We start from the raw sequence: 72089 nt of genomic DNA, 5'->3' as shown, positions 1-72089 counted from the left end.
GGGATATTCTGGGTCTTTTCTCCTGCCAGAGGAATCTACTAAGTGTGCTATTAAGACCTCTCCAACATAATTAAAGGAATGTTCTGTAATACATAGAGGAGTTTTGGGAGCAGAATCATTTTGAATAGGGCGATCCGGCCAGAGATAGATAATGGCAGGGATTGCCAGCTTTTGAGTTTCTCCTTGATATTTGCTAGAATTGGAGAGAAATTAAGAACATACAGCTCCCCTGGTAAAGTGGGAATGAGAATACTTAAATATTTAAGAGAATTTCTAGCCACAGAAAATGGGATATCAGAGGGAGAGTTATTATTGTGTCTGAGCCATAGCAGTTCTGATTTTGCTTCATTTATCTTACAGCCCGAGAAGGACCCGAATCGGGCAGTGATATCTAATAGTTTAGGAATACTGGTTTTAGTGTCTGAAAGATATAAGAGTAGATCGTCAGCATAGAGAGCGATTTTTATAACCTGATTACCCAGCTTGATTCCTGATAGCTGTTGTCTGACCATGATTGCCAGAGGTTCAATTGAGATGTCGAAGAGTAGGGGGGACAAGGGGCACCCCTGATGGGTTCCCCTCCCAAGGGTTATCTGTGATGAGAGAGTTTGATTAACAATCAAGCTTGTACATGGTTCTTTGTACAAATTCATAATAAAATTAAGGAACTGGTCCCTAAAACCAAAGTTAACCAAAGAGGTAAAAAGATGATCGAAATGTATTGAATCGAATGCTTTCTCTGCATCTATTGAAACAATAGCCAGGTCCAGTTCAATCTCGTCCCCCCACCCTCCGACACCTGCATGGTTCTGAAATATTCTACAATAACTAAGGCCTCTCTGATTTTTTTTTTTTTAATCTTTGTTTTTATTGGATTTTTCAAAAAGAAAAAAGTAGAGTAGACAAGTACAACAATTAGTACATCCAAAACGTACAGTTTCAATTGCAAAACAAACATGAAAGATAAATAAAGAAGCGCATTCTATACGTTAAGTAGTCATAATCAGCAATTACATGACGTGAAAACAGCCAGAAGGGAGTAAAAGAAAACAGAAGGAAAATAATGTACGGTTTCTGTGACATTCAAAAGGCCGTTCTTGGGCCTTCTTAGCATCGGCGGTAATGATGCTAAAATATAAAATGTACAAATATATATGAAACAACTTTTCACTAGGTAAACGACTATCCCTCAAGACTGTTCAACAAGTTGTTAATAAAATTCTTAGATATAAATGATACATCACTCTCATTGATTAGTCATACTATTCTTGGATATAATATCATTATATATATAAGAAGAGGAAAAAGAAAAAACAAAAAAAGAGAGAGAGCACACATAACCGAGCAGAATTAGCTTTGCATTATGCTAGTTCAAAATTTAACCTAAAATTACTACCAGTAGTTTTCTATATCAAGTATTTATTTGAACAAAAATATTTATCGGCTAGTGTCTTCTAGTCATATTCAAGCTGAAGCCATTATAAAGACGGGCTTGGACCCCGGGGGGGGGGGGGGAGGGTACGAGACCGGAAAATAAGAAGGAAGAGGAGGGGAAAGAAAAAAAAAAAAAAAGGGAGAAGAGAAGGGGGAGAGATTTTTCAATTAGTTATCTGAACTATTTCTGTAGCTTCTAATAAAATCTAACCACTTGCATTCAAATCTGTGCTGATGACTTATTCCATTATTAGAACTATCAAGCTGTTCTAATGTATATTGCGAGTGTAGCAGATAGGTTAGGTTATTAATTGTTGGTGCTCTGCTGGATTTCCAATTTTTCAAAATGAGGTATCGCCCCCCCAGAATTGCAGTGTTAATTAGCTCAATGTTAGGGGCATATTCTACCATGTCGTTCCGATCTACTAGAAAGATAACGTGTTGTAAATCTAGAACTAGATGAATATTAAGTACTCTGTTCAACCAAAATTGGATTTTACGCCATAAGTGCTGGATCTTTGGACATCGCCAGATCATGTGGACCAGGTCGGCATCAGTTGAACTGCAACGAGGGCAGAGGTGAACTGAGTTTCCACGCCATCTATTTAAATTGGCCGGAGTTATATGGATACGGTTTATAAGTTTAAAATGTGATTCTCGCCATGACGCTGATAGAGTAGCGCGTTCCACCATTACTATGCTGTGTTTAATTGTATCAAGCTCTAAGGTTTGAATGTCTCTGCTCCATTTTGAGTGAATATCTGACAGATTTGTTTCACCGGACTCGAGAAGCATCATCTTATACCAGTAGCTAATTGCATGTTTGCCTGCCTTAAATAGAGCAAGACCCATTTTAATGCCTGGATGTAGATGGTCTCTAGCTGGATCTTTAATGGTCTCAGTGTACCAGTGCCGCACTTGTAAGTACGCATAGAAGTCAGTATTTTTAAGGTGATAGTGATTTTTTAAAGTAGCGAAAGTGTATACCCCAGACGTTTCTGGATCCCTAAGTTGTACTAAGTGTTTCAACCCCAGTCTGGACCATCTGCTGAATAATTTGTTCCTGATGCCTGGGGTGAAGCACGGATTCCCTACAATAGGTACATATTCTGAGGTTTGTGGGATGTCCTTCATGCACATCCTAATAAATTGCCAAGCTTTGATAGTGTGGATTATTGTAGTTTTCGTTTTAACCTTATGTGGTAGGTCCTTGATAGGGCAGTGTAGCAGCACCACTAGGTTGAATTGAGTGACTAGATTTTGCTCAATTTCATAGGAAGCAACAAATGATCCAGCAGTGAGCCAATCCATGGCAACTTTGGCCAAGCATAATTTATTATAGATCAGAAAACTAGGGAGTGCTAAGCCTCCGCTTTGCCTGGGGAACGAAAGTTTTTGTAGAGTAATGCGTCTCTTGCCCGTACCCCAAATAAACAGCCTGATAGAACTTTCCAGACGTCTTAGGTCGGCGTTTGTTAGGGGAATTGGAATATTTTGCATTGTGTAGAGTAGTTTAGGTAGTATGATCATTTTAACCAAATTGATTTTTGCCGTCAATGATAAAGGTAACTTTGCCCAGTTTTTGAGATCTAATTGATTTTTATTTAATAATGGAGAGTAGTTCAGTAGATACCATTCCGCCGGGTCTGTGCTAATTTTAATTCCTAAGTATGTAATGTATTGATCTGCCACCCTGAAAGGTGGAGAATAGTCTATACCCATAGGTCTGGTTATCCATAATAGATCAGATTTAGAGATATTTATTTTATAGCCTGAAAATGTACCGAATTTAGCGATTATATCTATAATTGTTGGGATCTCAGATTGTGGCTTATTAAGAAAGAGTAACAGATCGTCCGCATATAGAAGTAGTTTAAGATATTTGTCACCCAGAGGGATCCCTTGTAAATGTTGTTTCAACATTAATGCCAGAGGTTCAATTGCTAAGTTGAACAATAGAGGTGAAATTGGACAACCTTGTCTCGTCCCTGTCAGAATCTCAAAAGTTTCTGTAAGGGAGCCGTTAACCACGAGTACTGAAGAAGCCTTCGCATATAAAGCATGGATACATTTAGGAAAGTGGTCCCTAAAACCGAATTGTTCCATAGTAAAGAATAAGTGGTCCCAAATAATTGAGTCGAATGCTTTTTGGGCGTCGACTGACAAAATCGCTGTTTCTTCCCTATTGGGTGCCTTATCTATATGATAAAAGTCTAACAATAATAAGATTTTCCGAATACTGGCGGCTGGGTTCCTGTTCAACATGAAGCCGACCTGATCCACATGAATAAGCGAGCCAAGGACACGTTTAAGTCTGTTCGATAGAATAGTTGTGAATATTTTGTAATCTGTGTTGAGTAGTGAGATAGGGCGGTATGAGTCAATAAGTTCTGGATCTTTGTTCTTTTTTGGAATTAAGATAATTTTAGAAGCTGCAAAATATGCTGAGGGCACCTCACCCTTACACAAATAATCATTAAATAAATTGACCAATGGGGTGTTAATCTCCTCTTTAAGAATCTTATAAAATTCTGACGGAAGCATGTCGGGGCCGGCTGCTTTATCCAAACTGAGTTTATCAATAGCTTGCATTACCTCTATAGCTGTTATAGGTATATTAAGTTTCTCTGCCTCGTCTAAAGGTAGCCTTGGGAGTGAAATTTTTTCCCAAAAACAATTTTTATTCTGTATGTGAATCTGAGGAGCTGCGTAAAGTTTTTTGAAAAAATTAGCAAAGCCATTCTTGATTGCCTCTTTCTCAGTAACTCTTATCCCGTCTACCACAATAGCCTTAATTGGTTTAGGTGCAGTATGTAGTTTCACCTGGTTTGCTAGGAGCTTGCCTATTTTACTACCATATCTATAATAGCTGGTTCTTTGACGCTGATCTTGCTTTATGGTCTGTTGGAGATTGAATGCCTCCCACTCCTGTTTTGATTTTATATATCTGTGCCAGTTAGTATCATTAGGTGTCGTTATATAGGTATTGTAGGAGTTACTGAGGCAGTTAGACAGCTGAATCTCCCTTGAGCGTAAGTTTGCTCTAAGTTTACAGGTGTATTGCTTAATTTCTCCCCTGATCACTGCTTTGGCTGCTTCCCAAAATGTTTCTGGTTTGATACTGTGTGTAAGGTTTTGTGTCCTATATTCACTCCATCTTTCAGAGATGAATCTATTAAATGTTGGGTTTTTATATAAATAGCGGGGGAACGTGTACCCTCTGTTTGGTTCATATATAGTGTTATCTAGACCAATCTCCAAAGATATAGGAGCATGGTCTGAGATAGTGAATTCGCCAATTTATGATTTAACCACTGAGCCGAGAAGTCTATCTGACCCAAGGAAATAATCAATACGTGAAAATGATTTGAACTGTTTTGATTCATAAGTAAATGCTCGATTGTTTGGGAATATGTGCCGCCATATGTCCCTAATCTTAAGTGTTCGACAGAATGATCTAAGAATTCTTGTTGCTTTTTGAGATACTTTGACAGTTGTTTGTTTGGTGGTCTGTAATCTATCACTACTGTTAAAAACCATGTTGAAGGGGGGCGGAGCCGGCAGCCAAACTGGTAGGAAGTGTGGAGACAGAGCTCTGGCCACAAAAGTGTTATTTTAGCTCATATAACCTGCTAAATACAGCGAAATTGCCCAAAACATATCTAGGGCAGCTACTACAACCACCCGGCACTGTTTCTTGCTCGTTTTTGCAAAAATTTACAATCGCAAATAACACCCGCTTGGGAGCTCCAGACCATTTTACAGGAAAGGCCGTGGTCGCGGCCTACACCGGCACACGCAGTTAAGCCTTCACTGGCGGAATTACACCTGATTACAGCAGGACCATCTCCTTGAACTACCGGACTACCAAGCACACTGGGAGAGGTGAATATACTGGTTATCAACCAGTTTTTTATGGTACTAGAAACTCAACACTCCTAACGGCATCCCACGTGGCAGTTTGTAAGTAACCAACAACTTGCTTTTTTTTCTTCCTTTCACTAAGAGACATTCAATTCAGGTTCCTTAGATTTGGCTTTATAGCCATCATTCTACCTTCTGTTGAAGCATTGTATACAACTGCTACTTCACTGTGATCTTATTTGAATAAGCCTTACAACTCTGTGGGTGGCAAATGGAAACCATTACTTTAAATCTTTACACACTCTACTGCCGCTCTTTATAATGTGAAATCCTCTAATTACCAGTGTGTAGACTGCAATATACCTCATTTATTTTGCCTTCATATTTGGACACTTTGCTCTATACTGATCCTCCACACGCCTAAATCAGATAACATTAGCCTCTGTGCAGCAAAAGCTCTCTTATTGACATTAAGAACTGTGGCCTTTTTTTTTTTACAAGTTACTGTACAGCTGTGTATTTTTCTTTTTGGATAAGACCCTCAGTGCCAAAATTGATGGTGAACATTATTCTAAAGTACTGCTGTAATACCAGACTTCATTGATTCCCAGGGCCAGATTTGACACCCTCCTCCCTTTCCCGCTATCCTCAGTGGTGACGGGTCATACCCCATCTCCTTTTTCCTGCTTCGCCCAAAAGGGGGCACTCCCTCAGGAGGGTGCCATACATGATACCTGACCCTGAGTGACAACTACCCCAGCGGAGGTCTGGAAATCCTATATTACACCAACAGCAACATAGGTGAAACACAAGAAACGCCTTAAGAGAATCAACAGCACTCCTCTACCTTAAAATGTGCTGCTAATTGTATTGCCTAAGGGGAGGGGAAGCCCCTCAGGCTCCGGATCCTACTACATATACACATTACTCTGGCTCACTCTGCAACATCAGTTTATAAAATTTTGATCTTCTAGCTGTGTCCTGTGCTCTTAATTGTCAGGTGTGCCATTTGAAATCCTGAAGATGGCACAATCCAACAAACGGAAACCAAAGCCGGTAGGTGGCCCTAAAAGGACTGTGGTGGACCATTTCAATCCTATGATATTATCTACAAATGAAGATTCACAAGATAGCACTAATACCTCAACACATGGATCAGATTTAGTATCCAATACCCTCCAAGCCCTCCAAGATGCTGCCCCAACAACTGTGACACCTTCGTTTATTTTATCATCTTTGCAAACTTTGCTTGAGGCACATCACTCCTCTTTTCAGTCCCAAATAACTGCCTCGCTGGCTGAGATGCGGCGAGATTTGACATCTACTTCTGAAAGAGTGGACACAATTGAGAGGAAGCAGGAAGACATGATAGTTGAACAGGGTAATGTCCTAGCATATGCCCAGAGTTTGGCGGAACAGCTTATTATGCTAGAAAACAAAGTGGCGGATGCTGAAGACCGATCCCGCCGGAATAATCTACGCCTCAGGGGAATCCCTGAAAGCATATCCTCTAGTGACTTGGTCACCCACCTTTCTGAATTTTTCAATCATCTGGCACCACCGGCAAATCCAAATGAGGGACTCATTGATAGGGCACACAGGGCTCTACGCCTTAGAAGCCTAGCAACTGATAAACCAAGAGATGTCATTGTTCGGCTACACTTCTACACATACAAAGAGAGGTTAGTAAGAGCCTCTATGTCTAAACCCACCTTGCCTGAACAATTTCAGGACATTAACATCTTTGGAAGTTTCACCAAGTTTCTTAGGACAAACAACATAAAGTACAGATGGGGTCATCCGACCAGACTTTTTGTTCTCAAGGACAACCAGCAGTATATTGTTACCACTCTTGAACAAAGTCACAACCTTCTGCAAAAATGGAGTGCCACATCTTCATCTTCACCTGACTCTCCACTACAAAGCTCTTTGAACCCTATGGTCCCACAATGGGGTCCTTTACCCCAAAGACCATCCAGTGACTTAGCTACAACTACTCAGGCACGAGCAGATGACGATGACTGCACATGAGGTATAGGGGTGGTGGAGCATCTCCACCTCCCCACTGCTCACTAACCATCTGTCAATATAATTTATAAGTGACTTTCCATTGCTCAATGTTTTCTCTTTTTTTCCCTCCTCTTTAGGTTTGATATATGCAAAGTATTTTATTTTAAAGTGTATATGTGTCTACTCTCTATACTACTCACTATCTTTTTGTTCTTTCTTTCCTTCTTTTTTCCACTTTTTTTTTTTTTTTTTTCTCTCTCTTTTTCCTCTCTCTTTTCCTTCTCTTTTTCTTCTCTCTTCTCTCCAAGTCTCACCTCCTACTGGGGATAACTTTTCCTATTTGCTATGGGGGCCCGGGAAACACCTGAGCTTTTAAGAGCATATTCTACTCTCTTATTGTTAGTATGCTTTGTTTATCTAGAGCGTGAGATGGCCGCATAATGGAGATGCAACACTGGATGCACCATTTTGTGGTGACCTCGCTTTCATATGCATTGTTTTCTCAGACTTGTCATTTACTTTCTAATCCACCTAAATTACAGATGATGTATGCTGTGTTGTATATGCCACTTGTGCTTCACGGTACCTCTTTCGGTGACATCCTCCCTCATCTATCTTGCAATGGGTTCGGGCATTGTCTGCCGCCCGCAACACCGAGAAGTATCGTGCTTTCCAACTGGCATAATAGTTCTCTAGTATTTAATTGATAGTGCTTGAAGATGCCGTGAACTTACTGCAATGTACAGATTATATGTTGTTTTTACCATAGCGGTTATTTTATTGTTGGGTACTACAAAAGTTTACTCGGTTGGCGGGGCGGATACATTCCGCCAGCTGATGGCCTAATATACCAATACTGTTGATGTTTTCTTACATTGTACTACCCTTTATATGTTGTATGGTTATGTGGAGCCACATCTTGGCTGATATATTTTGCAATACCTGGGCCCTCCTGTGCTGCATGCTTCCTCCACCATTAGCATACTATCAGTCCCATCTTCTACTAGATGGGTTGACGAACTACCTGCGATTTTCGGGATGTGGAGGTGGGGTGCTGAACAGGGGGCTGGTTTACCCTTTTGCTTTAGATTCTCACTGTTGTGTTGATGTTTAACATTCACTATTATTGCATTAATAGATTTGGTCCGAAATTGATGCTATTTCCCCCCACTCTCCCCCTCTTCTCTTCCCCCCTTTTTTTTTTTTTTTTTTCTTTCTTTCTTCTCTCTCTTCCTTTTATCCCATCTTGACCCTCTCTTTTCTTTTCTACCCACTCTGTCAATCTTTCCCCCCCTGGATCCGGGGCCTGTGTGTGTACTTATCCCTCCCTCTTCTCTTCCATTCGCACTTTACTCTTTCTTTCCCCTGTCAAGCTCTCCCAATGATGCAGATTTAATAACTAAATTGCCAGCTGGCGCTGGCTACCACTCCCCCCACTTAAAGTACTCTGGAAACGTATTCTAGAGACTGCATACGCGGTTTACCTTGTTTATATACCGCACCTTGTACTCTTATTTGACTGTTTGTACGTTTTAACTTGAATATTGTTTGTACCAGTATTATTTTCTTTTATTCATGAGACTGTGTTGAATTGTATTTATCCTAAGCAATCCTTCTTTTTTTTTTTAATTTTTTTTTTATTTTCTTTCCCTTCTCTTCTTTTCCTCCCCTTTTCCTCTCGTGTCCTCCGCCCTTTTTGTCCCTTCCCCAACTACCCACCACTGTCCTGACAATCCACCCGACCCCAGTCTATAGCGAGAGGACGCACATTTGTAACTATGCCATACTGCTGTGTCACTCACAATGTGAGAGGACTCAACTCTCCGACTAAGCGCAGTCTCTGCCTTAGATCTTTAGCCAAGGCTCGGGCCCACCTGGTTTTCCTTCAAGAGACCCACTGGGTAAAAGGTACAAAGACACCCATCCAGTCTAAATTGTATCCGATAGTTGAAACTGCCAGTTTCTCTCAGAAATCAAGAGGAACGGCTATCCTCATACATAAAGATGTCTCTTACGAGAAAATTTTTGTCGACTCTGACCCTCAGGGACGATACCTGATTCTAGTCTGTAAACTGGACGGTGCGCTGTATACGCTAGCCTCTTATTATGGACCTAATAAGCAACACATTCGGTCTCTACGCAAGTTTCTCCAGAAACTGGAGACTCTGCGTCAGGGCCTTTTGCTTCTCGCCGGGGATTTCAATCTTATATGGGACCCCAATCTGGATAGACGATCGGACACCCCACGCAAATTCCCTAAGCCAATGGCTGAATTATCGCACCAATTTCGACACTTAATCTACCGCTTCAACCTATTTGACATCTGGCGCGCCCTTAACTCGACTGCTCGGGATTATACTTATTTCTCTCCAGTACATCGCTCATATTCGCGGTTAGATTTTTTCTTCTGTGACCCGGGTCTTCTGGATGGTGTGACTCGTACTTGGATTCCTCAATGCCCATGGTCCGACCATGATCCTGTATATATTAATTTACGATCCTCCATAGAACTTCAACGAGCGGCAACATGGCGCTTGCATCCTCACTTGTTTTCCAATCCTGGAACGGAGGCTTCCATTGCTGAAGACATTACCGAGTTTCTAGCTTCTAATGACAATGGTGAAGTTGACGACTTCACTTTATGGGCTGCACTGAAAGCATATATCCGAGGGTCGTTTATAAAAATAGCAGCAGCCGAGAAAAAACGTAAAGGAGAAACCCTTGCACAACTTACTATGAGCCTCCGAAAGATTTCTGGGGAACATAAAATGAACCCCACAGATACACTGTCCAAGCAACTAGTGGATCTTAAGGCCCGTATAGTGGATCTTAAGGCCCGTTGGAGTCCGAAAGGACAGCCGTGAGACTTCTACGGCTTAAAGAAATATACTACCATAAGGGTAATAAAGCTGATAGATTATTGGCCAATAGGTTACGCCAGAAAACGGCGGCAGCACGCATCCCCATGCTGAAGATAGATGGACGATGTGTTATAAAACCCACAGATATTGGCAATGCTTTTGCAGATTACTATGCCGCCCTCTATAATCTACAACAGGACGGCTCAATTAGCCCTCCAACATCTGAGAATATTGAGACATTTTTAGCCTCGCTGAACCTCCCTTCGGCCCCACAAGACTGCATTGACTCTTTGCAGAATCCCATTTCACTAATAGAAATTAAAAAAGCTATCAAATCTCTTAAGGCCTTTAAATCACCAGGACCAGACGGCTTCTCTGATCTATTTTATAAAAAGTTTCAAACCCAACTACTTCCCATTCTAGGACGTTTCTTTACGCTAGCAAGCGAACGGGGCACCTTTTCGGCCGAATTTTTACAGGCCACTATCATTACTCTCCCGAAGCAGGGAAAGGACTTGACCCTTTGTGGCAGCTATAGGCCGATTTCACTGTTGAACCTAGACGTTAAGTTGTACGCTAAGATTTTAGCCTCGCGCCTCAATTCTTTATTACCAGCGCTGGTCAGACCAGATCAGGTGGGCTTTGTCCTACATCGGCAAGGCCCAGACAATACAAGACGTCTCCTGAATGTCTACCTTGAAGCTCATGGTTCCCACTTGCCCTGTGTCACCCTGTCGTTGGACGCTGAGAAGGCCTTCGACAGGGTGAACTGGAAATATATGTTTGCTGTGCTGCGGCGCTTTGGTCTTCCGGAGCCCTTCATCACGGCAATCGCGGCTCTTTACTCTACCCCGTCGGCAGTAGTCAGGGGTCTGGGGTTTTGCTCCAGAACTTTCTCAATAACGAACGGCACGAGACAAGGATGTCCAATGTCCCCACTTATTTTTGCCCTCATGATGGAACCCTTAGCCGAGGCTATCCGGTCATGCCCCTTAATCCGAGGGGTATGTATCCATCACACGGAGCAGAAGACTGCTTTGTTTGCAGACGATCTAACAGTGCTTGTGTCGGATCCTATTACTTCTCTTCCCCATCTATTTTCCCTACTGAATAAATTCTCCTTAGTCAGTTACTACAAGCTAAATGTCCTCAAGACTGAGGCGTATGCTATTAACATTTCAGACGGGACTCTTAATGAACTGAAACGCACTTATAAGTTCGTGTGGTCTACGACTCATATCAAACATCTCGGGGTTTATCTCTCACATAGTATTCCGAAGATGATAGAATTGAATTTCAATCCCTTATTGTCAACTATTGAAAAATCGACCGACACTTGGAATGTCCCGTCACTGTCATGGCTGGGTCGAATCGCGGCCTTCAAAATGAGCCTCCTACCAAAGCTTACCTACCTATTCCACTCCCTACCCATCCCGATTCCTAGATCTACAATTTACAAATTCCAACAACTATGTAACAAATTCATTTGGCGCAATAAGGTTCCGAGACTTGCCACTAATATTCTACAACAACCTCTTCTGGCTGGTGGGGCGGCTGCCCCCAATATCCTAAAATACCATGAGGCTGCCAGACTCTCTCATGTAACCCAATGGAAGCTGCCGTTGGAGAGTCGATGGGCAGAGATTGAACAAGCATCCCTCCCGGCTGGATTCACCCTACAAGATCTAGTGTGGATCCCTAAACACTCTAGGACGCCAGCCCTTTTGACTAATCCTATTGTCAAATCAAATTTGCAGTTTTGGGATAAGGTTCGCAACCTTTCGACCGTAGCGCCGCATCCCTCGCCATCGCATTCCCTTAGGGGGCTGCTATTGTCAATGCCAGACTCCCACCCCAACTTATGGTTCGCTTTGGGGTTGACTAGAATAGCAGATTTCTATGCAGGGGATAATCTACTAAACTACCAGGACTTTCTACGGAAGTTTAATCCGCCTCCTCGATTGCACTTTGAATTCTGGAGACTACGTAGCCTTCTCCTCTCGTGGGGCTTTGGTGCGGGCCCACTAAGGCCTAAACCGCTTGGGAAGTTCGCTGGGACTCTATGACATCCCCCGGTAAACTTCTGTCCATCTCGTATCTTACGCTCATGAAGCCTCCAGTTTTCTATAAATCCCCTCCAGTACGGCGATGGGAATCTTCCCTGATGGTTTCAAACGAACCACAACAATGGCGGATGGCTGTCCAATTAACCAAGAAAGCTATACACTGCATAACCCTGTACGAGTTATTCCTCAAGGTTATGCTACAATGGCATATGACTCCTATCCGCTTGTTTAAAATCTCGGCAGCCAATTCACCCAAATGTTGGAGGGGCTGCGAGGAGTTGGGAACGCCCCAACATATTTGGTGGTCTTGCAGTCAGATTCAGCCGCTCTGGCAAAAATCAATCCGATACTGCTCTTCAGGGAATATCCACTTACCTCTGTCCCCTAGTTCATGCCTGTTCCACATCTTGCCTAGGAAATTGACTCTACCTCAGAAACTATTCTGTATTTACCTATTTCTAGCTGTTAAATTAGCTGTAGCGCGTATGTGGCTGCAACGCACTGTCCCTTCGTGGGAACAAGTGATGGATATACTGGATTTTGTTAAAAGAATGGAGTCCTATGTCTCCCATGTCCACGGGTCCACAGACCTTCAGTCCCAAATTTGGGCACTTCGCCCAAAGTAATTCCCCCTACAAACACTTTGGGGACTTTAGGTTCCTCGGGTTAGCTGTAACCGGTGCTACTAATGTCCTCCTGCCCATTCCCCCTTTCTTCCCCTTATCTGAACCCTCCCAATCTCCCCCGCTCCTATCCCTTGTCGGTGTATACCCCCCTCCTTTTTTTTTTTTTTTCTCTTCTCTTTTTCTCCTTTTTGGATAGCTTGACACAGTTTCTTTTTTTTTTCTTTTTTCTATGTATAATCTGGTTAACATTTCTGATTGTCATATTCTATGTTTAAGCTATAATTTTGGTATGAACATTTATGATGATGAAACCTCTATACACTAAGGAGTTTGCTGACTTATATGGGTTATTAATAATATGGGTCTTTTTTCCACAACAAATGGACTTTTGCACCCACCCATGGAGAGGTGGGAATAAGATCATTGACCAACAGACACCGAACATGGACTTAAACATCCAGCATTCTCTCTCTTGTGCTCCTTATTTTATGTGATTGTTTTATATAATACTACCTCTGGTTAATCCTGTTATTCCTGTTGTATGTACTATTGATATGTATGTACATGCTTTTGATGCTCTTATGTTCATTTATCTTTTAAAACAATAAAAACTATTTAAAAAAAAAAAAAAAAAAACCATGTTGAAATCTCCAGCAACTATCAGAGTGGTATCAACATAGTGCAGGAGTTTGGTCCTCAAAGATTCCCAAAAAGTGTTATCAACAATGTTTGGCCCATATACATTACAAATAGTGTAAATGTGGAAACCCATCTTTATTTTTAAAATAATGAAGCGCTCATTGGGGTCTAGTTCTTGAGCTATAATTTTTAAATCTGTCCCTTTTTTTACAAGAATTGCTACCCCCCTTTTGCGTGAGTAGCAGGGAGTGAATATCACTTCCTGCAGCCAGTTAACCTGTAATTTTCTATGTTCCCTATCTGTGAGGTGAGTTTCCTGTAATAAACTTAGGTCCGCTTTCTGTTTTTTAATGTAGTTTAGAATTCTCTTTCTTTTTATCGGGCTAGTGATGCCCCCAACATTCCACGATAAAACCTTCAACTGTGGTATTTTACTTTAAGCAAGGATAGTTAAGAAACGTCCGACGCCACCGAGAAGGAGAAAAAAAAAAAAAAAAAAAAAAGGGGAAAAAGAAGGGAAAGGGGGGAAAAGGAGCAAGTGAGTAAGAGAAGGGATCCTCCGCCGGCCAACCCCCACCCCCGGGTGCCAATACCCAGCATGTTGTTAACCTTAACTTAATCACATCCTTATCTAATATAAACTTAAATTTAGGTTCCATCAGCATAATTCTTAACTGATGCGATATACCCAGGAAAGCAAAGAAAAAAAAAAGAAGACATGATAGGCATGAGATATGTGAAAGTGACCAGTAAGGGGCATTCATATACCCTCGAGTCATTGCCCGCTAGTGGTAAAATATGTACAAACATGAATTGTGGAACCTAAGGCCCTATTCCTTAACAACGGCCCGTTGGTCGATTTTATGTTTATCTAAAAAAGTCTTCGCCTCCTGGGGCGTATCTAATAGAATTAACTCATTATCCACGAAAAGTTTAATTCTGGCTGGGTATAATAGCCTGGCCGAGAATCCACCATTAATAAGCATGGTGCAATAGGGGGCCATGGCTTTTCGTTTACTGGCTGTCTGGAACGAAAAGTCCTGGAACAGCAGGATTCTATTTTGGTCTATTTCTAGCTGCTGTAATTTCCTGTAAGCTCTAAGAATAGCGATCTTGTCTTGAAAGTTAAGATATCTCACAACTATGGGGCGTTTCTGTGCCGTGTTGTCTGATAAGCTTTTTACATTGCCAACTCTGTGTGCCCTTTCTACCTGAATGTTTTGCTTTTGTATTCCAAGTGCTTTTGGCAATATTGTATCAGCGAAATGAATTAACTCTTGATAGCTAGAGGTTTCTGGTAAGCCAATAATTCTCAAATTGTTACGACGCGATCTATCTTCTAGATCTTCAATTTTATCACTGAGATAATTTAGTTTGCTATTGTGTTGTTGAATTATTTGCTCTGATTTAAACGTAGTGTCCTCGATCTCAGATATTCTAGTTTCCGCATCCAGCAACCTTGAAGAAAAATTCTTCATATCTGAGACCAAGGTGTTGATCTCTGTTTTAATCAGATCAAAATGGGGTAGTAGTGATTGTGTTACTTGTTTCGAAATTTCTTCAATGTCTGATTTACTAATGTTAAGAGCATTCATCTCAACCCTAGAATCTGGGTTGGCATCTAAGCTGTTTCTTGGTTTCCTGTCTTTCACTTTTGCAGGCATTGTGTGAGGTTTAGGGGATAGAAATTTATCCATAAATTCTACTCATAAAAAGTGCGAGAAAAAAAAAAAAAAAAAAAAAGGGGGTGAGAAGTGACCAGGAGTGAAGGAGACAATGCCAAATTAGTGCAAGTGCAAAAAATTACTAATATCGCCGTGAAGGGGGTGAGACTGTGGCCCAGACCGTGTATATTAGGGAGTAACCCCGTGAACAAGTGATAATACCTGCTCAGTGAAGTCTAGGAACTGAAAAAATTTATCAGTTTAACCAATTTAAGATTCAACAGCTGATTTATAAGTGACTTATACACCAAGGTTGGTGTGTGGGTATGCCAGACTAGCCCTCAAAACATTTATAGCCTCAAAGTATGTGTAACTTTCTTTTTATTTTCTCCTCCCTCCTCCTCCCTTCTCTTCTTCTTCTACTTTTTAAAAGTGACCTATTTACTATTTCAGCACACAGTTTATGACCCTCTGAAAAGAGAGATCAATTAGCAGGAGAGCACTTTTATCAGCACTTAGCCAGTGAAGATTAAAGGTCACTTAACTAAACAGAGTAAAGAAGGAAGGAACAGAAACAACACCTTCTTTGCTAACTCAAAGCAGAGACTGTAACCCTAGAGGGGAAAAAACAGATAAAAAATACAAAACGGAACACTTTACCCACACTCAGACAGTAGTAATTAAAGACTGAGGACATAAACACAGAGAATGTTTACATGCAATATTACTAGCTGCATTAATAAGCAAAGCATAGGAAGCAGACAGCCTGCAGCCAGGTTAACATGAGACCTCTGTTACCTAACACTAAGTGTGTTAGTGAGAATGTCCAGCTATCGGTTGTTCCTACTGTATGACAGCATCAGATGTTTAACACCCTAGTATAGGGCAGATTTAGGTAGCAGAGTGTAAACGATCTTCTTTTTAGCAGGAGGAAAGTCTTAGCTCAGTTACACGCTGTTTCACCAGCCACAGGTAAGCAACAAGCAAAGATAATAAGCAAACAGACTGCAGCCAAGTTGATATGAATCCTCTGCTACCTAGAGCTAAGTGTGTTAGCGAGATTGTCCAGCTATCAGATGTTCCTGCTGTATAACAGCATCAAAAGATTAACACCTTAGTATAGGGCAGATTTAGGTAGTGGAATGTGAACAATCTTCTTTTTAGCAGGGTAAAAGCCTTAGTTCAAATACGCGCAGCTTCACCAGCCATCTCATTAACTCAGTCATAACAGTGGCTTAATATCGGCCCTACTGCAAGATTTTTCACCAGTTAGTTCCTCAGTGAAAACATAGGAATCACAGATGACATAGCCGGGATTTTAAGTATGCACACCGTAGTTTTACCCCTGCAACAGACGCCGCTGATGCGAAGTAGGCCCAGGTTTTTAAGCCGTAATAGCAGCCCAATAGCCCCAATCCTCACTCTAGCTTTATCTTGGGGTCAGTAATAAGCTCAGGGTACACAGAATGTTAGTATTGTTCCGGGCTATTTCTAATCCAAGCCTTCAGGTAGTGTGTTAGTGTGTTGGTGACCCCCTAGGTCAGTGCTTATCCCTTCCGCCCCTCTTTCCGCTTACCTTCACCCAGTGGCCGACACCGGGACTTACATACAAGCGCAGGGGCGGTTTCTCTCCAGGGTACAGCAGCCGAAGTGTAGTTGGAGGGTGTGGATTATGGTAACAAATTTCCTCACACGGTTAGCACTACCATCCGTCACCTCCTGTCACAACCGATAGAGGATATCACGGCTTTCCAGGTCCCGTTCTGTCTCGCTCCGGGGTATGCTCGTCCCGGGCAATTCAGCGTGGTCTGCAGAGAGTTCTCTTCCGGGCCGTTTTACCGCATCGCTCTCAGCCGGCAATTAAGTAGAAAGTGCGCCTCTAGCGATCCTCTCCGAGAGCCCGTCTTCACCGTGCCCCGCTTTGTGCACCCTAGAGCCGGGACAGGCACTCCGCTCCTCCTTGATTCACAGACCCGTCGTTCAGACTCTTGGCATAGATGCAGAACCTCTGATTCCTTCCTCACAGCTGGCCGTAATGCCGAGGCAAGGCGGCACTAGCCCCACAAGGCTTCCAAACGCCGACAGGGAGTGTAGTCCCTCCGGCCTGGCTAGGATATGAAATTCCCCAGCCTAAGGCAGTTAGCGTATCGGCGTGGTGTATTCGCCGCAGTCAGGCGAGCATTCTGTGCAGAGCTACTGCACCTTCTTGCTCCTCCTACCGGAAACCCCGAAAGAGACATTTCTTCGGCCTCTCTGATTTTTGCTGAGGAATTTCGGCCATAAAGAAACCCGGCCTGATCCGGGTGAATAACATTGGCGAGTGGTGCCTGAAGGCGCCTGGCAATAACAGAGCAAAGAATTTTATAATCTCCGTTTAAGAGAGCTATGGGCCTGTAAGATTCCTTAAGGGTGGGGTCTTTCCCGCCCTTCACGTTGGAAGCAGAGAAAGAGGCAGCCACTGGATCACCTTTAACATACATACTGTTATATAAATTATTAAGATAAGGGGTGACCTCAGAGCCAACGGCCATCTGGTGCTTTATTAGTGGCGAGATCTGTGATGTTTTTTTTTTATCTCTGCTTCGGTGATTGGGGCATTAAGAGTTTCGGCCATCTCGACTGAGATTTTAGGACAGGAGATTTTACTCCAAAATTGCGATGCTTGGGTAAGATTTGAACTCCTGTAGGAATACAGGTCCTGATAATATCTAACAAATGCCTTTGCAATCTCGTCCGGTTTGTCAAGGTGGGTACCATCCTGTTGGATGCTCTCAATATAGGATGACTTTTTCTCCCTTTTGACTAGATTCGCCAGCAGTTTGCCGGATTTATTTCCGAATCTATAAATCCTGGCTTGAAGTCTTAGGTCCCTCTGTGTTTCCTGAAAGACTGCAAATGCATCCTTGGCATTTTTGGCCCGGACATACAGGGAGTGCAGAATTATTAGGCAAATTAGTATTTTGACCACATCATCCTCTTTATGCATGTTGTCTTACTCCAAGCTGTATAGGCTCGAAAGCCTTCTACCAATTAAGCATATTAGGAATGTGCATCTCTGTAATGAGAAGGGGTGTGGTCTAATGACATCAACACCCTATATCAGGTGTGCATAATTATTAGGCAACTTCCTTTCCTTTGGCAAAATGGGTCAAAAGAAGGACTTGACAGGCTCAGAAAAGTAAAAAATAGTGAGATATCTTGCAGAGGGATGCAGCACTCTTAAAATTGCAAAGCTTCTGAAGCGTGATCATCGAACAATCAAGCGTTTCATTCAAAATAGTCAACAGGGTCGCAAGAAGCATGTGGAAAAACCAAGGTGCAAAATAACTGCCCATGAACTGAGAAAAGTCAAGCGTGCAGCTGCCAAGATGCCACTTGCCACCAGTTTGGCCATATTTCAGAGCTGCAACGTCACTGGAGTGCCCAAAAGCACAAGGTGTGCAATACTCAGAGACATGGCCAAGGTAAGAAAGGCTGAAAGACGACCACCACTGAACAAGACACACAAGCTGAAACGTCAAGACTGGGCAAAGAAATATCTCAAGACTGATTTTTCTAAGGTTTTATGGACTGATGAAATGAGAGTGAGTCTTGATGGGCCAGATGGATGGGCCCGTGGCTGGATTGGTAAAGGGCAGAGAGCTCCAGTCCGACTCAGACGCCAGCAAGGTGGAGGTGGAGTACTGGTTTGGGCTGGTATCATCAAAGATGAGCTTGTGGGGCCTTTTTGGGTTGAGGATGGAGTCAAGCTCAACTCCCAGTCCTACTGCCAGTTTCTGGAAGACACCTTCTTCAAGCAGTGGTACAGGAAGAAGTCTGCATCCTTCAAGAAAAACATGATTTTCATGCAGGACAATGCTCCATCACACGCGTCCAAGTACTCCACAGCGTGGCTGGCAAGAAAGGGTATAAAAGAAGAAAATCTAATGACATGGCCTCCTTGTTCACCTGATCTGAACCCCATTGAGAACCTGTGGTCCATCATCAAATGTGAGATTTACAAGGAGGGAAAACAGTACACCTCTCTGAACAGTGTCTGGGAGGCTGTGGTTGCTGCTGCGCGCAATGTTGATGGTGAACAGATCAAAACACTGACAGAATCCATGGATGGCAGGCTTTTGAGTGTCCTTGCAAAGAAAGGTGGCTATATTGGTCACTGATTTGTTTTTGTTTTGTTTTTGAATGTCAGAAATGTATATTTGTGAATGTTGAGATGTTATATTGGTTTCACTGGTAAAAATAAATAATTGAAATGGGTATATATTTGTTTTTTGTTAAGTTGCCTAATAATTATGCACAGTAATAGTCACCTGCACACACAGATATCCCCCTAAAATAGCTATAACTAAAAACAAACTAAAAACTACTTCCAAAACTATTCAGCTTTGATATTAATGAGTTTTTTGGGTTCATTGAGAACATGGTTGTTGTTCAATAATAAAATTAATCCTCAAAAATACAACTTGCCTAATAATTCTGCACTCCCTGTATTTTGCCCAGTTTATAGAAGATTTTTCCAGCAGAAAGGAATTATAAGAGTTAATTACTGAGTTGGTCATTTCTTTCTCTCTAATTCTTATTTTTCTAGATCTTGCAGCACTGTATGCTATAATTTCACCCCTAAGAACTGCCTTCGCAGCTTCCCAGAACACCAGAGGGGAACCTATATGGGCCTGATTGTGTTGAAGATAGTCAGTAAATTTGAGTTTAAGCCAGTTTTTGAATTTCAGATCGGTCGCAAGGAATGAGGGGAAATTAAAACGTGTTGGTCTATTTTTGAACTGGTTAAGCTGGAACTCCAGCGAAATAGGGCCGTGGTCAGAGAGGAAAATAAGGCAATATGCCTGCTTTTACTTCTGACATGGTTAGCCTGTCATTAATAAGAAATAGATCGATTCTAGAAAGGGTTTTATGAGCCCTAGATAGACAGGTAAAATCCCTGACATCAGGATTTTGAAGCCTCCAGACGTCTTTTATTGCAAGGTTCTGCATAATTGATTTTATTAGCTTAGCTTCTAAGTTATCCCTTTTTTGTTTAAGCGGTTTATTGGAATTTCTAAGTCTATCCAATGGGCAGTGTGGAGACATATTGAAGTCGCCACCAAGGACCAGATGGCCCTCGTGAACAGAAAGGATTTTGGCCTGGATCCTAGACCAAAAAGCTGAGTCCAACTTATTAGGGGCATAGATATTACACATGGTAAAAATAGTTTTACAGATTTTTACTTTTATTATCACAAATCTTCCCTCATGGTCTACTTCGCTGTGAATAACCTCTAAGTTAATTTTTTTCCCTATCAGAATGGCTACTCCTCTCCTCCTTCCAACCCCCGGGGAGAAAAAAATTTCTTTCACCCAAGAGGATCTGAGTTTCAGGGACTCCTCTGGTGTCAAGTGCGTTTCTTGTAGAAATGCTATGTCGGTCCCAAGTTTCCTCAAATATGTGAGGATAGCTTTTCTTTTAATGGGGGTGGAGATCCCACCCACATTCCAGGAAATTAATTTAAAATTTGCCATTTTAGATTAAACCAGATGACGTAATGTGGCCAGTGCGAGGGGGGGAGGGAGAGGAGAAGGGAGAAAAAAAAAAGAAAAAAAAAGGAAAATAGAAAACCCCATCTGGGCGTGCCCTCCTGGACCAGCATGATTTGACTCATAACAGCCAAGAGAGAAGAAGAGAGGAAAAGAAAAAAAAGAGAGGAAGCAAAAAGAAAAAAGGACAGAACAATAATGGCCTATTTTCGGCCTGGCAATTGTGTTCCTATAATATTAAAGTCTTTCAGGTGTTGTTCTACCTCTTGTATGGTGTTTAAGATGTAAACATTCTCACCCTCTGTAATTTTGAGTTTTGCGGGATAAATAATGGTGGCTTTATAGCCCTGTTGGATTAATTTGGTTCAGATGGGGGCTAATGCCCTCATTTTAGAAGTTGTCTCAACTGAAAAATCCTGAAAGAGGAGAATTTTGGATTCTCCAAGTGTAATAGGTTGGTTCTTTCTGTAAAATTGCAACAATGTAACTTTATCTTGAAAGTTTAGAAGTTTTGCAATCACCGGTCTGGGTCTGTGATTGCCTTTATTATCCACCCAGGGTCTGCCTAGCCTATGTGCCCTTTCCACTATTATCTGGGGATGGTTAGATGGAATTTTAAGAAGTTGGGGTAACAACTCAGAAATAAAAGAACCCCTATTAGCCGAATGTTGTTCCTACGGGCGCGATTCTCAAGATCTTCGAGTTTAGCCTGTATTGTGGTGATAGAGAGATTGGTGGATTCTAGGTTGGCACTGTGGAGAGTGGTGAGATCTTCCAGATCTGACACCCTTTGTTCAGCTTCGTTAATTCTATTGGCAAACTGTCTAACTTCCTGTGATAAGAGTGTAATGTCTTGTCTGATCTCTAATTTAAGTGCATCAAAATTGGGAGCCAGGGCTTCCGAAATTTTGGTTACCAAGACTTGCATATCAAAAGTATCAGTCATGGGGGGTACAGCAGCGGATGTTACTTGTACTTCAGATAGAGCATCTGAGGTATTCTTTGCTCTCCTATCTCTTTGCCTTGCGGCCATGGCTGGCCAGGGTGTCTTAGGGTGAGAGTGAAAAAATTTATCCATGTTCCAAGATCAAGGGAGGGGGTAAAACCTACATATACTGGGGAGAGGATCCTCCCGGTGCAAAAAAAGGGGGGCAAGAGAAAGTGAGGTAAGGGAGTGAGGGGATCTAAATGTGGGGAAAAGTTCAGGAACAAGGGTTGTGCCAATTGTTAGCCTGGTTAATAAGGGAGGAAAAAAAGAAAAAAGAGGTACGACCAAAAACCAGGGGGTGAATTAAGGCTCGCTCGCCAAGTCACGCGCAAGATTAGCAGTGGCAGAAAGATATTTTAAGAAAGAGTCACTAAACTGTACACAGTAACTGCTCTGGGATATTACCTGAAGGCTTATAGCTGTTGATTGAAAAGATAAACTCAGACCTTGGATAGTCTTGCTATCGGAAGGTAGAAAATATGGAGTCAAATCAATTTTATGTAATGTACCCCTGACACTTGTTATTATAGGGGAAAGTCAAGAGGGTCAGATGGATAGAGCTTAGATCCAGGTTATTTATATAGAGACATCCCTCGACTGTCCTAACACCTTTCAACCAGGTTGTCCTTACAGGGATAAATATAAAGCTCTGCTTGATCTAGGCATACAACACAGTGTGTATAATAGTATAATAGTGTCGTGCGGTGTATTAACCTGGCTTCAGTTTATAGGAGACTCAGTATAGCCAGAGGGGTGACCTTCAATTCACAGTCACTATAGCCTATTTAGAGGATAAGCTCCGTGACTCAACTAGCTTTCGTTGTGTCTTTCCCCCTCTTAACTTAATACAATAGGATTTTATAAATATTACAGGACTCTAAAGAATTTTTGGTAGCAGAGCCTAAGTATTTCTAGGTAAGGGCTCAGTGAGCCTACATAGATTATTTAGAAAAGAGTACACTTATAAACAGTAGACAGTTAAATCTTTACACCCACAAAACAAAGCACAGGGCCTTTAAACAAGAGGAACACACAACCCTTTCTTTTGAGTAACACACAACCCTAAGGATTACTTGTAATGGAGGCTGAGTACTCCTAGGTATAGACTTTGTGAGCTTTAAAACAAAAGGAAAAGGAGATTTATACAAGGAATAGTGCACTATAAGCAGTACTAATTAGATTTCTGCAACTATCCGTCAAACAGTTATTTAACTTTCAGGTACCTTAGGGTGTCATCAGATACAACTGTAGTACACTAACAGACAGCTGCAGTTGGTAGGTACAAGAAAAATTAGTTAAACTTTAAAGTGTTTAAGGTTTAAATGACACTAAAACCTTATATGTAGCAGGCCAACATACAATGAACTAAAGCTAGAATCAAGGCAGCAAACGCTGGTTGCTGAGTACAAAATAGTGCAGTTTTTTAAGTAACCCAGAGTTATGCAAATTTCTTGTGATAAAGTCTAAGTGTTTCTGAGTATAAACTTAGTGAGCCTAGACAGAAAATGCGCAAGAGAATACAATGTATCAATAGATAATTACATTTCTGTAGCTATATACAACACATTTAAGCAGATAAAACAGATTGTCAGCCAAAGATGTCCTCATAGTAAGTTATACGGCTGTTTTTTCCCTCTTTTAGATAGTCTTAAGCCAGTATGTGATTTCAGGGGTGGGGGAGGGAAAGGGGGAGAGAAGAAGCTGGTTAGCGACACAGCAAAGGAAGCCGCAAGATAACAACAGGGGAAATTGGGGTGGCTCAAAAAGTCCAGAGTTCGTCTGGCGGGGTCAGCTAACGTATAGAGGGGGAAAGGATTTACCTAGGCAGGATAGCAAAGTTCCACGGAGAGGGCGAATAGGGTCCCAAACCACAGAGAGAGGCCAAAAAGGTGAAATGGGGGCCTGATTTAGAATAGAAAAAGCGGGTGATTGCTACCAATAGCGAAGGTCCAGGTAGCTGGGGTTTTCAAAGGCCAGTGGGATGACAGGCCACTGGAAAGGGTTCCGGATCAAGTCTTCTTTAACTATCCTGGGAAGAATAGCCCCCAAGCTTGGGGCAAGGCGCGAAGGATCCACCGCCAACGTCTATGGGACTGGAGCTGCAACCTGAGCCACACCTGCATAGCACACCTGTGCAGCCACACCTGTTTAGCTACACCTCCACCGGAACCTCCTAGGGCATGTCTAGAGCATGCAGTTTTCTGGGGCATGTCTAGAGCATGAAATTTTAAGCAACTTTCTAATTTACTCCTATTATCAAATTGTCTTTATTCTCTTGGTATTTTTATTTGAAATGCAAGAATGTAAGTTTAGATGCCGGCCCATTTTTGGTGAACAACCTGGGTTGTTCTTGCTGATTGGTGGATAAATTCATCCACCAATAAAAAACTGCTGTCCAGAGTTCTGAACCTAAAAAAAAGCTTGGATGCCTTTCTTTTTCAAATAAAGATAGCAAGAGAACGAAGAAAATTTGATAATAGGAGTAAATTAGAAAGTTGCTTAAAATTGCATGCTCTATCTGAATCACAAAATAAAAAATTTGGGATCAGTGTCCCTTTAAGTTCCATACCATTGGTTTAGGCTTCAGAAGTCCCTAGGAGGAATTGCAAGTTGCTCATCCTCCTCTTCTCTCTCTCCTGTGCGCAGCATACATTGCTGGGCGCAGCTGGGACAGTTGGTAAGGGGGCGGGATCTGTTTAGGCATACATTGCTGGGCTGCACTCCCTAGTTCTACACTACTGCTGGTGTCATGTTAAATGCCCTCACAAGTGTCAACCACTAGTTGGGCTCTGCACCCACTGAATTAAGCATGGGAAGAACACTAATTACCAGAGTAATGCTGTCTTTTTCCCATTACAGCATACTGCAGCCGCTCCAGAGGCACATTCCCAGTTCCCACATGATTGCTGCTCCGGGAGGGAGCCCCTCCCTCCTCCTCTGATTTGACAGCCTAATCAGCATCTTGCTGCATGGCAATCTGGGACATGTAGTTTCCTGAACTAGCAGAGTTAGCATTAAAAAAAAAAAGGCTTGGGGGCGTGTCCAAGAAGTGACTCTGAGCAGTCGCATTTTTCTAGTGCTCCGGGAGAAGAGCTAATAATTTGCCAATTATTGCTTGATTCACACAGCATTAAGAGCCCACACGACAGGTTTCGTGAATACTAAAGAACATTTACACTAATTTTCCTTGATTGCTGTATTAATGACCCCTGGGTCGGAAAAGGACACCTGAGGCCTGTAGTCGTGGCAAACTTACAGGCGGCGCCTTCCCCCCGGACTCTCTGGGGTGTCTGACCGGAGCTGTTCTTACAACTACATACTTCTGACACGCAAGAGTGCTTACAACTAAATAAAACTTTGCTGTTGACAGCGGACGCCTACGCAACAGACTAGAAAAAATAAGGACTACCGAGCATTACAGCCACCATGAGAGGTAATCCCCTACCTGACAAATGGGATGAATTTCTTACAAGAATAGAGGGTCTATTTCAACCTCTCATAGAGAAAGCATTATCGGAGAGTGAGCTGCAGCTCCTTATAGACAGACTACCAAAGGCAACTTTTCCGATGAAAACTGCGCAGCAAGCTAAGGATCATAGACCTGACTCTCACATAGAGCCCATGAGAGTTGTCACACTTAAGGCACAGACAGAAGGGGAGCCTTCACAGCGAGCTGGTACCCTACTTCATATACCTCTACCGGCAGATCATATCGAATGGGCAGACAAAGCTTACCGGGACTTTCCTGGCACAGGAAAACCTTTCCCGATACGGAGAGATGAGATACAACAGCATGGCCATCAAGTTAAGATGGCGCCTGTAAAAATGGAAGCATTGAGTCGCAGTGGCGGAGACCACAAAGAAGGCGCGAAAGAACTACTTCACCATCGCCTGCAGACAACGCATCTATTATACCTGAGCGGGCACAAGCCGAGACCGGCGGGGCCACCTTGTTGCCTGGGGGGTGGCTCCGGAAGGTCAGTGACTCCAGACATCTTAAGTAACCCGCTATATGGCGACTCCCCAGAAATCCTCAAGACCTTGGCCCTGCAGGATGAAGTAGCACGCAGTGATCACGGAGCCGGTTGTCGGGCGGGGAGGGCTGGAAAATGCCTTGCTCTGACCGCGCCGGGCTCGGGATCTAAGGCAAGATATCTATCAGTGGGTCTAGCGGTTACCTAACAAAATCTATGCGAGACAAGCAGGGATGAGATCCCTAGGACTATAGCTAAGTGACACAAGCATACCATGTTTTAAGTTAAAGAATGTTTTGCGCTGTTTGTGAATGTAGTTCTTTAAGCAAATGTCTTGTCTTGGAATGTTGTTTAATGTGCACATAGGGCTCAAAAATTGCTTGGGTGGCATTGTCTGATTAACTCCACATACCTCAACTCTTCTACACAATAAGGGGGTAAGGAAGGGTAGAACCAACAGTGGGACGATTGCATCATATACAATTATCTTAACTGGAACTTTTAAACAGTGTATTGTTAGATAGAGTGCCCTCATCCTTCCTCAAACTAAGCAACTAGGTGTATGTCGCGGGGGTTAGAGGGGGGCCCCTGGGAGGACACTGTTCAAGCCATACAGCAGGAGGGGCACTCGAAACTACGGGAAACCAAGCCAATGGGTGTTGCAGATATACATAATCTGTCTAGTCTGGCGGTCTGCGGCCGGGACTGCGGGACAGACACTATGAGTACAACTCCTGACACCCATGATAACACCACCAACTTTAGGCATATATATTTATTGTATCCAGATAGCAATTCATCTATAGTTAACCATTCTTCTTCTTTTCATTTATTCCTTTTTTATGAATATGATACACCAACCTGTACTCCCAATTCGACCCTACAGACCATCTCGCACAAACGACAAGTTAGTTTATACCAAAGGGCTATGCACGACATTCCTAGGAAAAAAGCAACAGGCGTAGTTTCTAACTTTTATATTATCATGCCACAACAGTGTATTTTATTGATTAATGTTGCAACTGTTTAAGGGTTAATAGACAGTGTCAAGATATTATGCACATGCGCTATGTTCAGCTCTGGTCTTAGTATCTGGACTATAACTTGTTTATATCATATCTGCAAGGATTTTATTAATGACAGATACTTTTTTGTTCTATACATATCCCCTGGACTCTAGCTATATCGCATGTAAGGTCCAAGAGTGACCTAATATATTAATTATGGGGAAGAAAAATGAGGACTTTAAAGCAAACATCTACTTTTACTATAAATGTAAGAAACTATTTTGCACACTGTTTATAAATGTTGTATGTTTCCTATCCTCAATAAAAAATTTAAAAAAAAAAAAAAAAGGCTTTTTGATTGCATATTTCAGTGCGGCCGCTCCCGACCCTCCCTCACCTGACCTGCTGCTCACATCATGCCTGAATGAGTGGCTGAGCCTGTTTGTTGCTTCACTGTGTTCCCTCACAACTGTGCTTTGCTATTGCAAGTTTGCTGCTCTCCACACACTGCAGCTGCGCCTGCCAGCCCACCAGGATTTTCCCGGTATCCCGGCGGCCCAATCCCGCCCTGGCGCCAGACCACCGGATCTTGTGAAATCTTGATACCAAGGTATGTAAATGAGTGTGTAGCAACTTTGAATGGTATAGCTACACTAGAAAGCTGATGTTCCTTGAGCCAAAAAATGTCTGATTTTAATGTGTTTACTTTATAACCAGTGAAAGAACTAAATAATTCCACCTCGCGTAGAAGTAGCGGAATGTTCTTTGAAAGGTTAGAAATATAAACTAGTTTATAGTATAATAAAGAAAAAAAGAAGCATTCTAGTGGCACACTTATTGGTTATATTACCTGGGTAAATTAGATGGTGAAGGGCGGTATGAATATAACAAGTAGGACCATTTATTTATAAAACATAACCTTTATTAATATTATAAAAACTGTGGACCATGCCACTATATAAAACAAGTGTTTGTGTAGTGTGTGATTGTGTTGTTTAAAAACATACAAAATTGTGAGCACTGCTAATCCTCCTAAATTGGCAAAAAGATTGCCTGATAGACAATATTAAGATCAATATATCCTTCCTATATACACATCCTCAAATTAAGGTTAAATTTATGTTTCAGGATTATAATTCCCCTGTATAGCAATTAAATGGTGTCAGAAAAATTCTGCACACGTATAATCCCTTATATTTGTAGATAGAGTCACAAAAAATCGTTAGTTGTCATATAGAGACCAGATAAATGGTCCCAGGGCAATCTGGTTTAAACAAATAGAGTATTGTGGCTGTTCCACTGAAATGATGAATCGTAACAGCACTATGTGAATAGAGAGCAAAAGTGGAACTATAATACCCTCTGGTTGTTCAGCCCCAGTTTAGATACAATGTAACTCTGGTCGGATTAATCCAGCAACTAGTACGATTATTATTGAGTAGTGTATATAGAAGTTTTAAATTAGAATTTGCTATTAGCGGTTACTGTAACGTTAATTTCCCCTACTACTTATGACTATTAAATATATTCGGAGCACACCCCCATAGGTGAAAGTACTAGCCCAGCAACAATTAACTTTAAATATAGAAGTAGGATAAGTTAGATTTCTAAGAAAATTGCCAACTAGGCCAACGTTTAACCACTAATGTTCTAGCATATTATTCTATTTTAAACAACAAACGTAATTAAGCAAGGAGGAGAAGCAGTGCGAACGCCTGACGCGCGTTTCGCATCTGCTTTATCAAAGGCAACTGTTGGCCTAATTGGCGATTTTCTTAGAAATCTAACTTATCCTACTTCTATATTTAAAGCTAATTGTTGCTGGGCTAGTACTGTCACCTATGGGGGTGTGCTCCGAATATATTTAATAGTCATAAGTAATAGGGGAAATTAACGTTACAGTAACCGCTAATAGCAAATTCTAATTTAAAACTTCAATATACACTACTCAATAATAATCGTACTAGTTGCTGGATTACTCAGACCAGAGTTACATTCACCTAGATTTAGAGTTTTGCGTTAGAAGCGGTGCGTTAGCTACGTGTGTTTTTTTCCCCTGCACCTTTTAAACAACGCTGGTATTTAGAGTTCTCTGAAGGGCTGCGTTAGGCTCCAAAAAGGGAGCGTAGAGCATAATTTACCGCCACTGCAACTCTCAATACCAGCGTTGCTTACGGACGCGGCCAGCTTCAAAAACGTGCTCGTGCACGATATCCCTATAGGAAACAATGGGGCAGTTTGAGCTGAAAAAACCTAACACCTGCAAAAAAGCAGCGTTCAGCTCCTAACGCAGCCCCATTGTTTCCTATGGGGAAACACTTCCTAAGTCTGCACCTAACACCCTAACATGTAACCCGAGTCTAAACACCCCTAACCTTACACTTATTAACCCCTAATCTGCCGCCCCCGCTATCGCTGACCCCTGCATTTTACTATTAACCCCTAATCTGCCGCTATGTACATCACCGCAACCTACATTATAGCTATGTACCCCTAATCTGCTGCCCCTAACATCGCCGACCCCTATATTATATTTATTACCCCCTAATCTGCCCCCCCTACATCGCCGCTACCTACCTACACTTATTAACCCCTAATCCGCTGACCGGACCTCGCCGCCACTATAATAAATGTGTTAACCCCTAAACCGCCTCACTCCCGCCTCAAAAACCCTATAATAAATAGTATTAACCCCTAATCTGCCCTCCCTAACATCGCCGACACCTAACTTCAAGTATTAACCCCTAATCTGCCGACCGCACCTCGCCGCTACTCTAATAAATGTATTAACCCCTAAAGCTATGTCTAACCCTAACACTAACACCCCCCTAAGTTAAATATAATTTTTATCTAACAAAATAAATTAACTCTTATTAAATAAATTAATCCTATTTAAAGCTAAATACTTACCTGTAAAATAAACCCTAATATAGCTACAATATAACGAATAATTATATTGTAGCTATTTTAGGATTTATATTTATTTTACAGGCAACTTTGTATTTATTTTAACTAGGTACAATAGCTATTAAATAGTTAATAACTATTTAATAGCTACCTAGTTAAAATAAGTACAAAATTACCTGTAAAATAAATCCTAACCTAAGTTACAATTAAACCTAACACTACACTATCAATAAATTAATTAACTAAACTATCTACAATTATCTACAATTAAATCAACTAAACTAAATTACAAAAAACCCCCACTAAATTACAAAAAATAAAAAAAGATTACAAGAATTTTAAACTAATTACACCTACTCTAAGCCCCCTAAAAAATAACAAAGCCCCCCAAAATAAAAAAATGCCCTACCCTATTCTAAAATAAAAAGTTAACAGCTCTTTTACCTTACTAGCCCAAAGAAAACAGCTCTTTTGCATTTAAAAAAAACATACAATACCCCCCCCCCAACATTACAACCCACCACCCACATACCCCTAATCTAACCCAAACACCCCTTAAAAAACCTAACACTAAGCCCCTGAAGATCTCCCTACCTTATCTTAACCACGCCGGGTATCACCGATCCGTCCAGAAGAGGGTCCAAAGTCTTCATCCTATCCGGCAAGAAGAGGTCCAGAAGAGGGTCCGAAGTCTTCATCCTATCCGGCAAGAAGAGGACATCCGGACCGGTAGACATGTTCATCCAGGCGGCGTCTTCTATCCGACGCAGAGCGGGACCATCTTGAAGCAGCCGACGCGGATCCATCCTCTTCTTCCGGCGACTCCCGATGAATGAAGGTTCCTTTAAGTGACGTCATCCAAGATGGCGTCCCTCGAATTCTGATTGGCTGATAGGATTCCATCAGCCAATTGGAATTAAGGTAGGAAAAATCTGATTGGCTGACTGAATCAGCCAATCAGATTCAAGTTCAATCCGATTGGCTGATTGGATCAGCCAATCAGATTGAGCTTGCATTCTATTAGCTGTTCCGATCAGCCAATAGAATGTGAACTCAATCTGATTGGCTGATTGGATCAGCCAATCGGATTGAACTTCAATCTGATTGGCTGATTCAATCAGCCAATCAGATTTTTCCTACCTTAATTCCGATTGGCTGATAGAATCCTATCAGCCAATCGGAATTGAAGGGACGCCATCTTGGATGACGTCCCTTAAAGTAATATCCATTCGTCGTTAGTCGTCGGGAAGAAGAGGATGGCTCCGCATCGGCTCGTCTGATGATGGCTCTGTTCCACTCCGGATGGATGAAGATTGAAGACGCCGCCTCTATGAAGACTTCTATCGGATGGAAGACTTCTTCAGCCCCGTCTGGATGATGACTTCTTCCTCTCCGGATCTCCTCTTCGGTTCCATCGATGGTCGGCTGGCTGAAGACGACTCAAGGTAGGATTATCTTCAGGGGGGTAGTGTTAGGTTTATTTAAGGGGGGTTTGGGTTAGATTAGGGGTATATGGGTGGTGGGTTTTAATGTTGGGGGGGTTGTATTTTTCTTTTACAGGCAAAAGAGCAGAATTCTTTGGGGCATGCCCCGCAAAAGGCCCTTTTAAGGGCTGGTAAGGTAAAAGAGCTTTGAACTTTTGTAATTTAGAATAGGGGAGGGCATTTTTTTTATTTGGGGGGGGGCTTTGTTATTTTATTAGGGGGCTTAGATTAGGTGTAGGTAGCTTAAAATTGTTGTAATATTTTTTAAATGTTTGTAACTTATTTTTTTTATTTTTTGTAACAGCTTTTTTTTATTTTTTTTACTTTAGTTAGTTTATTTAATTGTATTTAATTGAAGTTATTTGTAGGTAATTTATTTAATTAATTTAATGATAGTGTAGTGTTAGGTTTAATTGTAACTTAGGTTAGGATTTATTTTACAGGTAATTTTGTATTTCTTTTAGCTAGGTAGTTATTAAATAGTTAATAACTATTTACTAACTATTCTAACTAGCTAAAATAAATACAAAGTTACCTGTAAAATAAATATAAATCCTAAAATAGCTACAATGTAATTATTAATTTTATTGTAGCTATCTTAGGGTTTATTTTACAGGTAAGTATTTAGTTTAAATAGGAATAATTTATTTAATGATAGTGTAGTGTTAGGTGTAATTGTAACTTAGGTTAGTTTTTATTTTACAGGTTAATTTCTCTTTATTTTAACTAGGTAGCTATTAAATAGTTAATAACTATTTAATAGCTATTGTACCTAGTTAAAATAAATTGAAAGTTGCCTGTAAAATAAAAATAAATCCTAAAATAGCTACAATATAATTATTATTTATATTGTAGCTATATTAGGGTTTATTTTAAAGGTAAGTATTTAGTTTTAAATAGGATTAATTTAGTTAATAAGATAAATATTATTTAGATTTATTTAATTAAGTTAGGGGGTGTTAGGGTTAGTGTTAGACTTAGGTTTAGGTGTTAATAATTTTATTACAGTGGCGGCGGTGTAGGGGGGCAGGATAGGGGTTAATAAACTTATTATAGGTGGCGACGGTTTAGGGGGGGCAGGATAGGGGTTAATAAGTTTAATATAGGTTGCGGCGGGGTCCGGGAGCGGCGGTTTAGGGGTTAAACTATTTATTTAGTTGCGGCGAGGTCCGGGATTGGCAGGATAGGGGTTAATAACTTTATTATAGGTGGCGACGCTATGGGGGGGCAGGATAGGGGTTAATAGGTATAATGTAGGTGGCGGCGGGGTCTGGGAGCGGCGGTTTAGGGGTTAATACATATATTATAGTTGCGGCGGGGACCGGGAGCGGCGGTTTAGGGGTTAACATATTTAGTATAGCTTGCGGTGGGCTCCGGGAGAGGCGGTTTAGGGGGTAAACACTTTATTTAGTTGCGGCGGTGTAGGGGGGGGACAGATTAGGGGTGTTTAGACTCGGGGTACATGTTAGGGTGTTAGGTGCAGACAGCTCCCATAGGAATCAATGGGATGTCTGGCAGCAGTGAACATGAACTTTCGCTATGGTCAGACTCCCATTGATTCATATGGGATCCGCCGTGTGCGGAACATCTGGAGTGACGTAAGAATCGATCTGTGTCGGACTGAGTCCGGCGGATCGATGCTTACGTCACAAAATTCTACTTTTGCCGGTATCTAGGGCTTGATAACTAAGGCGAATCAGCCTTGCCTCAAATACGCTGCGGAATTCCAGCGAATTTGAGGTAGACACGTTGATAACTAGCGGTCAATAGGTTTATTGAAAATAACGTAAAATATAAAATATATTATATATTCCTGTATCAAAACCTACAATAAGCCACTATCAGCATATATCTCAATGTAACTCATAGAATGTCAGTGCATATGAGGTATGATGACTTCCCCAGCCAGTATGTACTTGATGAAAAACAATCTCAAATAAAGCAGCACTGATGACAATAGGGGGAGAGAATGGGAAGTGATGGTCTGTATAGAGATACATATAGTTCCAAATAAGGAACTCACATAAGGTATCAGCCCAGCATAGGAGAAATATGTAAAGGGCAACAGTGTGGCAAGGTTGGAGTAGACAGGACACAAATCCAAAAACTTTTCCATTGTTATTGTATATTTATTAAGTTATATCACTTAAATTATTCCCATCAGGAAAGCATATAAACGCTACTACAGGGGTAAGTTCCTATATAATCAAGTGAGTAAAGAGCATGGCCATTAGAGGTCAACGCCAATGGTTGATCAAATCAAATTCAGAGTTAAAGCCTTCCGGCAACTGGGTTTGGAGTTTAAAAATCCAGAAGGCTTCTTGTCTGGCTAGGAGCTCATCCTTGTTTCCTCCTCTGGGTGGTCGTTTGATTAATTCTATTGCTCTCCAATTAAATGATCTAACATCTCCCCCGTGTAGCTCAATGAAATGTCTCGACAAAGCAGAGTAAGTTTTCTCATTTTTGATGTATCCCAGGTGTTCCCGTATTCTTGTACGGACATCCCTAGTGGTCATACCCACATATTGCCTGCGATGCTCGGTACATTCAATGAGGTACACAACGTATTGGGTAGAGCATCTAACACACCCTTTAGTATCAAAGGTTTGATCTGTGACATAAGAGTAAAAATTCCTTCTCTCTACTATGAATTTGCATGCCTTGCACCTTCCATCTCCACATTTATATGTTCCGTTTACAGCTAGCCAAGTGGTTGAACATTGTCTATGTGGTAAGAGGGATGGGGATAGAATATTTCCCAGGGTTAGACCTCTAGAGTAGACACATTTAAACCCTTTTTCCACAGTGCTTTTTAATGCCTTATCTCCATGTAATATGGGAAAATATTTCTTTATAATGTTACAGATTTCATTATACTCAGATGAGTACTGTGTAATGAATATTGTTCTGTTATCATTGGCTCTCCTCGGTTTATGGGTGAGTGTGTTCTGCCTCTCCACATGCCCAACTTCCTTAGCCACATTTCTAACCATGCTGGGCTGGTACCCTCGCTCGACCAATCTATTCACCATATCGGTACTTTCCTTCTCAAATTGCACATCTGTGCTGCAAATTCGTCTGGCTCTTAAAAATTGCCCCTTAGCTATGCCACGGAATACATGTCTGGGATGTGTGCTCTTGCTATGCAATAGCGTATTCCCTGAAATAGGTTTCCTGTATAGTCGTGTGTCAACTTTACCTGCTGCAGCATTTCCCTCTAGAATGATATCCAGATAATTAATGGTGTGCTTATTCCACTCGAATGTAAAGATAACACCATTGTCACTCTCATTCAGGTATTGCACAAAAAGTTCAGCCTCATGATCGCTAGAGTTCCAGACTATGAGCAGATCATCAATGAAGCGTTTGTAAAGGCAAATGTGCCCCCTGTAAGGATTACTACCTGCATAGACAAAGCACCTTTCAAGCCAGCCCATAAATATGTTTGCATAAGAGGGGGCAAACTTTGCCCCCATGGTTGTGCCCTGTTTCTGCAGGTAGTAGGAAATAATTATGCTGCAGCAGGAAAGAAACAACCCTTAATATGTATTCGGTGGTATCTCTGTCCAAATTGTAATGTTACTCCAGGAAGTAGCTAATGGCCTTTACAACCAGATCTTGGGGAATGCTAGAGTACAATGAGATTACGTCTATCGTAAGCCAGCTATGGTCAGTGGTCCATGTAAAGTCATCAAAGAGCTGTAAAACATGTGTGGTGTCTCTGACATAACTGTGTAAGGTCACAACAATAGGTTGTAATATCGCGTCCAACCACTCAGAAAGTGGCTCTAATAAAGAGCCAATTCCTGAGATGATTGGACGCCCCTTCACATCAGTCAAACTTTTGTGCACTTTCGGTAAGTGGTGAAACACTGGAGTTATAGGATTAACCACATTGAGAAATGTAAGTGTTTCAGTATCTAAAATACCGAGATGTGCACCATCATCCAACAGGCCATACAGCTCTTTCTGAAATCTAATCACTGGATTACCTGGTAGTACTGTGTAGGTATCAGTATCCTCTAATTGTCTTTTAGCCTCCAAAATGTAGGCAGTTTTGTCCATAAGGACAACACTTCCACCCTTATCGGAGCTTTTTATGACAATTGATTGGTTATTCTTAAGGCTATTAAGTGCTAGTTTTTGATTCACTGTCAAGTTGTGTTTCTTTACTCTATTTGATTCATGTAAAGAAGTAAGATCCTCTACTACTCGCTTGTGAAATAGCTCTAAAGCCTTGCCACGGTTCTGTATTGGGTAGAATGTTGACTGCCGTTTAAACTTAGGAAAGTCAATGTGAGCAGAACTTTCACTATCATGAGAATCCTGATATAAACTCTCCAAGGCAGTGACATCACAAACATCAGTAAAATTCATGTTAAGTCTAGTATCATTAATGGAAGGACCAGAAGCCTGTCCAGCCTCCATAACAGTGTTCTCAATGTTATCTGTATTTAATGAGAAATGTTTGTCCAAAGTTAATTTCCTAATAAATTTATTGATATCAATTATGGTTCTAAACAAATTGAAACTATTATTGGGACAGAACCCCAAACCATAATTTAATACATCATGTTCCGCTTTTGTAAGTACATGTGAGGAAAGGAGATTTACCACACTGCTTATTGTGGGCGATTGCCAGTTTTGTTCTCCCTGAGAGAATACCTGTGTTGTATATGGGGGAGTCCCTTCCCCCCCCCCCCCCCCCCCCTGCTGTTTGTTTCAGTACCGGCCGAAAAACCTGAGTATTGTCTTCACTAGTTTGTCCAGTGTGGGTGTATTCCCTAGTGTGAGTAGTGCCTGTCTGAGCATTGAAGGTTGATGGTCTGTGTGTTGCTGAATTAAAAGACTTTAGTTTAGTGCTCATATTTATTGGTCCCCTTGGGCCTTCACTTGCCTTCATCATATTCACCTTTGTTACAGTGTCTGGTGTAGGCAATGATGAAGCATTTTCACTCTCTGACCCTGAGTAGTCCTCTCCAGATGTAGAAGCAACTAGAGAGGACTGATCATCATCAGTGGTATCATTTTCAACAAAAGTAACCTTTTGCTTGCCTTTTCTGCATTTATGAGAGAGACCACCTGTTACCTCTATGGTTTCGTTTTCTGACCCAGAAGTTGTTTTATTATTGTTCTTATTTTTATTATTAGATCTATTTCTAGATCTCCTGGGTTTATGCCAGATAAAAACCTTGTTTTCATGGTAGTCTCTCTGAAATTTGGTGTGTTTAGTATTGATTAGCTCCTTTCTAGATGATTCTACCACATCCACCAACATTTTATCAAACTCACTGTACTCACTTCTTTATATTTGTTAAGCTCAATTTGCAGTGTAGTAATTTCTTGTCTTACAGTATGCAGTTGCTCTGTCTTATATTTAACCAAAACACCCATTAATCTCATTGAACAATCAGAAAGGATATCATTCCATTCACATATAAAACCTTCATTATTACCCACATCAAAATTAGGGAATTTTCTAACCCTTAGACCTCTAGGGATCATACTCAAGTCCAGATATTTGTTTATAAGCCATGTATCAAGTTTTAAACGAATTTCTTTTAGCCTCAAGATTTCCAGCGAATAAAACAAATCCCCTAGCTTAATGTCCTGTAATTCCTTACAGAAAAAATCTTCCAATTCCATGCCTTCATAATCAAAGTCACTAAGGGGTAAGAGGGAGTAATACTGTGTATTACCCTGTGCTTCCATAATTAATGGTAGAATGTGTGTGGTAAGATAATATGCAAACAGTCCTCAGGTCCTTAGTGTGGTTATAATAAATGGGTATCAAGGAAAGCACACACTGCTACAACATATAAACAGTTCCCAAAAAATAGATAACCACACATAAACGGACTTCAAAAACATTCTGAATCTTCTATATGTAGTAGGTGGAGGGTACTAGGAAAAAAATGGCACTTCTACGAAAAATATTCCAGTAAAGTTCCAATACAAGGATTAGAGACTGGTATGCAGACAACACCCCACAAACATAGTCACGCTAAACCCCAAACTTTCAATGGCATCCACTATGCGGAACAAGGGGTACTTGAAACTCACCCTACTGCCATCCGGATACACCGGTTTACTTGTACATCAGCTGTTGGAACTCTTCAGGGTAGAAGCCACAGCGTGGGGATTAACTTCAGCAGGACCGGCGGATCCCTCATATACGCTGCCCCCTCTTCGTTCCTGGACGCTGAACGACTTCCGGGTTCCTACGTCGTGACGGACGTCATCCTGGGGAGCGTGTAAAGAGTAGAAGGGGGGGGGGGGTTGCGCTAAACCAATCAAAGAGCCGGAATCCCGATCCTCCGTCCTAGTACTCACAGCCACCGAAATTTAAACAGAACGTGAAGATCCACTGGAAAAAGCTGACAGAAAGGGGGACTCCTTGTAATCCCGGAGACAAAAGGCAAGTTCAAAAGATGAGGCAGCAAACTTTCCTTCAATAGCATAAAAGTATAAATCTTTATTGTCCACAATTAAAACATCTCAGCTCAGGATAAAAAATGCAGGTAGTCTGACTAGTTTCGGCAGTGCCGTGATCATAGACCTGCTTGCTCTCACAAAGCAACAACTTTAAATAGGTCATATTACACATTGATTGGTCAATGTTAGGGGAGGATTCTAACTCCTTCCCCCAATTTAACCCTTTGCTATCAAAACATGTATTTGATAAAAACACTTACGCCTAGATTTAGAGTTTGGCGGTAGCCGTCAAAACCAGCGTTAGAGGCTCCTAACGCTGGTTTTTACCGCCCGCTGGTATTTGGAGTCAGTCAGGAAAGGGTCTAACGCTCACTTTCCAGCCGCGACTTTTCCATACCGCAGATCCCCCTACGCCAATTGCGTATCCTATCTTTTCAATGGGATCTTTCTAATGCCGGTATTTAGAGTCTTGGCTGGAGTGAGAGTTAGAACTCTAACGACAAAACTCCAGCCGCAGAAAAAAGCCAGGAGTTAAGATCTTTTTGGGCTAACGCCGGTTTATAAAGCTCTTAACTACTGTGCTCGAAAGTACACTAACACCCATAAACTACCTATGTACCCCTAAACCGAGCCCCCCCCCCCCACATCGCCGCCACTCTATTTAAATTTTTTAACCCCTAATCTGCTGACCGCACACTGCCGCCACCTACGTTATCCCTATGTACCCCTAATCTGCTGCCCCTAACACCGCCGACCCCTATATTATATTTATTAACCCCTAATCTTCCGCCCCCAACGTCGCCTCCACATACCTACAATTATTAACCCCTAATCTGCCGACCGGACCTCACCGCCACTATAATAAATGTATTAACCCCTAATCCGCCTCACTCCCGCCTCAATAACCCTATAATAAATAGTATTAACCCCTAATCTGCCCTCCCTAATATCGCCGACACCTAACTTCAAGTATTAACCCCTAATCTGCTGAACGGACCTCACCGCTACTCTAATACATTTTTTAACCCCTAAAGCTAATTCTAACCCTAACACTAACACCCCCCTAAGTTAAATATAATTTAAATCTAACAAAATAAATTAACTCTTATTAAATAAATTATTCCTATTTAAAGCTAAATACTTACCTGTAAAATAAACCCTAATATAGCTACAAAATAAATTATAATTATATTGTAGCTATTTTAGGATTAATATTTATTTTACAGGCAACTTTGTATTTATTTTAACCAGGTACAATAGCTATTAAATAGTTAATAACTATTTAATAGCTACCTAGTTAAAATAATTACAAAATTACCTGTAAAATAAATCCTAACCTAAGTTACAATTAAACCTAACACTACACTATCAATAAATTAAATAAAATACCTACAATTATCTACAATTAAACCTAACACTACACTATCAATAAATTAATTAAATACAATACCTACAAATAAATACAATTAAATAAACTAACTAAAGTATAAAAAATAAAAAAGAACTAAGTTACAAAAAATAAAAAAATATTTACAAACATTAGAAAAATATTACAACAATTTTAAACTAATTACACCTACTCTAAGCCCCCTAATAAAATAACAAAGCCCCCAAAATAAAAAAAATGCCCTACCCTATTCTAAAATTAAAATAGAAAAGCTCTTTTACCTTACCAGCCCTTAAAAGGGCCCTTTGCGGGGCATGCCCCAAAGAATTCAGCTCTTTTGCCTGTAAAAAAAAACATACAATACCCTCCACAACATTACAACCCACCACCCACATACCCCTAATCTAACCCAAACCCCACTTAAATAAACCTAACACTAAGCCCCTGAAGATCTCCCTACCTTGTCTTCAACACACCGGGTCCCGATCGGTCCAGAAGAGCCTCCGAAATCTTCATCCAAGCCCAAGCGGGGGCTGAAGAGTGACGTCCATCCTCCGGCTGAAGTCTGGATCCAAGCGGCGGCTAAAGAATTCCATCTTCGGGCAGAAGTCTTCATCCTATCCGGGCTGAAGAGTCAATCCGGACCGGCAAACATCTTCATTCAAGCCGCATCTTCTATGTTCTTCCATCCGATGACGACCGGCTCCATCTTGAAGACCTCCTGCGCGCATCCATCCTCTTCTTCCGACGACTAGATGACGAATGAAGGTTCCTTTAAGGGACGTCATCCAAGATGGCGTCCCTCGAATTCCGATTGGCTGATAGGATTCTATCAGCCAATAGGAATTAAGGTAGGAAAATTCTGATTGGCTGATGGAATCAGCCAATCAGAATCAAGTTCAATCCGATTGGCTGATCTGATCAGCCAATCAGATTGAGCTTGCATTCTATTGGAACAGCCAATAGAATGCGAGCTCAATCTGATTGGCTGATCGGATCAGCCAATCGGATTGAATTTGAATCTTATTGGCTGATTCCATCAGCCAATCAGAATTTTACTACCTTAATTCCGATTGGCTGATAGAATCCTATCAGCCAATTTGAATTCGAGGGACGCCATCTTGGATGACGTCATTTAAAGGAACCTTCATTCGGATTTAGGACGTCGCAAGAAGAGGATGGATCCGCGCCGGAGGTCTTCAAGATGGAGCCGGTCGTCATCGGATGGAAGAACATAGAAGATGCGGCTTGGATGAAGATGTTTGCCGGTCCGGATCGACTCTTCTGCCCGGATAGGATGAAGACTTTGGAGCCTCTTCTGGACCTCTTCAGCCGCCGCTTGATAGAAGACTTCAGCCGGATGATGGATCTCCAGCCCCCGCTTGGGCTTGGATGAAGACTTCGGAGCCTGGAGCGATCGGTGATACCTGGCATGGTGAAGACAAGGTAGGAAGATCTTCAGGGGCTTAGTGTTAGGTTTATTTAAGGGGGGTTTGGGTTAGATTAGGGGTATGTGGGTGGTGGGTTGTAATGTTGGGGGGGTATTGTATGTTTTTTTTTACAGGCAAAAGAACTGAATTCTTTGGGGTATGCCCCGCAAAAGGCCCTTTTAAGGGCTGGTAAGGTAAAAGAGCTTTTCTATTTTAATTTTAGAATAGGGTAGGGCATTTTTTTATTTTGGGGGGCTTTGTTATTTTATTAGGGGGCTTAGAGTAGGTGTAATTAGCTTAAAATTGTTGTAATATTTTTATTATGTTTGTAATTAATTAATTTATTTTTTGTAACAGCTTTTTTTATTTTTTGTACTTTAGTTAGTTTATTTAATTGTATTTATTTGTAGGTATTTTATTTAATTTATTTATTGATAGTGTAGTGTTAGGTTTAATTGTAGATAATTGTAGGTATTTTATTTAATTAATTTATTGCTATTGTAGTGTTAGGTTTAATTGTAACTTAGGTTAGGATTTATTTTACAGGTAATTTTGTAATTATTTTAACTAGGTAGCTATTAAATAGTTCTTAACTATTTAATAGCTATTGTACCTGGTTAAAATAAATACAAAGTTGCCTGTAAAATAAATATAAATCCTAAAATAGCTACAATATAATTATTATTTATATTGTAGCTATATTAGGGTTTATTTTACAGGTAAGTATTTAGCTTTAAATATTAATAATTTATTTAATAAGAGTTAATTTATTTCGTTAGATTTAAATTATATTTAACTTAGGGGGGTGTTAGGGTTATACTTAGATTTAGGGGTTAAAAAATTTATTAGAGTAGCAGTGAGGTCCGGTCGGCAGATTAGGGGTTAATACTTGAAGTTAGGTGTCGGCGATGTTAGAGAGGGCAGATTAGGGGTTAATACTATTTCTTATAGGGTTATTGAGGCGGGAGTGAGGTGGATTAGGGGTTAATAACTTTATTATAGTAGCGGTGAGGTCCGGTCGGCAGATTAGGGGTTAATAATTGTAGGTAGCTGGCGGCGACGTTGTGGGGGGCAGATTAGGGGTTAATAAATATAATATAGGGGTCGGCGGTGTTAGGGGCAGCAGATTAGGGGTACATAACTATAATGTAGGTTGCGGCGGTGTACGGAGCGGCAGATTAGGGGTTAAAAATAATATGCAGGGGTCAGCGATAGCGGGGGCGGCAGATTAGGGTTTAATAAGTGTAAGGTTAGGGGTGTTTAGACTCGGGGTTCATGTTAGGGTGTTAGGTGCAGATTTAGGAAGTGTTTCCCCATAGGAAACAATGGGGCTGCGTTAAGAGCTGAACGCTGCTTTTTTGCAGGTTTTTTTTCAGCTCAAAATGCCCCATTGTTTCCTATGGGGGAATCGTGCACAAGCACGTTTTTGAAGCTGGCCGCGTCCGTAAGCACCGCTGGTATTGAGAGTTGCAGTGGCGGTAAATTATGCTCTACGCTCCCTTTTTGGAGCCTAACGCACTGAAAACCCAGCCATTCTGTGAACTCTAAATACCAGCGGTATTTAAAAGGTGCGGCCAAAAAAAAGCACGCATATCTAACGCACCCCTTCTAACGCAAAACTCCAAATCTAGGCCCAAGTGATTTTGTTATACTTAAACTCTGTATGCATATTATATATTATGAAAGGCATTTTGAAAAGAGGCATTCGAAAAAAAGCATTCGAAAGAAAGCCAGGACAGGCAATTGGAAAAAGGCATATGAAAAACATTTCTCATTTGAAAAAGTGTCATTTGAAGATCTGACATTTAAACAATTGTCATTAAGAACATAACATTGAGAGAGTATTTGGAGAAATAGTTAGCAGGTTCTGTTTGGTAGTTTCAGAATAGAATTGCACACATTATATATTGTATTTTGTATAGTCAAGTTATCTAATAAAGACACATTTTATTTTAATGCCTAAACATCCTGTAAGTCAGCACGCAAAGACCTGTGCCTACAAAAACAACAACAATAAAGTGCTTTCAAATATCACAGACCCACATAGTACCCAAAGATCACATATATGTAATCAAATATTACAATCCTCAGACACAGGGCTATATTATACATTTGCGGTAATAGTATGCATAAGGCTTCATACAATAGGTTTATTGAAAATAACGTAAAATATAAAATATTTTATATATTCCTGTATCAAAACCTACAATAAGCCACTATCAGCATACATCTCAATGTAACTCATAGAATGTCAGTCTATTATTATGCCTGTCCCGGGACAGCTGAAAGGCTGAGCCTCGTGCACTCTCATGTTATTTCCCTATTCAGTGTAACAATGAAATCTCATGAGAGTTAAGTGAAATCTCATGAGATCACAGTAAAAGAGTTCATGACCTCAGCACTGTTGATGCTGATTGGCTGCTGTTCATTTTATTTTTTTTTTACCTGCAGCTGGGAGCAGCTGAGTATAACTTTTTACACAGAACGTACTCTGGTGAGCTGAGGAGATTGTGAGGTAAAATATCTTCCTTTTTTACATAGAGATGCTCAGGTGATATTTTCCTGTCAGCTTGTTACAGTTATACTGCATCAGTTTCAAGTGATTTAGCATATGAGTATTATGTCCCTTTAAGTATTTATTTTCTTGCCAAAAGTATAGTATTATGTATTAATAACTTCAGTTTCACTAGTTTGGCTGAGAGGTCTAAGAATATTATTTCCTTTTCACCCAATTGGAAATTGATATTCAACCATCTTTCTGTCGTAGGCCAGAATTTTATTAAACACGGACGTGTTTTATGGACGAGTTTTATGGAGGTATAACAAATCTAGATTAGTATACTGACATTTTACACAAACATTAGGGTTTTCTTTCATGTGATGAATGCCTGGTCTGTAACTCCCTGAATATGCAAACTTGCCCTTCATTCTCCGTCACTATGTACAAAACATAGATCCCTTCTCCTGCCATTGATCGAATGCCTGAGTGGTGAAACATGCTGGAAATGCTGTATTCCCACTAATGGGGAGAAATTCCTCTATGCTCTAAGAGATTCTAAATATAGGAGAGAGCCGTCGGCTATGCAATCCATTTTCTGTAAGGTCTTATACGCCGACCGGAGCTTGATGCCCAACAGAAGTTATGAACAGAAATTATGAACAGTAGTTATGAAGCAGCGGTCTAAAGACCGCTGCTCCATAACCTGTCTGCCTGCTCTGAGGCCGCGAACAGAAATCAACCCGATCAGATACGATTGGGTTGATTGACACCGCCTGCTAGAGGCCTTCACTTTAACTGTCTATAATTAATGTCATACCCTTGTGAAAGGTCCCTTGATAGATTAACTCCTAAATATTTAATGCTTCGATCAACCAATTTAAAGTTAAAGCCAAGGGTTTCAGTGAGGTGATTGGGGTAAAGCCACAAAAGCTTACACAGATTTAATTAGTCTTATTGCCAAAACGAATTGTTATATCTCTTTAATTGCTTGTGACAATATATATTTATGATATGACAAATCTTCTACATTCAGTTTTATGAGTACCGTGAGACAATGGGCCTTGCCTCATAAGCTAAGTAATGAATGAGCAGGTTGTTCTTTAGTAGCTACAGAAGGAGCATTATGCTTAATATAGAACATTCATTGTAGCAAAAAAAAATAAGGTATGGTATATCAAAACTCCATTGTTTTCTACAGTAAAACCACTTGTGACAGTCTTACATTTAAGTCATTTTGTATATATGCACATATAACATATCAGCAGTTATGCACTGCACTGCAAAGGGCCTGCATACAAAATACAATCATTTTACCATTGTTATTTTGTTAGAATCATTTAGAAGGTTTTACATATAAAGAGTAATTCAGGGATAGACATTTTATAAAACCTGGTGGAATCCATATTCCTGTTTTTTATTTGTTGTGGCTAATTAGAGACAAAGGTAAATTAGATTGTGCTCTGAGCGAAGCAACCAGTGTGCAACATGTTGCAGGGTCAGGCAGAAGTTACTATACTTAAAGAGACAGTCTACACCAGAATATTTATTGTTTTAAAAGATAGATAATCCCTTTATTGCTCATTCCCTAGTTTTGCATAACCAACAAAGTTATATTAATACACTTTTTATCTCTGTGATTACCTTGTATCTAAGCGTCTGCAAACTGCTCCTTATTTCAGTTCTTTTGACAGACTTGCATTTTAGCCAATCAGTGCTGGCTCCTAGGAACTCCACATGTGTGAGCACAGTGTTATCTATATGAAACACATGAACTAACACCCTCTAGTGGTGAAAAACTTTCAAAATGCCCTGAGATGAGAGGCGGCCTTTAAGGGCTTAGAAATTAGCATATAAACCTCCTAGGTTTAGCTTTTAACTAAGAATACCAAGAGAACAAAGCAAAGTTGGTGATAGATGTAAATTTGAAAATTGTTTAAAATTACATGCCATATCTGAATAATGAAAGTTTGTTTTGGACTAGACTGTCCCTTTAAAGGGACAATAACCCCCTTGATATTCCAATATAAAATGTTTAATTATGCATTTTCTTGCTATGTGGGCATGACTAGCTTCCCTAGCCTGACCCTGCCACATATCTGTCCATAAGTGACATTAACAGAAGTGATAAGATAACAAGTGCAAAACAGTGTAGAGTTTGCTAGCAGTATCTTCTCCAGAAGTAAATCTGGATTTGGTGCAGTGAAATAAGGCAAATGGTGAGTGGAGCTTGGAAAATGATATAAACAACTGCAGCTAACAAGGTGTCAATCCATTCAAAACATTTTCACACTTACTTAATGTGTTAATGTATTGCACAAATGCACTAATTCTAAATTGTGTAACTTCTAGGTGTTTACGGCTCCTTTAAAGAACCACTAAAAACAGTAGAGTTGAATAACTGGCACTTACTTTGTAATTAAAATGAGCAATAGAATATTTTCTGGCAAATTTCAAAGTTAATCTAATGTTCCCTCCCCCTGTATCATGTGAGAGCCATCAGCCAATCACAAAGTGCATATATGTTTATACTATTCACACATGATCAGTAGGAGCTGGAGCCTTAGAAAGCATACATATAAAAAGAATGTGCATGAATAGCCCCCTCATTTCTGCAATTTAGGGAGGCTCTTAAGCAACAAATGTTTATTGAACAATTAGATGTAAGGATGGACGTGCAACATATTTTGACCTCCTTCCTCTACAGGAAAAGGCAAATCATAATACAAATGTGTGAACTAGATGTACAAAAATAATTTCTTACTCCTTTCTTACATTCTGAAATATTTTTGGAAGCATCATTCAGAGAAAAATAACCCCATAAACTACCTGATATATGATTTTTATTTTTTTCATCCATTCTGGGATCTCTTCATGAAAATCTTCATATATGTACTCAAGAATTGATAAGGTTGAATCTTAGATCCAAGCACTCAATACTCCTTAATCTCTAAGTTGCTGGTTAATAGCTATTACCAAGTTGTTCCTTTAAATTATATTATATAATGTTATAAAAAACTGAAAGATTATCTTCATATATTATCTTTACATCAAAGATTATGTCTATTGTTTATACATTGTAGGTATATTCTATATTAGCATGTAAATTGATAGTGTCTGTAGAAGAATGAAAGGAAAAAGTCTGCAGAACGAAGAGTTGTTTACAACTATTACAGTGACAGTAAAGTCAAAATGAAATGTTCATGAGTCAGATAGAGCATGTGATTTTAAACAACTTTTTAATTTACTTCTATTATCATTTTTTATTTAATTCTTGGTATCCTTTGTTGAAAAGTAAATCTAGGTAGGCTGGTAGGGGTTTAGGAGCATGCATGAGTCTTTAGCATTCTTTGGCAGCAGTGGTTGTTACTGTGTATTTTAATACTACAAACACTTTTGCCAGATGGCTAAAACTATGTGCACACTCCTGAGCTCACCTAAGATTACTCTTTAACAAAGGATACAAAGTGAACTAAGCAAAATTGATCATTACAACTAAATTGGAAAGTTGTTTAAAATGTAATGTTTTATCCAATACATCTATGTTTAATTTTGACTTTGCAATCCCTTTAAGTTTATTTGATGCTGCCTATTGTAACATTTTTATATGTACAGTACATTAAATATTTTCTTTCCAAAATAAAACGTGCACATTTTGATAATGTAAGTACAGTATATTGGAAAGTTTTAAATTGCATACTTTATCTAAATCATGAAACTTTCAAAATAAATAACATTTAGAATATAGAATGTTATTTTCTTCCTCCGTTATGTAGGATACATTTAGTGTTATTTAAAGGGACATGAACCCCAATTTTTTTCTTTCATGATTTTAGGAAGAGCATGTCATTTTAAACAACTTTCTAATTTACTTCTAGTATCTAATTTGCTTCATTCTCTTGATATTCTTTGCTGAAAAGCATATCTAGATATGCTCAGTACCTGCTGATTGGTAGATGCACATAGATGCCTTGTGTGATTGGCTCACCCATGTGCATTGCTATTTCTTCAACAAAGGATATCTAGGAACGAAGCAATTTAGATAATAGAAATATGTTGGAATGTTATTTAAAATTGTATTCTCTACCTGAATCATGAAAGACATTTTTTGTGTTTGGTGTCCCTTTAAGTCACAGCAAGAAATCCAAATTGGAAGCAACTTGAAAACACAAAATAGAGAAAAAAAAATCATTTTTTGCCCTTATTGTAAAAATAAATAAAACCATAGCCTAGATACAAATGTAAGATTAGCAACTACAAACTTGTTAATTTATGCTTCAACTAAACTATAATGTTTCAATGACTTATAGGCAAACAAATGGTGATGTGTCTTAAGGCTTTTAAGTACAATAATTGTAAATGTACTTATTATTGCACTGGAAAATAATACTTTATTATCTTGGCATATTGTGGCATCATTATTATTTTACTAACCCCCAAGGGCTAAAATCACCAAAAGATTGCAGTGTTTATCGAGGACATGTTTATTTGTTTAGTGTGCTTGGCACTGCATAATGAGCATGTGAAACTGTAACATGTAATTTGCTTCTGATATAGCAGCCTGTAAATCTAATTACAGGTTAGTTGATCTGGGCATTGCTAGGAACAATTTACTAATTCAGTTTTGGAAAATACATTTTTGAAAATACATTCAACATAATTTCCAGGTATTTAGTCTATGTAACAAAGAAAACAAAACAGATATTTTATTACATGAAAATGTATTGTGCATATTGTTTTTCTATTAAAAAAAATATATATTCTAATGTCATACCTGCAGGTAAGGGGTGGAAATAATGTCTGCTTACTGTGTTACACATTACACAGTGCACAATGGGAGGTAAAAAATGATCCATCAATGAATTAATAGAAAGTTCTGTAAACAAATGATATGTTACTTTGTTTAGATAAGCCTCCAGACTCTCCCCCCATTCTTGTTACTCTGTCCTGTGAGTAGTCTGACCTCCATCCTCACAAACTAGATATGTGCATGATCGAAAAATTCATTTCGGTTCGGATTGATTCAGATTTTTTCGAATTTCTGTTCGGATCGATTCGAATTCAGCAAAATTTGAATGATTTCGTTTTGGATTTATTCAGCTGAATTCGGTTCGATTTGGTTCCGAAATTCGGAATTTCGGTATGTGTTAGGTGGGATATACTGTGTATTAGACTAGTATTATGTACTGTATATTAGGTGTAACCCATAGCAGAGTGATATAACCTAAAACCCAATATACTGTACAATACTAGTGTAATACACGGCCATCCAAATCTACCGAATAAAGTCAGTAGTTAAGAGCTTTATGGGCTAACGCCGGAATATAAAGCTCTTAACTACAGTGCTACAAAGTACACTAACACCCATAAACTACCTATGAACCCCTAAACCGAGGCCCCCCCACATCGCAAACACTATCATAAAATTATTTAACCCCTAATCTGCCGACTGGACACCGCCGCCACCTACATTATAGCTATGAACCCCTAATCTGCTGTCATTAACATCGCCGACACCTACATTATAGTTATTAACCCCTAATCTGCCCCCCCAACGTCGCCGCAACCTAATCTGCTGTCCCTAACATCGCCGACACCTACATTATAGTTATTAACCCCTAATCTGCCCCCCCCCCACGTCGCCGTAACCTAACTACAAGTATTAACCCTAATCTGCCGACCGGACATCGCCGCCACTATAATAAATGTATTAACCCCTAAACTGCCGCACTCCCGCCTTGCAAACACTATAATAAATTTTATTAACCCCTAATCTGCCCCCCCCAACGTCGCCGCAACCTAACTACAAGTATTAACTCCTAATCTGCCGACCGGACCTCACCGCCACTATAATAAATGTATTAACCCCTAAACCGCTGCACTCCCGCCTCGCAAACACTATAATAAATTTTATTAACCCCTAATCTGCCCCCCCCCGCAAAGTCGCCGCAACCTAACTACAAGTATTAACCCCTAATCTGACGACCGGACATCGCCACCACGATAATAAATTTATTAACCCCTAAACTGCCGCACTCCCGCCTCGCAAACAATATAATACATTTTATTAACCCTTAATCTGCCCTCCCTAACATCGCCGCCACCTACCTACAATTATTAACCCCTAATCTCCCACCCCCAACGTAGCCGCTACTATTATAAAGTTATTAACCCCTAAACCTAAGTCTAACCCTAACACCCCCCTAAGTTAAATATAATTTAAATAAAACAAAATAATATTACTATAATTAAATAAATTAATCCTATTTAAAACTAAATACTTACCTGTAAAATAAACCCTAATATAGCTACAATATAACTAATAGTTACATTATAGCTTTTTTAGGATTTATATTTATTTTACAGGCAACTTTGTATTTATTTTAACTAGGTACAATAGTTATTAAATAGTTATTAACTATTTAATAACTACCTAGCTAAAATAAATACAAATTTACCTGTAAAATAAATCCTAACCTAAGTTACAATTACACCTAACACTACACTATCATTAAATAAATTAATCCTATTTAAAACGAAATACTTACCTGTAAAATTAACCCTAATATATCTACAATATAACTAATAGTCACATTGTAGCTATTTTAGGATTTATATTTATTTTACAGGCAACTTTGTATTTATTTTAACTAGGTACAATAGCTATTAAATAGTTAATAACTATTTAATAGCTACCTAGTTAAAATAATTACAAAATTACCAGTAAAATAAATCCTAACCTAAGTTACAATTAAACCTAACACTACACTATCATTAAATAAATTAACTACAGTTACCTACAATTAAATACAATTAAATAAACTAAACTAAAGTACAAAAAAACAAACACTAAATTACAAAAAATAACAAAATATTACAAGAATTTTAAACTAATTACACCTAATCTAAGCCCCCTAATAAAATAAAATAAAATAAAAATAATAAAAGTCCCTACCCTATTCTACATTACAAAGTATCAGCTCTTTTACCAGCCCTTAAAAGGGCTTTTTGCGGGGCATGCCACAAAGTAATCAGCTCTTTTGCCTATAAAAAAAAATACAACCACCCCAACATTAAAACCCACCACCACATACCCCTACTCTAATCCACCCAAACCCCCCTTAAATAAACCTAACACTACCCCCCTGAAGATCTCCCTACCTTGAGTCGTCTTCACCCAGCCGGGCTGAAGTCTTCATCCGATGGGGTAGAAGAGGACATCCAGACCGGCAGAAGTCTTCATCCAAGCGGGGCAAGAAGAGGTCTTCCATCCATCAGAAGTCTTCATCCAGACGGCATCTTCTATCTTCATCCATCAGGAGCAGAGCGGCAGCGGATTGAAGTTCAATCCGATTGGCTGATCCAATCAGCCAATCAGATTGACCTCGCATTCTATTGGCTGTTCCGATCAGTGGTGGTTTTTAATGTTGTGGGGGGTTGTATTTTTTTTTACAGGCAAAAAAGCTGATTACTTTGGGGCATGCCCTGCAAAAAGCCCTTTTAAGGGCTGGTAAAAGAGCTGATACTTTATAATGTAGAATAGGGTAGGGACTTTTATTATTTTGTTTTTATTTTATTTTATTAGGGGGCTTAGATTAGGTGTAATTAGTTTAAAATTCTTGTAATTTTTTTATTTTTTGTAATTTAGTGTTTTGGGTTTTTTTGTACTTTAGTTTATTTAATTGTATTTAATTGTAGGTACTTGTAGTTCATTTATTTAATTTATTTAATGATAGTGTAGTGTTAGGTTTAATTGTAACTTAGGTTAGGATTTATTTTACAGGTAATTTTGTAATTATTTTAACTAGGTAGCTATTAAATAGTTATTAACTATTTAATAGCTATTGTACCTAGTTAAAATAAATACAAAGTTGCCTGTAAAATAAATATAAATCCTAAAATAGCTACAATGTAACTATTAGTTATGTTGTAGCTATATTAGGGATTATTTTACAGGTAAGTATTTAGTTTTAAATAGGATTAATTTATTTAATTAATTTAATGATAGTGTAGTGTTAGGTGTAATTGTAACTTAAGTTAGGATTTATTTTACAGGTAAATGTGTATTTATTTTAGCTAGGTAGTTATTAAATAGTTAATAACTATTTAATAACTATTGTACCTAGTTAAAATAAATACAAAGTTGCCTGTAAAATTAATATAAATCCTAAAATAGCTACAATGTAACTATTAGTTATATTGTAGCTATATTAGGGTTTATTTTACAGGTAAGTATTTAGTTTTAAATAAGATTAATTTATTTAATTATAGTAATATTATTTCGTTTTATTTAAATTATATTTAATTTAGGGGGGTGTTAGGGTTAGGGTTAGACTTAGGTTTAGGGGTTAATAACTTTATTATAGTAGCGGCGACGTTGGGGGCGGGAGATTAGGGGTTAATAATTGTAGGTAGATGGCAGCGATGTTAGGGAGGGCAGATTAGGGGTTAATACAATTTATTATAGTGTTTGCGAGGCGGGAGTGCAGCGGTTTAGGGGTTAATACATTTATTATCATGGCAGCGATGTCCGGTCGGCAGATTAGGGGTTAATACTTGTAGTTAGTTTGCGGCGACATTGGGGGGGCAGATTAGGGGTTAATGAAATTTATTATAGTGTTTGCGAGGCGGGAGTGTGGCGGTTTAGGGGTTAATACATTTATTATAGTGGCGGCGATGTCCGGTCGGCAGATTAGGGGTTAATACTTGTAGTTAGGTTGCGGCGACGTTGGGGGGGGCAGATTAGGGGTTAATAAATACAATGTAGGTGTCGGCGATGTTAGGGACAGCAGATTAGGGGTTCATAGCTATAATGTAGGTGGTGGAGGTGTCCGGTCGGCAGATTAGGGGTTAATGCTTGTAGTTAGGTTGCGGCAACATTGGGGGGGCAGATTAGGGGTTAATAAAAAGTATTATAGTGTTTGCGAGGCGGGAGTGCGGCGGTTATGGGGTTAATACATTTATTATAGTGGCGGCGAGGTCCGGTCAGCAAATTAGGGGTTAATTCTTGTAGTTAGGTTGCGGCGATGTTGGGGGGGGGGCAGATTAGGGGTTAATAAGTATAATGTAGGTGTCGGCGATGTTGGGGGCAGCAGATTAGGGGTTCATAGGGATAATGTAGGTGGCGGCGGTGTCTGGAGCGGCAGATTAGGGGTTAATAGTATTCTGCAGGTGTCAGCGATAGTGGGGGGAACAAATTAGGGGTTAATAAGTGTTAGAATAGGGGTGTTTAGACTCGGGGTTCATGTTAGGGTGTTAGGTGTAGACTTAGTGTTTCCCCATAGGAAACAATGGGGCTGCGTTAGGAGCTGAATACTGCATTTTTGCAGGTGTTAGATATTTTTTCAGCCGAAACTGCCCCATTGTTTCCTATGGGGGAATGCAGAATTTACCAAGCTAATTTGGATTTATTCGGTAGATTCGGCAACTAATTCGGATTCATTTGGTAGATTCAGCAGTATTTTAATTCGGAAATTCGAATCGATCCGAATCTCCGAATATACAGAATTTCGGAATCAATTCGAAACAAATTGCACATGTCTATCACAAACACCATGCTCTACTTCTCTTGATTACTTGACACCTTATATAACTTTGTGAACATTCTCCCATCATGTGCCTGGTTCCTTTCACTGTTTACTGTGAAGAACCCTGATTTTTGATTGTCTGATCTTCATTTTTCTGCATTGGCCTACTGTACACAGCCATCCCCTCCACTCAGTTTGCAAGAAAACCTCACATGGTACTTTAATCTGAACTCTTCCTCCTGTCTCCCTACTCCTCTACTGGTATCTGGGCCTGACCTAGTCTGGTTACCCTAGCCACCCTTATCTCTGCAGTCAGTGAGTGAAAACTCATCTGTCCCCCTTCCTCTTTTACCAGGTCTTGGATCTGAATCACACTTGAGAGTGTGGCTTCTCCATGCTGTATAGCATCAAATCTATCCTTTAGATATCCTTCTGGAATTCATAGCTCATGTGTAAGGGCATCACCGTGAGCTCCTGGGATGGCCCCTCCTGTCTCTTCATCTTGGCGTCCCACATGGAGGGATTCAGAGACTCTGGCTCTCCTGCTCCTTCTTGCAGCTGCTGCTGAAGCCTCTAGGCGACCAAAGCATACTTACCTGATACCTGTGTGTGCTCACCTTGCTCCTGAGACCAAAGCATACTTACTTCACACCTGTGTATGCTCACCTTGCTCATGAGACCAAAGCATACTTACCTGATAGCTGTGTATGCTCACCTTACTCCTGAGACCAAAGCATACTTACCTGATACCTGCGTGTGCTCACTTTGCTCCTTAGACCAAGCATACTTATCTGATACATGTGTATGCTCGCCTTCCTCCAGAGACCAGACCAAGCATACTTATCTGATACATGTGTATGCTCGCCTTCCTCCAGAGACCAGACCAAGCATACTTATCTGATACATGTGTATGCTCACCTTCCTCCAGAGACCAGACCAGGCATACTTATCTTGCATCTGTGTATGCTCACCTTGCTCCAGAGACCAAGCATACTTACCTTGTGCCTGTGTATTCTAACATTGCTCTAGACACCAAGCATACTTGGCTGATACTTGTTTATGCTCATCTTGCTCCAGAGACCAAGCATATTTACCTTGCACCTACGTATGCTCACCTGGATCCTGAAAGCCAAGCAGAATAACCTGATTCCGGTGTATGCTCATCTTGTTCCTGAAACTGGACCTGCTGTACCTATCTAGTATCCGCTGGTTATTCTATGCCTGCTGAGAAACCTGTGTCTACCATACCAGTGACACCATTCTTTAAACTAGCTGCACCTATCAGGTATTCTGTGTCATCTTCAGGTATTCTGTTTCAACCTCACCCTTTACTGTGCAATTCAAGCACCAGTGTCTATTGGACTTGCATTGATTTGCATAAGACCTTTGTTCAAACTTGCTGTTTCTGTAATCTTCAATCTGAACTACCAACTGTTCTTTTTTCCACCTACTCCACTAGAGTGTACACTTTCCCAGTGAGTGGGTGCATACCATTAGAGTGATCCTCAAAATCACTGTTTATCCGTCCCACCTATTTTGTACTAGGTATGTAGTCTAATAGGCATGTGCACGGACATAAGCAATACATTGGATAAAATGTTCATTATGAATTAAACAAATGTATTTAGTTTGAACCAATTTTAGCTCATGGAGTGGCTTTTTAAATTTGTTAACAAAATGTTTCTCATGCATCAAAGGCACAGCTGGAGGGCAACTTAAACTTAAAGTTATAGCTATTACTATTGTTACAAATTAGCAGCAGTACCACTAAACATTACATACTTATTTGTTAACACAGAAATCAATCAACCGAGAGGGACATTGCCAGATCTTTATGGAATAACATAAATTTGAAGCCTTTCCCATCTACTGAAAAAACTTCCCTGCTTTTATACTAACTATTTTAACCACATAAACGTATCCGCAACATTTTTTGTTGCATGTATTAGTCCATTCCTTACCTCATTAAAGAGATTGCTAATTTTTTGCTTTTCTGCAAACGCAAAAAAAGTGTGAAAATTTGATTTTGTTTAGAAAAAATTAATGTACATGTCTATAGTCTAATCACTTTCCAAAATGTCTGTATTATTCACTTTCCAAAATTCCCTCCCTCTTCTCAGTGTGACATAATCTAAAGGACCCTGTAGGGAATCCCACACTCGTACTAGGGAAAAAGTGACTGAAAATCCTTTCCCTTTGTCCCTAATAATGTTATTTCAATAAACCCTACATTTACTCAGGGAAGGACCAATACCTACTTCTGTTTGCATGTTCCCCTCCAAGCCACAATTGCCTGTGTTTAAGAAGCTATGGGCAGATAAGGTAACCAGGCAGGGAAGTTAGTATTGCAACCAACCACATGAAAGCAAGAGTTTTCAATTACCCCAGTCATATCAGTCAAATATTATTTAATTACTCCACCTCTGAGTTTGTGGAGAGGTTAGGAAGTAGTGGTCTTAAAAATTAAAATGTTTTCCCTGTAGTACATCCTCTTCCCCCAGAGCCTCTCTCTGCATAAATTAATACATCCCTTGAAATATCGCAATGACCTATTTTTATCTTAATAACTTACAAGACATTAACATAAACATTATTACTCAAGGACAAACTAGTAAACAATTGTAGCTAGAGTTACACAGTCTCACATTCATATTACACCAATGCTGACTAACTGTATATGGTTCACCATCCAGAGGCTACTCTATTTATGCACAAAATGCTCCTTTTATTTAAAATAAACAATGCAATTTACACACAATAAATTCGGAGGCCTTAGACAAATTGAATGCCCCAATTACTGCTGCAGAAGTAGGCTTAGCTATATAAACTCGGAAGCCTTCTAAAGCCCCAGGTCCGGACAGATTTTCAGGGAATTTACATAAAAAATTAGCACCAGAACTTATCCCTCAATTAGTAATCTCATTTAATTACATCATGCAAGGGGGTGAGATTCCACCAGATCTACTAACTGCCAGGATCTCTGTGATACCTAAGCCAGGAAAAGACAGATTGTCTTGTGGAAACTATAGACCTATTTAATTAATTAATCAAAACCTGAAACTATCCACAAAGATCCTGGGTATGAGATTAAATGTTGTTATGTCTCAATTAATAGCATCTGATCAGGTTGGATTCATCAGTAGGAAAGAGGCCCCTGATAACATATGAAGGGTATTAGATTTGATTGACTTTAAAAACCCTTAAAGGAATGCCTTCTCTGTTCCTATCTTTGGATGCAGAGAAGTCATTCAACAGAATAGCGTGGGACTACATGTTAAAGGTTTTACAGGGATTCGGGTTCCAGGGTGACTTAATGAAAGTGATAGCTTCCCTATATACAAAAACTTCAGCTTTCATATGAGTTGCAGGCTATCAATCACAAACTATAGCAATCAGAAATGGAACACTGCAGGGGTGTCCTCTTTCACCTCCGCTTTTTGCACTAAACATAGAACCACTAGCTGTGCACATAAGAATAAGCCCAGATATTATCGGTATCCGTGTAGGTCAAACTGAACACAAACTAGCAATGTTTGTGGATGATGTAATTTTAATGATTACCAAACCCTTATTATCCGTTCCCATCATATATATCACTTAATAGATAAATTTAGCAAACTATCCAGATCCAAACTTAATAATGACAAGTGCAAAGCTATAGAGACGAACCTTTCTTGAACATACAAACAAAATTACTAGATATTAATTTTGATTTTAATTGGACTGAAAAAATCACATACCTAGGTGTTTCTATTCCCAGTAAATTAGATCATTTATATAAGTATAACTACACTGCCATGATCTCCAAGATTCGTGGAGATCTGAGGAAATGGTCGGCTTACAAAATCTCGCTTTATGGAAGAATTATCACTAGTAAAATGGTTATACTCCCTAGGTTATTATACCTATTCAGGGCCTTACCCATACTGCTGAATAGCAATCTGAAATTCATCCAAACAGAGATACTGAATTTTATATGGAATGGTAAGAGAGCTGGAATAAATAGGAAATCAATGCTTACCCATAGATCAGGAGGAGGAATGGGGGTCCCTGACATTCAGGCATACTTCTATTCTGCAAGATTGGCACAAACCACACTATGGCACAACAAGACCGATAATATATCCTGGGTTATTTAGAAAGCGAAACGGTGGGAGTAAACCTGATTTATTACTTATTATGGACGAAGAAAAATTCTAGACCTCCTTCCTGGAAAACATACAAAACAATAGCCTATACTATTACATTATGGGACATGTTGCTGAAAAAGCTGCCCCTAATAGAAAAATGTTCCCCAGTGACTCCAATAGTTGATCTTTCACTTGCTATCAATAGAGACATCACTAACATTTAGGCTAATAAAGGACTATACAGAATTGCTGATGTATACAAAAATAGCAATTACTTGACTTACGGACAATACTGTGAAATACCACCCTGCTCCTCACATGTATGGTATCACTATCATTAACTACAGCTAGTATCCTGTACTAGAGACCTCTTTAAAAAGTCTAAGACAACATTCCTGGAAACATGTCTTTTGACTACGCGGACTAGGGGAGCTATCTCAGGCCTTTACCCTCTGTTTAAAAAAAGCTTTTCAGATCAAAAACTGCCATTTATGACTAAATGGGAGACAGATCTCAACATATCATATTCCTTGGAACAATGGTACAAAGTACTCCAGAAAGGGTCAGCGCTCTCCATATGTGCCAACCGTAAAGAAAATTATCTTAAAGTCATATACAGATGGTACCTATACCCTAAGAGATTACATCTAATTGATAGCTCCACTCCACCCGTGTGCTACCGTAATTGTCTGGAGGAAGATCTTATATCCATATGTGTTGGTTTTGCCCAGTAGTTAAGCACATTTGGGAACAAACCTCTGAATTATTAAGTAATATTTTTGAAAAATCAATCACATTGTCTTCAGAATATGCTTTATTGCAAACTCCGTTGCTAGATCTCACAAAGCCACAAAATAAATTAGTTACATTCATATGCACAGCTGTTAAAACATGTATTGCTAAATTTTGGAAAACAGGTATACCCACATATGATTTTATTTTAAATAAAATTAAAAACTACTATCAAATGGCTGAGATATCTGCAAGTCTTTATAAGAGACAAGAATTTTTGAATATTTGGGGGTCAATTCATCTCTGCCCGGGATCGAATAAGCTGTCTGCATTTAAAGGCACATTATACAATCATTTTTTTTTTGCATAAATGTTTTGTAGATGATCTATTTATATAGCCCATGAAGTTGTTTTTTAAAATTTTTTATAGCTTTGCTCATTTTTAAATAACATTGCTCTGATTTTCAGACTCCTAACCAAGCCTCAAAGTTTTATGTGAATACCGTCAGCTACCTTCTCCAGCTTGCTCCTGCTTGTATAAAGGGTCTTTTCATATGCAAAAGAAGGGGGATGGGGGGGGGGTGTCTTATTTCCTACTTGCAGTGGGCTTTCCAGCTACCTTTTCAGCAGAGCTAAACTAAAAGCTTCTAAGTAAGTTTTTAAACAGTTTTATACTGGATTTTTAGATCAGTATCTGTGCATTTTATTCTTTATAGTAGTGTTTATTACATGCAGTTATATGAAAATGAGTGTATACTGTCCCTTTAACATTGCACAAGCATTTTCTTGTGAAATGCTTATGCAATGCCGCCCCCTGCACATTTTATGGCCAATTGGCCACTAACAGGGGGTGTCATTTATCCTGATCGTATCTTATGACCGCTGCTTCTTAAAGGGACATGAAACCCAATTTTTTTTTTCTTTCATGATTTAGGAAGTGCATGTAATTTTAAACAACTTTCTAATTTACTTCTAGTATCTAATTTGCTTCATTCTCTTGATATTCTTTGCTGAAATGCATATCTGGATATGCTCAGTAGCTGCTGATTGGTAGATGCACATAGATGCCTCGTGTGATTGGCTCACCCATGTGCATTGTTATTTCTTCAACAAAGGATATCTAAAGAACGAAGCAAATTAGATAAAAGAAATATATTGGAATGTTATTTAAAATTCTATTCTCTACCTGAATCACGAAAGACATTTTTTGTGTTTGGTGTCCCTTTAATTTCACTTACCAGCGAGCCGGGAACTTTGGGCGGAGAAAGCAGCATCCACTGCTTATTTAATCTCTCCCTTGGTATGTATGTGATGACAGGCAATGTAGGAATGCGTTAATACATAATTAAAGTAACTTATGATTAGGCTGACCATATTGCCGCTTTAAGAAGGAACACATATGAAAAATACATATGTGAGGGTTCTTATACAAAACCATTTCTTTAAACAGCCCTGAAAACAGCCCTGACATATGTATTTTTCATATGTGTCCCTTTTTAAAGCGGCAATATGGTCAGCCTACTTATGATGCTTTATATGACTTAATCTGCAAAGGCTAGCAGACTTCTAGAATCAGGACAAAAATGCTAACTATTGCATTGAGATAGGGATTTTGAGAGATGCACCCACGGACAGACCTCCTTTCTTCTCATTTCTTTCCTTTTTTCTTGCGCTCTCCTTATTTCTCCCTCTCTATTCCCTCTCTTTTTCCTATTCTGTTTGACTGTTCTTTCTAATTTTTTTTCTTGTTATCATTGTTTTTTGCTAAGTAAGGTATATCAAAAGATGACAGGATTTAACACTGTGACCAGATACAGAGTATAATTCTTTTATATACTCCAGATGTAAAGAATGGTTACTGAAAGGATGTTATTATATATTAGCCTAATGTTAAAAATGTTCCGATGGCTGCTTTATGTAGGTATGTAGACACTTGTAATCGCTCTTGAAAATCTGTATACTGTATGCAGTTATATACTTGTTTAGCTCAGAAGAGCGATATAAGGGCAGCAAACTTGAAAGGGGAATGTTAAGTTAAAGGCCACATCCTTAGATGAAAAAGGGACTTTTCTCAAGAAAACCAATAAATGCAGCCGAAGGACTTTCTTGTATTATACCCCTGTCTCATTGTTATTGTCGCTACTTTGAATCTGTATAGGCTCAGTGTCTTATCTATGTAATGAAAATATTTCTTTGAATAAAAATTTGATTTAAAAAAAACAAACAAGTGTGTCAGTAACTGCTGATGGATCAGGTGCTCCTAGGCCTTTACAACTGTCAGGACGTTTTTGAACCTCAGGGGGAGCTGCTGGTAAACAATTGAAAGCTTACTTTGAACATCTAGAGAACCTCCTCCAATTTACGGCTCACTGGAACTTGTCAACTGTTTTCTTTTATTACAGTGTCTCTATTTGCCCATGCTTAGCTCTGTGCTCCACAGAACATCCACAGAAGTGAAGGATTCTCTGGAACTATTTCTTCCTTCTTTTGCTCCTGTCATAGTTTATACTCAGTTTATGTGCCTGGCACTGGCAAATCCAACACTGGGCACTGTGTTTGCCCAACTGGGACACATATCCCTTGATGTATTAATTGCTGTGGCCACCCTCTACATGGTACCTTGGACAGTTTAGATATGAGTTCTGGTTAATGTTGTGAGTGGAAGAAAACTTGTCATCTATTTTGTCAACTGTTAATCCTTCATGACCCATACATTCAGCAGCTTTTCTTTCTTTTCACTGTGCAATACCAGACCCACCACTATTACTCTGTACTACTAATTTGTTCCATGGCTCTGTAAGGAGATGTGGACACATTAGGACTATACGCAACTATATTGTTGTTGGCTGTTTACTACATTTTCATTTTTTTGTGTTGTAGACAGTTCACAGAGCAATAATAGATGTTATGTTGCTGATTTGGATAGTTAGAGGACATTTTAGACCATAGCACTTCAAATTTCTGAAACCTCTCATCCTCTTTTTGACTGGAGATTTTCCAATATTCTGCATTCATGATCTGCAGTATACTGAGGCCCTGATATTCAAAACCTCTCTGCTCAGGTGAGATATTCTAAAATGATCCTCCAGCACTGCAAGATCCCTAATGACATTTTCAAAAGACAGATTTTGCTTTACTTCTCCAAGGGGCATTCCCTGCATTTCTGTATTTGAAGGAGAGACAAACCCAGTGCAATATAGCACTGCATGATACGAGAGTTCTGCTGCATTTACACTTTGTGCTTTCTATTTTATATCACTTAACACTTCATATTACATTTTATTACATTTGAACTTTGCACTTGCAATTTTGTATTTTATTTTGTGTACAACAGTGTATTTAGGATTGTGATTTTACAAATTCTGATTATAGATCAGACTTCACAGAGACAGAATTTTCTAAGAAAAGTGGAAGAACCTAGAAATCCTAGAGAGATGAGCGATGCCTTCCATAGAAAGTAATAAAGTTCTCTGGGATACAACATTTCACATGCGAGAGAGAAGGTAACTGGAGAACCCCTGGGGCTGATATAGGCTCCATTTGCATAAATTCCAAATTAAAATGAAATGTTTCCACTACAATTTAACTGGCTTTTGTCTATATTTTATTATAAATTACTTTTCTGTTAGTTAAAATAAGTGTATTGTGAATTTTGAGCAAACTTCCCCTGTATACAGCTGGAGAGAGAAATCAGTGAGACCAGCTTGTTTAAAATGCTTAGAAAATTTCACAAGACTTGTGAGAGAGCTTCAGACATATCCTGGGAACTCCCCTGTTCAGCCCAGGGAACTGCCCTGCCCCTCCCACTTTCTGAAGCTGTCAGTTTTAGTTTGCAATGCAGAAAATTTAAGCTGCAATGTCATTTGTAAAAGCTACACAGAAACATACAAAGTATGATCCTAATTTGTTAAAGTAATACAGAAACTTTCAAAACATAATCAGAATTTGTAACATCACAGCTAGAGATAAATCTAAAATATAAATGAAAAAGTGCACATCGTAAATGCAATTGTACCAAAAGGATCCAATCTAAAGTGTAAAGTAATCTAAAATACAAAGCACAAAGTGTAAGTGTAACAAACCTCTCATATCGTGCAATGCTGTATTTCACTGGTCATGTCTCTCATTTCTATATATGAATGAGAGACATGACCAGTGAAATATGAACTGCAATTTCTCTTAAAGCTAGAGAACCTTTGAATATCATGGCCTTAATGTATTAGGATACTGGTTGTGGGTCACCTGCAGTCCAGAGACATTCAACCTTGATTTGTCCTTTTATCTGTTTAATATAACAGAGAGCTTCCACACTTGCTCTGATCCTGGTTTTTGGCTCACTGTGCCATAGGTTCATCTTTGTTTCAGATGAGGTCAGTTGTAGGTAGGCCTTGCAGATGGCTCATGAGGACTAGCTCACTATATTAGTCACATGCTCTCTAGTCATCTTGCCATTAAGTTCCTAACACTATAGCTACTTAAATAAATAAATGTAATAAAAGAAGAAAGAGAAGCTTGCAATACATTATGGTTCTGTATTGTACTCTGTTGTTCATGGGTCTAGTGTACAATCCCTTTCTTTAGGAGACCTGCAGGAGCCTAACATGTATTTGGGCAGATTTTTAATCATTTTGTAGCAAATATTTGCATACACATAATTTAAGTGACATTTCCATAGAAAACCTTAATAAACAAGAGCAGTATATTAAGACTACATTTATGCAAAGGATATTCATGATGCCTCACTCTTTTTCTTCCTAAATCAAATCTAAACTATCATTAACCTTCACCCAGTACGCTAAGCAATATAGCTAACCTAAAAATTGCCTGCCTCTAAAAATGCTGTTTTGTAGTACTCCAGACACGTCCACCATCCTATGCTTTACTACAAGAGATACAGAGGGACCAATTTATTAATGTGCGAGCGGACATGATATGATGTAGCGTATCATGTCTGCCGCACATCGCTGTCTGCATTTATCATTACACAACCAGTTCTTGTGAACTGCTTGTGCAATACCCCCCATGTAGATTCGCGGCCATTGGCCGCTAGCAGGGGGTGTCATTCAGCCCGATTGTATAGGACCGGGCAGATTGATGTCCGTGGCCTCAGAGCAGGAAGACAAGTTATGGAGCAGCGGTCTTTAGATCGCTGCTTCATAACTTCTGTTTCCAGCGAGCCTAAAGGCTCAGGTGGAAGCATGGGCATCAAGCTCCATTCGGAGCATGATCATTCGGCCCCAGAGAGTATATATGATAATAGAAATAACTGAAATGGTTTTATTTTTTATTGCATGCTCTGTCTGACTCATCAAATGTTCATTTTGACTTTCATGTTTTTTTAATCTTAACTGCAAATGCTCAGATCATGCACCTACGAAATTCGAATTTTAAGCAAAATGGGCATCTAAGCTATTTCAGCTTGACTTAGAAAATTTGGATATTGAGGTGAAGCTCAACAAGATCATTTACATTTGATTGCTGAATTAAAGGGACATTATACACTCATTTTTTCTTTGCATAAATGTTTTGTAGATGATCTATTTATATAGCCCATAAAGTTGTTTTTTTAAAATAAATGTATAGTTTTGCTTATTTTTAAATAACATTGCTCTGATTTTCAGACTCCTAACCAAGCCCCAAAGTTTTATGTGAATACTGTCAGCTACCTTCTCCAGCTTGCTCCTGTTTGTGTAAAGGGTCTTTTCATATGCAAAAGAAGGGGGAGGGGGGAGTGTCTTATTTCCCACTTGCAGTGGGCTTTCTAGCTACCTTTTCAACAGAGCCAAACTGACAACTTCTAAGTAAGTTTTTAAACAGTTTTATACTGGATTTTTATATCAGTATCTGTGCATCTTATTCTTTATAGTAGTGTCTATTACATGCAGTTATATGAAAATGAGTGTATACTGTCCCTTTAAGTTTATAAGAATTTACACCTGGGTTCTTACACCCTTGCAGGTATAATCCACTTGGCACAAGTAGAGAAAATGCCTATCTCTTTATGGTTTTCTTGTGCCACTGGGAAGTCCAGTTTTGGATAGCATTCATTATTTATAACTACTATCTACACAACTTAAATGCACAAGGTCATTTTAATAAATCATAAAAAAATAAGTACAATATTTAATCCCCCTGTAAAATACAATTTAGAAAAACAAACAATTTTGCAATATGCATTCATTATTTATTTTGCCTGCTTTTATTGATAAATACCTATGAGAAAACATGCTAGTTCCACTCGCTCCAGAAAGGCTAGACTGCCTCCTCCACACATAAACATGTAAGCTCATTTACATCTGTCCCTAATTGGATACAGAAAATAAAAAGGCCAGAAATACGGATTCACCAGGCTTTTCAAAAGGTGTATCCCTGAAATGCCCTTGCAAAACCTTTTAAATCATGTTAACCAAATGGAAATTTAAAATTGTTTTTAAAGCACTTATTTCACAATGTAGTACTTAATTGTTGATATTTACTTTATTTATCATTTTTAAATGTTACATTTTAAAGGGAACGCTGATTTTTCCTAGGTAGTATAAAGACTTTTTATTGCAGACTTTTTTTATTTTTTTTTTAGAAATTTCTTCTTCAGATATACTTTTAGTTTGCGTAATAAATAATATTCCAATGTTGCTACTTGTACAATTTATATTGTAGGCAATACACTAAGTTTAATAGCTGGCCTATCTAATTTTTGTGTTATCTTACAATTCTGCTAATATTTAAATAGTTAATCTGTAGACCTGCTTTTTTAAACAGGATAAAACTGAGCAAACAAACTCTGACCCTGGCACGTGCTACTGCTTGATATACTTTGCATTTCACTTCAAAGGGACATTGTACACTAGATTTTTCTTTGCATAAATGTTTTATTGATGATCAATGTATATAGCCCATCTGGGAGTGTTTTTGTAACAATGTACAGTTTTGCTTATTTTTTATTAACATTGTGATGATTTTCAGACTCCTAACCAAGCCCCACAGTGCCAGATGTATACACGCGTATACAGACTTTTGCTGGCTCTTGTTTATGTTATCTGTCTTTTCATATGCAGGGAAGGGGGGAGGGGGGAGTGTCTGCTCTTATTGCTTTTCCAGCCCCTTTCACTGGGTGTTCCAGCTAACCTCATCAACAGTGCTAAACTTGGAGCTTCTAAGTAAGTTTTTACAAGTTTTAATATAGGATTTTTATATCAGTATCTGTGCATATTCTTCTTTATAATAGTGCCTATTATATGCAGTTAAATGAAAATTGGTGTACACTGTCCCTTTAATATTTTCTAGAAAAATAGAAGTTGTCTGGTTTGTAACTATAATTTACATTACACCATTTTATACACACCTACTGTATTTACTATTAATTTAGTAACCACATATAGGGCTAGATTACAAGTGGAGTGCCCAAGCAATAAGGGGTATATATTGCAAAGGTTTGCGCTCATAGGGCTTACCAATCGTATTTCGTACTTTATAGCTGTGGTTAACTGTTTTGCAAAACTAAAAAGTTGCACAAAACAAAAAAAATACATTACAAAGTACAGTTACACTCATATCATAATAACACTATCTAATAAAATTATTTAGCAAAATATTGAACAAAAACATTCTCAGGTGTTAAAAAGGCAGGCAAAGTGTTTTAATATTGAGATACATACATATACATTTCTAAAGGTATATATTTATGTCTATATATGTGTGCGTATGTATTTATGTAATTATATGTGTATTTATGTATTTACAGACCTATATACACATATAAACACATAAATACATATGTATACATATTTAGACATATATATATAAGTGCATTGGAGCCCTTTGCCGTTAAGAAGATGAAAACATTATAATACATATTTATGCAATATTCATATTTAATAAAGTGTTGTAGTGTGTATTTACTGTAAATAATTCACATTGCAATGTACTGCACACAGCATTATATGTACTATGTATTTATAAATAGATATTCCTATATTTATCTGTATACAGTATATCTATACCTATATATATCATCTATATATACTATATATATATATATATATATATATATATATATATATATATATATAAATAGGTATAAATGATGAAAACATTTAAAAGTATATTTATGCAATATTCATTTTAATAAAGATTTTAACTATGTATTTACTGTAAATATTATACATTCCAATGTTCTGCACATAGCAGAATATGTTCTAAGTATTTATAGATATTCCAATATATATCTGTATATATCTTTACCTATATATAATCATCTCTATATATAGGTATAAATATATATTTTGCCAAAATACCATCAGATATATGTAGAAATATTTCTTTATGAAAAAATAGAACATATTCTGTTATGTGCAGAACATTGGAATATGAAATATTCATATTTTCATGTCCGGTTAGCGCAAATGAGAATATGCGATCGGGTTTGTGCAAGAGTGTGATTTTAGTTTTTTTTTTCTCCATTGACTTCTATGGGGGAATACGTGAACTCACACACAATATTCTAACTTTGGATTTTTGTTCTCGCACAACAAATTGCAGAGCTTGTCAATCGTTCAATCAAATCCGAAAGGGGTAATTGACAAGCCCCGCTCTTGCTCAATTGAGTCTTAATACCGCATTTCAGTCCCACTAATCTGCAATTTGATATCTGACTGACTTAAAAAGCTGGAGCGCATACTGCAATGCGCTACACAAATGTGCTGCAGTTAACTAACCCTTCAACATGCCACACAATCATTGCAGTCAGATCCATGTTGCCCACATTAGCCATGGCAATACTAACTCTACTCTGTAAATCTCTACTTTGTAGGTTTTTTAATGGTCAAGAACTAACTGTGACTGTTGTATTTTAGATATATTGATAAAACTAATCTTCTTACTGCTCCTGTTATTGCCCAACACTCAATACTCATGCTGCTTAATAACTTGTAGCACCATTATTACCTGCCCTCTCAATAAGCCGGCTCTGCCTCCAATGTGACATGATTCTTCACCCAGTTTTACACCCCATCTCCCATCCTAATTTAGACGCCAACATCCCTGTCCCAGGAGCTATGTATTATAAGGTAAATTAATACGAAAAAAATGCATGCAGACATATTAGGTAGTTATTATTGATATTTAATTCATTTGTTTTATGTTTGTTTTGCATTCAAAATGTTAGAAAACCAAATTTTTTTTTTAATTTCATATGTAAGTGGCTTAAAGGGACACTGAACCCAATTTTTTTCTTTTGTGATTCAGATATATAGCATGACATTTTAAGCAACTTTCTAATGTACTCCTATTATCAAATTTCCTTCATTCTCTTGGTATCTTTATTTAAAATGCAAGAATGTAAGTTTAGATGCCGGCCCATTTTTGGTGAACAACCTGGGTTGTTCTTGCTAATTGGTGGATAAATTCATCCACCAATAAAAAATTGCTGTCCGGAGGTCTGAGCCAAAAAAAGCTTAGATGCCTTCTTTTTGAAATAAAGATAGCAAGAAAACGGAAAAAAATGAAAATAGGAGTAAATTAGAAAGTTGCTTAAAATTGCATGCTCTATCTGAATCACAAAAGAAAAAAATGTGGGTTAAGTGTCCCTTTAACTAATTAAAATGGATGCACCTCTAATGGACTGGAAAAGGACTGGAAAAAAAAGAAACCAAAACACATAAGTTGATTTCAAACGGCTAGATTTAGAGTTCTGCGGCCAAAGGGGTGCGTTAGCTACGCATGCTTTTTTTCCCCCGCACCTTTTAAATACCGCTGGTATTTAGAGTTCACAGAAGGGCTGCGTTAGGCTCCAAAAAAGGGAGCGTATAGCATATTTACCGCCACTGTAACTCTAAATACCAGCGTTGCTTACGGACGCGGCCAGCTTCAAAAACGTGCTCGTGCACAATTCCCCCATAGAAAACAATGGGGCTGTTTGAGCTGAAAAAAAACCTAACACCTGCAAAAAAGCAGTGTTCAGCTCCTAACGCAGCCCCATTGTTTCCTATGGGGAAACACTTCCTAAGTCTGCACCTAACACCCTAACATGTACCCCGAGTCTAAACACCCCTAACCTTACACTTATTAACCCCTAATCTGCTGCCCCCGCTATTGCTGACCCCTGCATATTATTATTAACCCCTAATCTGCCGCTCCGTACACCGCCGCAACCTACATTATACCTATGTACCCCTAATCTGCTGCCCCTAACACCGCCGACCCCTATATTATATTTATTAACACCTAATATGCCGCCCCCGCTATCGCTGACCCCTGCATATTATTATTAACCCCTAATCTGCCGCTCCGTACACCGCCGCAACCTACATTATACCTATGTACCCCTAATCTGCTGCCTCTAACACCGCCGACCCCTATATTATATTTATTAACCCCTAATCTGCCGCCCCCAACGTCGCCTCCACCTACCTACAATAATTAACCCCTAATCTGCAGACCGGATCTCACCGCTACTCTAATAAATGTATTAACCCCTAACGCTAAGTCTAACCCTAACACTAACACCCCCCTAAGTTAAATATAATTTAAATCTAACAAAATAAATTAACTCTTATTAAATAAATTATTCCTATTTAAAGCTAAATACTTACCTGTAAAATAAACCCTAATATAGCTACAATATAAATTATAATTATATTGTAGCTATTTTAGGATTAATATTTATTTTACAGGCAACTTTGTATTTATTTTAACCAGGTACAATAGCTATTAAATAGTTAATAACTATTTAATAGTTACCTAGTTAAAATAATTACAAAATTACCTGTAAAATAAATCCTAACCTAAGTTACAATTAAACCTAACACTACACTATCAATAAATACATTAAATAAAATACCTACAATTATCTACAATTAAACCTAACACTACACTATCAATAAATTAATTAAATACAATACCTACAAATAAATACAATGAAATAAACTAACTAAAGTACAAAAAATAAAAAAGAACTAAGTTACAAAAAATAAAAAAATATTTACAAACATTAGAAAAATATTACAACAATGTTAAACTAATTACACCTACTCTAAGCCCCCTAATAAAATAACAAAGACCCCCAAAATAAAAAAATGCCCTACCCTATTCTAAAATTAAAATAGAAAAGCTCTTTTACCTTACCAGCCCTGAAAAGGGCCCTTTGCGGGGCATGCCCCAAAGAATTCAGCTCTTTTGACTGTAAAAAAAAAACATACAATACCCCCCCCCCCAACATTACAACCCACCACCCACATACCCCTAATCTAACCCAAACCCCCCTTAAATAAACCTAACACTAAGCCCCTGAAGATCTTCCTACCTTATCTTCACTACGCCGGGTTCACCGATCGATCCAGAAGAGCCTCCGATGTCTTGATCCAAGCCCAAGCGGGGGGCTGAAGATGTCCATGATCCGGCTGAAGTCTTCATCCAAGCGGGAGCTGAAGAGGTCCATAATCCGACTGAAGTCTTCTATCAAGCGGCATCTTCAATCTTCTTTCTTCCGGATCCATGTAGTTCATCCCGCCGATGCGGGCTGTAACTTGATTCTGATTGGCTGATTCCATCAGCCAATCAGAATTTTCTTACCTTAATTCCGATTGGCTGATAGAATCCTATCAGCCAATCGGAATTCAAGGGACGCCATCTTGGATCATTCTTCGGGAAGTCGTCGGTGAAGATGGATGTTCCGCGTCGGCGGGATGACCATGGATCCGGAAGAAAAAAGATTGAAGATGCCGCTTGATAGAAGACTTCAGTCGGATCATGGACCTCTTCAGCTCCCGCTTGGATGAAGACTTCAGCCCGATCATGGACCTCTTCAGCTCCCGCTTGGATGAAGACTTCAGTCGGATCATGGACATCTTCAGCCCCCCGCTTGGGCTTGGATCAAGACATCGGAGGAGCTCTTCTGGATCGATCGGTGAACCTGGCATGGTGACAAGGTAGGGAGATCTTCAGGGGCTTAGTGTTAGGTTTATTTAAGGGGGGTTTGGGTTAGATTAGGGGTATGTGGGTGGTGGGTTGTAATGTTGGGGGGGTATTGTATGGTTTTTTTTTTACAGGCAAAAGAGCTGAATTCTTTGGGGCATGCCCCACAAAGGGCCCTTTTCAGGGCTGGTAAGGTAAAAGAGCTTTTCTATTTTAATTTTAGAATAGGATAGGGCATTTTTTTTATTTTGGGGGTCTTTGTTATTTTATTAGGGGGCTTAGAGTAGGTGTAATTAGTTTAAAATTGTTGTAATATTTTTCTGTTTGTAAATATTTTTTTATTTTTTGTAACTTAGTTCTTTTTTATTTTTGTACTTTAGTTAGTTTATTTAATTGTATTTATTTGTAGGTATTGTATTTAATTAATTTATTGATAGTGTAGTGTCAGGTTTAATTGTAGATAATTGTAGGTATTTAATTTAATTTATTTATTGATAGTATAGTGTTAGGTTTAATTTAGGGGCGGCAGATTAGGGGTTAATAAATATTATGTAGGTGTCGGCGGTATTAGGGGCAGCAGATTAGGGGTACATAGGGATAACGTAGGTGGCGGCGGTGTACGGAGCGGCAGATTAGGGGTTAAAAAATTTTAATAGAGTGGCGGCGATGTGGGGGGGCCTCGGTTTAGGGGTACATAGGTAGTTTATGGGTGTTAGTGTATTTTGGAGCACAGTAGTTAAGAGCTTTATAAACCAGCGTTAGCCCAGAAAGCTCTTAACTACTGACTTTTTTCTGCGGCTGGAGTTTTGTCGTTAGATTTCTAACGCTCACTTCAGCCACGACTCTAAATACCGGCGTTAGAAAGATCCCATTGAAAAGATAGGATACGCAATTGACGGTAAGGGGATCTGCGGTATGGAAAAGTCGCGGATGGAAAGTGAGCGTTAGACCCTTTCCTGACTGACTCTAAATACCAGCGGTAGCCCAAAACCAGCGTTAGGAGCCTCTAACGCTAGTTTTTACGGCTACCGCCAAACTCTAAATCTAGCTGAAAGTTTTCTTAGGGCAAATTAAATGGAATGGAGATCCTAGCGTTGTTTTTGGTGTATTTTGTGCATAGATTCTACATAGTTCAAAAAATACAGTAGAATCACAGTCTAGCTTTCACACCCAAGCAGGCCAGACATTGTTTTAAAGGGACAGAAAAGTCAAAATCTAAGTTTAATAATAAATAGAGCAGGCAATTTTAATCAACTTTCCAATATACTTATATTACCTAATTTGATTTGTGTTTTTGGTATCCTTTGTTGAAAGACATACCTAGGTAGGCTCAGAAACAACAATACTGCTAATTGGTGACTGTCTTTGGCTCCCATTAGTACATTTTGATAAATTAAGGTCCAGGGCCACCATTAGCATTTGCTGATTCCTGGACAAGATAAATTTGGGGGTCCCCTCAGCCCAACCTCCTTTTTCCCGCCCTCATATGCTCTGCCTCCTGTATTGACCACCACTGTCCCAAAATTCAGTGTATACTATATAAAGAATAACACTAAGCATTAGACTTGTGCAGCAAACAAATTTTTGTTTCATCCAACATTTTCGAAATTAATATTTGCAGATATTAGTTTCACCGAATATTCGTTGGCTGCACTATTCAGTATTCGTTTTGCTTAACACTAAATGAATACTGAATTTTAGATAAACAGTTACATTAGTTTTCGTTCAAACAAATATAAATGTTTAAAGCTACAGGTGAAAAAGTTCACCTGTAGGTTTATACTCACCTTTTGCGTGCTGGAGAGCGCGCTAACCTGATCCTCTTCTTGCTAGAGCCCCGGCCACGATAACAGCAGGCTTAACGCGCTCAGATCCCAGGGCCTGCACTAACTTTAGTGCAGGTCCCGGGAGCCAAGTGCTATAAGCCTCCTGTGTAATGCTCATGGGATATTTTCCTATCAGACCAAACTTGGCCAGTAGTTTTCTTATCCTCCCGTCAAGTGGAAGAATAAGGAAATATCTCTGAACAAAGTGAGTTTAAGAAATGAGGTATGCAGTACTCACAGTAGATAGGGTAGTCCTTCACGGCAATAAGGGTAAGACAGAAAAAGGTCAGAGACAAGCAAAGTCTAGCAACAGAAAAAGGCAATCCAGCAGTTCAACAGTTCAGGGGTAAACCAGTAGAATGGTCAGGAACAGGCAGAGGTGAGCAGCAATAAGGCAAACAGCAGTTCAGCAGTTCAGGGATAAACCAGTAGAATGGTCAGGAACAAGCAGAGGTCAGCAGCAATAAGGCAATCAGAAGTTCAGGGATAAACCAGTAGAATGGTCAGGACCAGGCAGAGGTCAGCAACAATAAGCCAATCAGCAGTTCAGGGGTTAAGCAATAGAGTAGTCTTGAAGCAGGCAGAGTTCAGTAACGATAATGCAAACAGTAGTTCAGGTAGAAAATATAAGCACCCAGGAGCACACACAGTACTACACCTATACTTGGGCAAAGTGCATAAAGTGAGAGGTACTTACATAGGCCCAGGTTTGCGCCAAGAATATCAAACAGGAGAGCGGCACCAGAGGCCAGAAGCGGCGTACAGCGATGACGTCATCGCCGCAAACCATGGCAATGGCCGTGGTAGGAGAGGCAGAGCTGCTGCCAAGACGGAGTGGCGTGACATCCTGTTAGTACAGCCGGAGCTCTACCAAGAAGAGCTGTGCTATGGATAAAAGAAAACAAAAGGTCACTGACAGACTCTGCTATTAAAAGCTCCCATAACCACCAAGTCAAATAAAAACCTTTACTTAAGTGTAGAGGAGGTTTGACTTAGGATAACCCGAGACAAATTACTTGCGCAAGTAACATCGGAACACTGGAAAGCCGGGTGATGTCACACGCGTAATCACAGCGTGGAAGTCCCGGACGAAGACAGCTTATTGAAGCTGCAGTGAGGAGCAGAGGAGAACGAGTGGGAGCTCACACCCCAGAAGGCA

This window comes from Bombina bombina, chromosome 3, assembly GCF_027579735.1.
Source record: "Bombina bombina isolate aBomBom1 chromosome 3, aBomBom1.pri, whole genome shotgun sequence".
NCBI lineage: Eukaryota > Metazoa > Chordata > Amphibia > Anura > Bombinatoridae > Bombina > Bombina bombina.
The sequence above is the reverse complement of the archived record's forward strand: the minus strand, read 5'-3'. Positions refer to the sequence as shown.